This window comes from Phoxinus phoxinus (genome assembly GCF_949152265.1).
Source record: "Phoxinus phoxinus genome assembly, chromosome: 11".
Lineage (NCBI taxonomy): Eukaryota > Metazoa > Chordata > Actinopteri > Cypriniformes > Leuciscidae > Phoxinus > Phoxinus phoxinus.
Window position 1 is genome coordinate 31,322,494 of NC_136886.1, and position 72,089 is coordinate 31,394,582.

The window sequence follows — 72,089 nt, forward strand, 5'->3', positions numbered from 1 at the left end:
AAATCCATAATTTATGATCTTTTCACTTAAGATGTTGACTTTGTGCTATTAGCAACATGCTAATGAAAGAATCGGGTTAAGTCAATTCTCTTGTGCTCTTCTGTCATTTGTGAGATTGTGCATGATTTTATCCTTGATTTTTTGCTCCAACAAAAGCCGAAAAACACAACAATCGCTATTTTTGAATGATCAAAGATGCAATCTGAGAAAAAACCAACGTGTAGCAATACTGTGAGATATTTAGAAGACCCAAGTCCTGAAAAGTGAAATGTATTTTGACTGGAACTTAAAGGGATAGTTCACTTTGAAATTAAATGTTGGTATGTTTTAGCCTACCTTAAGGGCATCCAAGATGTAGGAGTCTTTTTTTCCGTAGTAGTTTCAATTTTGATATATTTAGGTCAAACCGTTCTTGTCTGACAGTCATATCATGCAGGTCTATGGTCAATGTCTCAAAGAGCATGCACAGAGTCCAAATTAAAACAATTCCCCATCGTAAGTACACATTGATGGCTTAAGACACGAAACGAGCGGTTTGTGTGAGAAAACGAACGGTATTTATATTGTTTTTACCTCTTGTAACACAGCCACGTCCAAGTGATCTGAGGGCGCGGGCGCTTCCTTCTGTGTGACGTGTGCGCAGACTGGTGCATAGATGTATATTAAAGACATTCGTTCCAATGAACTGCCGTAGCCAAGAAGACATCTAGTGTATACATCTATGCACCAGTCTGCGCACACGTCAAGCACCAGGATGCGCCCGCGCCCTCAGATCACTTGGTCGTGGCTGTGTTACAAGAGGTAAAAACGATATAAATACCGTTCGTTTTCTCACACAAACCGCTCGTTTCATGTCTTAGGCCATCAATGTGTACTTACGATGGGGAATTGTTTAATTTGGACGATGGGGAATTGTTTTAATTTGGACTCTGTGCATGCTCTTTGAGACAGTGACTATAGACCTGCATGATATGACTGTCAGACAAGAACGGTTTGACCTAAAAATATCAAAATTTAAACTACTGCGGAAAAAAAGACTCCTACATCTTGGATGCCCTTGAGGTAAGCTAAAACATACCAACATTTAATTTCAAAGTGAACTATCCCTTTAACTGACATTGGCGATGACAGACAGTTTGTGAAGTGTAAAAAAACCAGCAATTCAATGACTTTAAAAGTTGTGTAGTGCATGGGCTTCATTAGTTGCTATTAGACAACAAGGCAATGCACTAGGATTTGGAACAGAGATCTATGACGAATCTCCTAAAATCAAGCCTCAATCCGAATGAAGTCATGAAGTCAGCCAACAAACTTCTCAACTTTCCGGCACTAGTGCTTCTTCAGGTCTGTTTTTTTCCTGTGGGAACTGCACAGGACAAACACAATAACAATCAGGGGATGGAAATAAATGAGAGAAATCAATAAAAATGCACTTTGGCTGACAGTTTTCAATGGCAGTACGAGGACTCACCGAAGACCGGCAGCATTTTGTGATCGGGTTGAGTTTTGATTGACAAGTAATGGCCCCGTAGACATTTGCCGCTCACCGCCAGGGGAGGTAATGGACAGGCATCTCACAGGTGTGGGGCAAGAGGGAATAATTAGGCCCAGACGCCTGCGGTGAGCCCCGGCAGAGTGAGTTCGTTAGCAGGGAAAGAACAGGGGAAGTGAGGGAGGGGAAGATAGAGAGCGCTGAGGGCCGGGGAGACTGTGGTAGAGACATTTACGAGGGAAGCTGTGGGGAAGAGGAAGCACAGGGGGAGACGGGGCTCCCAGAGGATCCAAAATGGCTGCTCACAGCAGCTAGTTGACTGGACTCATGTGGCAATAGAGGTAACTGCAACGAGCAGGAAAAGGAACAGCTCTGCGAGGGATGGCTCTCTCCTCGGGCTGTCAGTCCTTGAAAAATAAGACACGATGTAGGCAAATTGCTTGTTTGAGAATTTTGATCTCATAGAAAAAGAATGGAAGAATTATAGGGCCTGTTTACACCTGGTCATTTCATACGTTTTTGCTGATCGGATAGCTATCCGATTTGTTAAAACGGTTCCATTTACCCTTCACATTAACGCTTACATCAATGAAAGCAACAGACATAGACTGCATTTTATTAATCATCAGCTAATTTCAAGATCAAAGAGCGCAATAGGAGAGAGAGCGGCATCAGCACTGGCAAGGTCATTTAGTCTCAATACTTTTAATGATGATTGTGTGTTGAGTGTCTGCGACTCACTTTCAGTTTCATTTCCTTCAGTTTGCGTGTTGGCTTGGTAAAGAGATGCTCAGATACTCATCTGTGATGATGCATGTTGCATTAGTGCTGTCACATCTGGCTTTAACATGTTATATAACACACTCTCACACGTTTATTTTTTAACAATTTGGGAAGAGTAAAATGTACATTTTCGCCTGGAATGCGTCTCAGACCACCTCTTGAAGTGGTTTGAGAGATCAGATTTAAATCGATCTCGAAAGCGATTCGAAGGGCACTTCTGGCTTTTTCAAGATCTGAGCTATCCGATCAGAGAAAACACATGAAGTGTGTAAACAGGCCCATAAGGCCTAAAATATTGTCTCTAGGAATTAAAGTTCAGTATTTGTTTCTGTTTTTATAGAGGCATCATTTGTTTTCTTCATCTGTGATTCTCAACCTTTTTGACTTCAAGGTCCCCCATTGTCCACAACAATATTTGAAGGCCCTCCAATTGTTTGTGGATTTGTACAATTTTAAATTATAAAAAAAATATATATATTATTATCTTTTAATCAAAAATTATAATTAACATTTTACAACCTGTCCAAAAAAAACAACAAAAACCAACAAAAAAACATTCATTATAAAAATGCCCATGGAGTTTTAAGGAGTTTAATAATAACTCCTTCAAATCTGCATTGCTGATAGTACTCTAATAGAGTTTACATTGAACAATGAATTGGTATTTGCAATTGTTGTGACAGCCGTGTTGCCACTATCCAACCTGCAGGTATCCAAATATTTTTCGAATGAAGGAAACTAGGTGCAAGAATAACTAACATTGTTTTATCATTGAACAGAACACAAAGCTCAAGTCATCTATCCTTAATGTAGATGCGCTCTGAGATACATACTCTATAACCGTGTCTCGTTCTCTGCTCCACAGTGTGGTGTAGCCCAGCTGTGAATCCTGTTGATGAGCGTATTTAGGGAATTAGCGTTAGGTAGAGCAGACCTCCATGAGCGTCCTGAAACAGAGGTCCAGGATCAAAGCCGGAGCGTCAAACAGCTGAAATCCGGGATCCGCCAGGCTTAGAAGCTCATTAGGACTGTTATTCTCCGTGCCTGGGAATTAACTACCTGGGAATTTTCATTGAGCCAGATCTTACAAATCCCAAGAATGATTTAGCTCTTAGTCTCTGCTTTCCACACTACAGAAACATTAAACTTTTTTTTTTTTTAAATCCTCTTAGCTCTCTCTTTATACTTTACCTCCGCTACCATTAGCATATTGTCTGTTCACTTAGAGGCTAAAGGATTTGCATCTTCATCCTGGTGAATGTGAATATTATTTACTGTAGAGGAAGAATTGCTTTCCTTTGAATTACTGCAAACAGTCTGATGATTATATCAACTAGTCAACCAGTCATACACTTGCCCTTTTCTTTCATTATGGCCGACTTGACTCCTGAACACATGCGGTTTCTGAATAACAGTCCTCTGTACACTCACAGTGCACAGCTGTTTGAGACCGGTCAGTGATGAGCTGATTCAATTCTATTTTTGAGTTCCTCAAGCTCTGCGGTGAAATTTCCTTCCTAAGGTCTGGGGTCAAATACAGTGTGGTGGATTTTTTCTCTCCATTCCGCATATTTTGCATTAAATGATAGTCAACTTTCATGCCAAAGGGTTTTCCATGAGTAGATGCATTAAGGCGAGACACTACAGGTGAATAGGGTAAACATTTTTAATAATAGATTTCACCATGAAACTTCCTCAGTTGATTACTTACACAAGTTCATAAAAAAAAGTATAACAAGTTTTTGAAATTTGTATGTTTAATTATGCAAATTGGGCATTATCTCATTAAATATGCGCAATGTTGCATATATTTTCAGTAGATAGATCTGAACATATGATAAAGCCAGGTGCAAAATTATTTTTGCATTTTGATTACACACAAGATGAAAAAAGATTTCAGGATATATGCTTTTATTACCAAGGAAATCAAAATATACTGTCCACAGCTTTAAAATATCAATTAGAATGTCACATATCAGGCCAGGAATGATTTATTAACAAATCCCTCTGAACATATCTTCAGAATACTGCTAAGTGTATAACTGGTAAGTTTGGTGTACATAGGTGCTACATAGGCTGAGATGTTTATACTGGAGAATGAGTGACAAAAAACTAATTTAGAGAAAAAGGCATGCAAGATTTGTAATGTAAAAATTCATACTTTTTTAGTGGAAACAACTATTTACAGACACAATATCTCATCAAATCATTAGCAACAACAATACAAACCACCTAAATCACATCAAAAATTATAAACACAGCATTTATGGCCTTTAACTGAGCAGAAAAAAAGTCAAAAACACACATCTAAATGTCAGAGCGCGTCACGTGATGCATCTGAACGAATCACGTTGTCAGAAATTGACATCAGCCAATGAGATTTCGGTTTTAGAGTTAAATGCCCATTGGACTTTCGCGATTGGTTGCTGATAAAAAGGAAATGACCATATTTGGATCTGACAGCATTGTACAGGAGAGAGAGCGCTTTCCAGCGATGTGTGAGATTAAAGGAAGCAGAGAGAGATCGCGGAGCAGCACGTTGATTTAGAACGCCAACTTTTGTTGAATTTCGGAACAATCTACAGACGCAAATAGACAAAGCGTAGTAAAATAAAGACCTAAATGTGTATTTTGGACTTTTTTTCACCACACGTCTGAAAGATGATATGTTATTGAAGACAAATAGGCCAAAATCTCAAAATTGACCAGTAAAAAAAAAAAACTATGTTTTTGCCTGCCGTGTCTCGCCTTAATACAAATCCATAATGATTAGTACCTAAGAATAATTACTTTAGGATTTTTTGAAGAACGTAACAGACAAATTCCAGTGTCCCCAATTATATTTTCTTAAATTCACTCCTGGGTCCTCAAAGCGCTTCACATATGGAAGGGGGAATCTCCTCAAACACCACCAATGTGCAGCATCCACCTGGATGATGCAACGGCAGCCATATTGTGGCAGAATGCCCACCACACACCAGCTTACTGGTGGAGAGGAGACCGTGATGAAGCCAATCATTATATATGGGGATGATTAGTATATGGGGAGGCCATGATGGACAGAGGCCAAAGGGCAAATTTGGCCAGGAGGCCGGGGTTAAACCCTACTCTTTTTCAAAGGACATGCTGGGATTTTTTTTACTGACCACAGAGAGACTTAAAGCCACTTAAATGAACGAAATTACTCAAAAAAGATTTGTTCATTTTGATGAAGGAGATCGAACAAGAGAGTCAGTCAAATTATCTGAACATCCCATCACTACTAACCAGGTATTTGTCACAAATCAATCCACTGGAGGTAAGTTGAAAAGAACCCAAGAGCAACTTTAATTCCAAAACATAATCAACATAAAGGAAAGGCATGACAAGGCATGAAAACTCAAAACAAAACTGAAACATAGAATATACTATAGGAAGTAGGACATGGAACAATCACAACGTTACTGGAACATTCAAAACTCGACAAAGACACAGGGCAAACATGAGGGCTAAATACACAAAAGACTAATGACAAGACAAGGGACATCTGACCAATTTAACAATGACCCAATGACAATATGACACAACAGACCAGGGAACACATGGTAGGATCACATGACTAGAACAGTGGATCACATGACAGACAAGAACAAGGAACAAGAAACAAAACCCACAACGTGACAACAATAAAGACTGGGCTTCAGTTAGGTTATTCTAGCCTGAGATTGACCAATGTGTTTTTCTGATATAGTTTTTCGCCCTCTGATAAGACTATAAAATTGTTGAATTTCAAAAAAAAATTTTGTTGTTGTTGTTTTGTTTTTTTAATAGAGGCATCATTTGTTTTCTTCGTCTGTGATTCTCAACCGTTTTGACTTCAAGGTCCCCCATTGTCCACTACGATATTATTTGAAGGCCCTCCAATTGTTTGTGGATTTTTACAATTATTTTTAAATGAATTATTAAAAAAAAAAAAGTATTGTTATTTTTTAATCAAAAAATTTAATTAACATTTTATAACCTGGCCGAAAAAACACAAAACAAAAAAACATTAAAAAAAAAAACCTAAAAAAACATACTCCTTATGAAAATGGCCATGGAGTTTTCGGGAGTTTAATAATAACTCCTTAAAATCGGCATTGCTGAATTAGTAATTGCAATTGTTGTGACAGCCGTGTTGCCACTATCCAACTTGCAGTTATCCAAATATTTTTCAAATGAAGAAAACTAGCCGCAACTGAAATTGGCTTTGTGTTCTGTTCAATTATAAACCAATGTGTTCACGTCATCTATCCTTAATGTCTTACACACTCTGAGATTCTCTATAACCGTGTCTCGTTCTTTGCTCCACAGTGTGGTGAATCAGCTGTGAATCCTAGATGAACGAATTTAGGAAATTAGCGTTAGGTAGAGCAGACCTCTATGAGCGTCCTGAAACAGATATTTGCTTCAATGTGATTTAAGTAGTTGAGTTTGTGTCTGAAGTCTGTCACATGCAGGCTAAGAACTGCTAACATACAAATATTCCCATAACGATATTTTTTGCCTGATCTGATTCTTAAATATGACTTTTGTTGGTGTAATGTAATAGTGATTTATTCAGTAACTAAGTGTTTTTGACTTGAATCAAACCAGTTAATTTACCTTTTTTACACCTGACAAAACTTTTTACAGTGTAATTTCTTATGGATAATTTCAGATTTGCATTGTATTTTCTCATGTTTATTTTAATTAATACAAGAGTTGTTGTACTGTATATTGTAAGCTCCTTATGACAACCTCATTAAAACAAGCTTAAAATGGATCACTGAAATGATAAACAGTTCATTCAGAAATGTCATATTACAATTCAGGGCCTAATAAATAAACATAAATGTATTATAGTATAAATATATTCACATACATAATACAATCCAAGCTGGACTGTGACTTTCAGCCAGTGTGGCATTACATTTATGTGGAATTTGAATTCTCATTTTCAAAGTTTCATCTTCAAAGACCAAAGTGCAATAGAATGTTATTTCTAATATTTGTAAAACCTAGCATGGTATAGTTAAAATATAAGAAAACAGAACACATTATAACTCAATACCCACATCTGACTTTAAAAAGAACACAGAATTGATGTAAAAAGAAGGGTGATGACAGAAAAGCATAAAGCAGTAATCGTCCAAAATATTTAAGCTATCAAAGAGCCATTATCATTATGATTTGGATGGGCATTATGCTCCTAAATTTGTCTGTTGCAAAAATAAATGCATTTGTTGGTATGATGCAATAAAATCCTAATATCTCACTCTCAACAACATCAGAATTATGAGTTTTTATTAATGCTTTTATCATCCATTGAAATCCCATTTCATAAAATGCACTCAGATTGGATTTGCACATTTTTGGGCTATTACTTTTTAATCATCCTCATTTGGATTGTTCATAATTGCCTTTAAATGGCTTCCAGAACAACATAACCGAACTATGATAAATATCTGTTATTTTCAGACAGAGCAGGGCCTCCTAACTTGGAAAGATGAATTGGGCTGAAACTGACAAAATAATGGCTTTATACTTCCTCAGTTGCAAGGCCAAATGTAAAGGAATAGTTCATCCACATAAATATTCAGTTTATATATTTATATAATATCATATAATATATGTATTATATTATATTATATTCCCCCAGTATCTGCACTGGAACAATTTCACCGTTTTTATGACTCCGCTTGCAGCGACTGTCATGGCGGTCAAGCAAATCCACCATATTTTTTCATAGTGTAGTTTTAAGAGTTTTTTAGCCAAGAAAGTTTAGACCTCAAATATGTAGCTCATATACAGTATAAACATAGTGCCTATTTCAAAATTTGTTTAGACGCTTTCACAGACGTGAGCTCCAGAACGTCAGCGGCCGTTCATCGCTCGTGTACCCGTGAGACCGGCTCCATCTCTGCCAGTCATTTTGGGAATTTGCTTACATAGATAGTGGTGAATGAGACATAATTCATCTTTGGTCTTATTAATCTATTACTTGGTCCAGATCAACCGATTTGGGTTGATGGGAAAATTAAGTTGAATAACTTTATATTTTGGAAATATTTAGCTTAAATCATAGTGTATAGGGCCTACTAGAGCGCTGCTTTTGTACATTTGACTGAACTGTTTGCTTGTGTTTATTTCCTATTGTCTTTCATAATGGTTATTGTTTTTCATTTAAATATTATTGTTCAATAATATTTTTTTTTAATCTGATATATATGCCATATTTGCTATTGAGTTCCATTAGTGATTGTGATTTCGCTTTCAGTGACAGTTACTACACCAATAGATAGCGGCAAATAATGTCTTTGAGTGACTGGTTGTGAACAAGGAAGTTGTTTTAGCACTGTTATGGGAAATCTTTGAGAAGGACAATATATATCGCTTTCCACAGCAAACATTCAAACTGATTTTGTGATTATGAACATTTACCAGAAGAATCTCAGCTATATGCAGATAATGCACTCGCTTAGTTGATCTCACTCTCATAATACTCTATACAATACAACAAGCTAAACTGGAGCGACTCATCGTTACTTCGTTGCTATAGTTCTAAAGTGACGTTTTAGAATTAGTAATGGAGGCTCTGGCTTAATTGTTAAACTGTCAACTTGAGTTTTGAATCCAGATGGTTTTTAAAGACACTCCATTGTTGCTTTTTATTTATTTACTCACATGTGCCGTCGTTCTGTTGTATAAACGCAATATCTCATTCACAGCCGTGCGATATGCTGTACATCTCGAACTGTGATTACCGAAATACAACCATATTATTATATTATACATTATATTATATTTGTTTTTAATTTACCGTTCGCAAAGACCCGCCCCCCTTAGTTACTGTCGCTATGTCCGACAAGCTACACCGCTCTCAGGCCACACCATGTTCTCACGCAGTGAAAAATACATCGCGGAGCAGAGAGGACACTGACAACACACTGACAGACAGGACAGACCAGGTTACTTTTCGGTTACTTTTGATATTAAACATATTAATAAAATTTAAACAATAAATAATGTCTCTTTAATGTGTCGTGACAGATCGCTGTAGAGCCTCAGTTAAAGCTGCTCGTGAACCGATCATCTCCTCCTTTTAGTTAATTTATGGCATTAAATAAACATGAATGAACATAAAAAGGAATGTTGTTTTAACAGCAGAAAGACGTCAGTACACTCCGCTTTTTTCAAATCCTCCCATGTTAGTCTACTAACTCTCCTGTCTGCTTTGTCGGACAAAATGGCGGATGGCGAAGTATGATTGGTCAGATCACCTGTCAATCAAGCTCCCTGCGAAGGGTCAATTGTTAATTCGCAGCACAAGACTGTGTTCTATGTGTTCCACTGTCTTGCTCTGCTTGTTAACACATATCCCAAGGTGCCTTCTCATGCGCTGAGATACGATTCAATGTAGCAGTCAGGTCAGGTGATCTCTTTAGAGATTTATTGCGCACGGACCAAAAGCACAAAAGGCACAGCCGCTGTGTTACAGCAGCTGGCGTAATTCTGCCTCCTCATAATCACTCTCCGACAGTCTATACCCCATTCTAAACCATCTTTTTCCACAATGCTCAGGGAAGTCAGGTTAAATATAAATTGTTAGTGGTAAAATAATAAACAGGAATGACTGTCATCGGTACTTATCATTACTGGAGTGTTAAGTTGTACTGAGTGTATGTGTGGCCCTGGGGATTGAACAACTGGCAATTTCAGTCTCAGAGGTTGTTGTTGCTGTTGTTATTTTTACTCAAAATCTTGTTCCACACACTCACCCAATAGTGAAAGAAGTAGATGTACAGCATGATTTGCATTGCATGCTGTAATGTAGGAGAACATGATTCTTTTAAGAACTGTTCACTGAAATTTTCTTTTGGGAACCAAAATGGTTATTCTATGGCACCACTGTGAAAAACCCATTTGGGGTTCTATATAGAACCCTCTTGACTCAATTTTAAAGAATCCTTTATGCCAAAAAGGTTCTATGAGAAATATCTTAAATGATTGCATAATACTTAATGAAGAACCCCATTCATTTTCTACTGATAAAGTGTTTTTACGAGCTGTTTAACTGATAAAATTAAATTAGTACTATCAAAAATGAATTAAAAGCGAAGGAAACTAGAATTATATTGTTAAAAACATTGAATGTCCAATTGTACTTCTGAAGAAAGTAAGTGTGTTATAGTCCTGCTAATTGGCGTCCTGCAGGTTCTCGACTTTCTCATATGGTGAAATAATTAGATATGTTCTCACTTATATTTCTCCACAGATGATCTAAGACTTCATTTATGCTCAAACTTGATCTTTATTACCTTAAAAAAAATCTCTTAATAAACCTTTAATGCACACCAAGAGGGGTCCTGTCCATAAAATGAGGATTTACTTCCTCATGGCAAGTTTCTGTGTAATATTAGCCCGGCTCTCACATTTAGTACCAATCAATGCTGTTACAGCAAAAAGATTAACCCTCCTTTGGCTAACTACTGGCAATGAGCCTATTCAGAGGATGATTGTCAGAGTGTTAAATTGCGGTTATTTCATATTCAAGCTTGGGTCAGGCTGCCTAATCATTTTACATACTAAGCCAGCATAAACTTGAATAATATTCCACAGTATTGTTGTTTTTACAATATTTTTGATCAAATAAATGTAGCCTTGATGAGCAGAATAGACTTTACAAACAAAATTTGTTACCAACCGCAATCTTTTGAACGGTAAATGATAAATGAAAAATAAGTAGCTACCTTTATTCATGAAGTCGTTCCATCACAATGGGATCATGATATTCTGGGTGTGGCAGCTAAAGAATAGATTTAGTTCTACCAGAAAGACTCGGGAGAATAAATACTGAAGCCATTAACATTTATTAATATCTCAGCAAGCAATCAAGTTCTTTGGCGTAGGCCCCGTCCGTAGCTTACAATCCTAGGGCTCGGACTCTGCATATCCTGCCTGAAGACGAAGGCAGGGGCGCAGCCGACCCCCTGCGAAGTAAGGGAAGGGGCCATCTGGAGGTGGTGGGGTGGATAGAGGAGAAAGACATCTTGGTGTTATGTGGAGGATGGAGGGAAGGACCCGTCTTGATGGTGTTGGGGAGGATGGAGGGAAGGACCCGTCTTGATGGTGTTGGGGAGGATGGAGGGAAGGACCCGTCTTGATGGTGTTGGGGAGGGTGGATGTGTATGGAGCAGCATCTGCAAACTCAGATGTGTGTAAGTACCAACCTTTTATACCAAAAGTATTAGGATATGATTGGATAGATGAGAAGGTAATAAGTTATGTAACAATTGAGTCTTCCCGGCAGAACTTACCCTAGAGGTTCAGTTCCTAAATTTACAAATATAGTATAACTTATTGGCATCAGGCTGTAAAGTGGTTGCTAGTTTTTTGGAACCTTTATAAGAAGGTAAAATAGCCATGAAAGAGTACAGTTCTCTGACCTGTATGGAAGATCAAAGTCATTTCAAAGATTTTTGTCTCTAATTATTTCTGTCACACAGAACCATAAATGTTTTTTTGGTGGTGTCTTGCATCTCTAAAGCAGTGTTTACTCACTATAAATCCTCTGCCAGCCATTGTTAAAAAACAATTATGAAGACAAATTGGGCACTGACAGGACTTTGGGTTGGATATAGACTTGGACCAGGATTAATTGGGGAGATTTTAATATACAACAATAAACCCCCCATTAAACAACAAGGACAGTAGTGTTTCTCGTATGCTCTTTATCATTTTGATGGCAAAGAGAAATAGCCAAAGAAGTCAGTGTGTCCATAATGCATCATTTTGCTGTTAATTAGTCATGTGAAGCTCATTTACAAGTGTTTGAAAGCGAACACAATTAGTAGCCAAGCCGAAGATTTTCCATGGCAAGAACTGTGAGGGTAAAAAGGATGGCAGCCGTCTTCTCGTGACTGAATGTGAAACTATGCGTTTGTGTGCATGTTCAAAATTTCAGCATCTGTCATTTTGATGCAACTGAAGATAATTAAAAGTTGGAAACACATTTTTAAATGGAAAAATAAAGGATTGCAGGGAAATGCAAAATACGTCTCTGTACATCTATCTATCTATCTGTCTATCTATCTATCTATCTATCTATCTATCTATCTATCTATCTATCTATCTATCTATCTATCTATCTATCTATCTATCTATCTATCTATCTATCTATCTATCTATCTATCTGTTCATCCATCCATCCATCCATCCATCCATCCATCCATCCATCCATGTTATGGCGATTGTAGCAGTCAGTCAAAACTAAATCACTCACAGTTTAGAGCAGGCAAAAATGTTCATATTGATGTTAGACTCTTTAAATCAGGGATTTGTAAATTAAAGACTGACATGAAAACTGAAAGAAAAAAAGAGTGACACCTGTGAATGTTACACTATAGTTATCCAGGCTCTCTGAATAACTACAGCCATGGCAAAAAAAAAAAATCTTTACTGTAAAAAGAGACCTCAGCTAAAAGCCATAATTGGTCTGAGGTCTTATATATGCCACATGCAATTTTCTGTAGAAATTGGTAGAACTTCAAAAGCACATGTTCATATATAAAGGATGTTAAACACACGAGTAAAATAAAAATCAAGCTTTTTTTTTGTTTTAAAAAACACACATACACACACTCTTAGTTTGAAGCACTAGTTGAAGGGGTTTTTGAAGGGCAAGTTGATCTTAAAGCTCACAGAACATGAGCTGAGTGGAAATTAAACATTGATTTTTCTTGTTCTAAAAGCAGGTTCCATGTTGCCTCGCAGTTAAGCATAGCATGATGATTGCTGTTACTGTTGTAGTGTTATTGTTAGTGGTTTCTTCATGGAATTTCTTTGGATGGTGTAATTTCACAGTCCAATATCAAAAGATTTCATTTTAAATGAATAACTCCATGATGGAAAGAGGCAAAGAAAACACTTGTTCTTACAAATGTCAAGAGAAACATTCTGACAATGTTTATTCATTTTGCAAATGGTGAAGATCAGTGGTTCTCAACTGGTTTGGCCATTGGACCCACATTCCCACATTTTCCTATGGTCATTAACCCGGAATATAATTTTTTAAGGAATTTGAATATATATATATATATATATATATATATACATACATACATATGGCAACAATACTCTTGCCTTTATAATGTTTCCTTGAGAGACTACCACAGACTGAAGAAAGATAAATGCTGGCGAACGATGGCAGAGGCAATTCAGCGACCCATAAACACTGGAATTAGCATTAAGCCAACACTCTGCTTCGGTAGCCATTGTTTGTTTACACTCTTGTTTCCGCCTTCCCGGTGACATCACACGTCGTTAAAGACGACAAGCAATAATTGGCCGGGAAGCAACGTGTGGTCTGACATGTTTCTTGTCTATGACACGACCATGAAAAGTGACTACCCAGACAAAACATATTGCTCAGTCTGCACTATACGTTACAACGTGCCCGACCTATGTTGTCACATTTCACTACAGAGGATAAATGGTGATATGCAATACTAGCATTTATTCTCCAGGTGTATGATTATGAACAGAGGATTATCATGTTTGACGCACATGTCTCTGCAAAAGTGAGCCAAAGAGGTTTTGTCATCTTACTAATGTACTAAGAACTTTGACGCTTTTTAACTTCTCTAAACTGAATGTCTAACATTAAATCTGTATGCATCTCCAGCTGCCACCATGTTCATGGGACGTTATAGACCAGCTTTGAAATCAGAGTTGTTCCTTAAGATTACAAGTCGGACATATGACTGCAAGTGCCGTCCTGTTGCACTTTTTTTTTAGTTTTTTTTTTAGTAAGCATTCTGAGTTGAATTGAATGCAACATCAGCAAACGTCTTCATTGGAGACTCGGTTAGCTACGTGCATTGGACAACACACTTTTGCAAAACTGAAAGTATTTAGTTTGCTAATAAAAATGGAGCCTATGGGGGTTTCCTGGCAGCCCCGCCCATTTCATTTTTATAGTGTAGGATTCTTGACAGATTTTTAACTCATGCAGATTTTATAAGTAGCTTTTATCAACTCCTCAGTAAACTGGCGTAGGCCTGCATGCACCACTCAGCTCTGTAGATGTGGAAAGCTTTCTGAAGTTCTCAGGGCTTTCTATAGCAGTGACTGATTGGAAATGTCAACAAAGCTTCTGTGAAACATACCATTATTGAATGAATATTTAAATAATTGTGGCAGAACTGGATTCAGGACCCCTAGAGAATATCTCATGGATCACCGTTATCATAAATCATGACACAGAAGCGAATAAATACAAATATGAAAAATTCAATTCCTCGAGCAATCAATAAATAGCTTTTCCTCGTGGCATCACTTCGGTTAGATACAGATACAGTGCAACTGAACCCATAGTTAGCTATTATTTATTTGCACTTTAAAAAAAAAATCTAACATTAGTAAATCTCTTACAGCGGCAGAACTGAAATTGCTTCTTTACTTAAATACTTCAAAATTGGTAAAAGAAAATATCTTGGATGTATTATTCTTTTGTTTTATCACCAATGTTGCCATGGAGGAAATCATTTAAGCTCAGACATTATAATTAATACATAATCCATTCCAAATTATTATGAATAATGGAGTATTATAACATGTTAAATGAATGTTACAAGAGTTGATAACTTCAATGGGCTGACAATCGGTTTGCTTTCTCACCAGCAACCTTGCAGGTAAATATGGAGTGATGCTGGTTATAAGATGTAGATGAATGAACATTAATGGTTTAACTTTTTTTCTTTCTTTCTGAAAACAGACTCTGTAAATTATAATTATACAATCATAATTAATAGCTAATGTGGCATAAACTCTTTCAACTTTTGTGAGGAAGTAGAAAAATTATTGAGATGGTGCGCAATAATTAACATAATTATATCATGAATCATTTTTCATCACTTCCCAAAACTTTATGAGAGGTAAAACTCTAATGGTGCGTTCACACCGGACGCGAATAGCGCGTCAGGCGCGAGTCATTTCAATGTTAAGTCAATGCAAAGACGCGTTACGCGCGTAAAACGCGTGTAACGCGTCTTTGCATTGACTTAACATTGAAATCACTCGCGCCTGACGCGCTATTCGCGTCCGGTGTGTGGGTGCAGTAACATTGGCCATGTTAGGCAAATTACCCTTTAATTTGATTGATATTTAATTTGCTTTATTATAAAAGTAACAACAGTAATGTGTAATTAAATCTTCTGTCACAGCATAAGTAATGATAAATGATTAGTTCTTCTAACATGTTTTGGTCACTCAGCTTTCATATGGCTTCATGAGTTTTGGAATATAGCGCACACTTCATATGGACCACTTCTATAATGGCTTTTTTTGTTGTTTTACATACATAATTCTGTGTGAACTTGACGTATGGGAAAAATAAGCGGTGTGAAAATGATTTTTATTTTTTTACACATTTAAATAAAATATAAAGATATTGACAAATTTCAGTTCAGTTAAATAAAAAAACAATAAAAAAAAAACATTATGAGAAACATCTTAGTATATACAGATATTTCAGTTTTAATTTTTAAAAAGACAAAAGTGCATTATCAAAATCAGAATGAAGCATTTGATTCATTCTGATTTAACAAAATATTATAAAAACCCATAAATCATCTAATTGTTTTCCTTCAATTGTCACTAAATGTCCTTAACTAAAGACACGAAACCCAGAAAGAAGGACAGACAAGTCTAGCAGACTCTTCGTCTCCTTCCAGGGGAAAAGACAATAAATACCCATCTTTTTAATATTTAATCTGCTAAAAGCTGGGATTTAGGGGGTAAAAGGCTCAGATCTCCAAATTAAAGGCTTCTAGAGGTTGTTTATATGCCGCCCTTGGAGACCAATTCATTTCACGAGACAGAGTCCACTGCAGGGGCCCAACAGGCAGTGCACCGGGGCCCACAGTGGCGTCTCCCTTACTGGAGTGGGATTACAACAAGGTCGGAGTCTGCTCTGTGATTGGATTGAGTGTCAGCGAGAGATCCCAATGCATCACTAATGGATCTGAACAGGGCAGCCAAAGAGGTTCTCCTTGCTCCTGTGAGACGATGGTGGCAAATTGCCTCACCGAGCTGAGAAAAGAGCAGAACACAAGAGAGAGAGAGAGAGAGAGAGAGAGAGGGAGAGAGGGAGAGAGGGGGGGGGGGGGGGGGGGCAGTGTTGGGAAAGTGAGCATCCAAGAATACACAATATTAGGGCTCTATTTATGTTCTGTGGCCCAATGAATTGTGTGTGTGAATTTTCCAGTTTTTAAAAAAAATCAAAACAAATATAAAAGGTACATTGAGGGTTAAAATAATTAACAATGATTAATGTTAACATAATTCATCTCAAATTTGAATTCGCTATGTATAATAAACACTTATTTTTTGTTGATGCCTTGTTACAGTAAAGACATTTGTAAAGTTATAATATTTCTGCTTCGGATAAATACTGTTCTTTTGAACTTAAAGAATCTTGAAAAAGGCATCATGTTTTCCATAAAAAATATTGAGCAGCAACAACTGTTTTCAACATGGATAATAATAATATGATATCTATAATATAATAATTTCTGAAGGATCATGTGACACTGAAGACTGGAGTTGTAATGCTAAAAAAAATCAGCTTTGCATCACATAAATAAATTACATTTAAAAATATATTCAAATAGTAAATTATTTCGATGGTCCACTTTAGATATTCTACTAACTATAAGTAACTTGTCAACTACATGTCAACTAACAGTCATTATAATATTAGTAGACTGTACTAGACCACATGTTAGGTTAACTTGGGTGTTTGGGTTAGTAGAATAAGTTGTAATGCAGTTTCAAAGTTACTTATAAGTCACTAGAATGTCTTTAGGAGAGCAACTATTAAGCAGACAGCCTACTCTTACTCTAATGAGAGTTAGTTGACATGTAGTTGCAAAGATAATTATAGTTAGAATGTATAAAAGTGGACCGTGAATAAAGTGTTAATATTATTTTAAATTGTAATAATATTACACAATACCACTGTTTTTCTGTATATTTGATATAGTTGTATATTTACTTTCTGCCACACAAAGACTGTAAATGACATTCCATTCGGTTTTGATTTTTTTTTAAAAAGAAAAAAAGAAAGGTCTTTATCTTTTACTACGACCTTTTTTTGAAAAATGACGGAGCAGAATTAATCGGTTTTAATGTCATATTTGGTTTTATTTTGTTCCTTCTCTCTGAGGCCAAAGTCCACGGTAATTATCCCTGTTGTCAATTAACAAATAGCGGTGACATATGTGAGAGCGTCGCATTATGGGCATGACCCATCTGATTCATGTGGAGAACAGCTTTGGGGCTTTTCAACAGCCAGTGACATGAGCGTAAGCTCAGAGGAATTTATGATAAACAGAGCGAGCTGTCAATCAAATGCAATCATTGATGCAAACAATACCGCAGGGATCCTGCTCTGCACCATTATCAGAAAAAAATAAATAAAAGTAAGAATCCGAATCCGTTCTACTGGCTCATTTCACTTACAAAACTCTGATTGCACTATTATGGTACTTGTCTTAGACTGGCAGAATGGCTCTTAACATAAGTGATGCCCTTTTACTCTGATGGAACTTTGCCCAGAACAGACCAAACCTACTGAATAGACTTGTTTTATTCCTTTTTATGATCTGATCCGATTTTTGTATATGTAGTCATATTTTTTTTGTGCTGTGCCGTTGTCTATGCTCAGTACCGATCATGGGATTAACGCTGAACAGCAAATATTGCTTTAATTAAAAAGGACTAAGGAATTGGCCTAGCCATCAAACTAAATACACAAATACACAATAGCTTTAGTAATTATCCACCATAGATTGTGTTAGTACAAAAAATAGTACAAAAGCTGTGTTGTACTAAGAGTTGTGAAAATGATTGTCAGATGATTGTGGGAGGTGTATATTAGGCATTTCCTGATTTTGCACACGTTAGACACGTTCTTTTTTGTCAATATTGGTGTAACCGGTCCTACTCAACCCGCTCTGAGTCGGACTCGAACTGGCATTAACAAGGACCGCAGCCGCTAGTGCGCCTCTTGAGGCCAAGGCAGTGAGGTTTACACACAAATAGCTCTTACTAGCCTTCGTCAGTTACACTCATCCCCCTAAACCTCACTCCCATCCGGGTCACGGCACCAAATGTAACCGGTCCTACTCGACCCACTCCAAGCGTGACTCTAACCGGCGTCGTGTGGGAGGCGGGCGCGCTAAAAAGGATGCTAAAGTGTGCCTCTTGAGGCCAGGGAACTGAGGTTTACACTCGCAGCTCTTACTGGCCTATGTCCGTTACACTGGAACAACACTCCTGTCCGCAAATTTAGTCCTAACCATATTCATACCCCTAAACCTAGCCCTACCCATAAAACATCCTTAAAATCAGATGGAAACGATATATAAGTGATACTAGCTGATGCTAGACATCTGCAAAGCTGCAGGCTGGGTTACACCCAACACGTTCGCGAGATTCTACAATCTCCAAGTGGAGCCAGTGTCCCCTCATGTACTCGCTTCAACCAGCCGGTACTAGGACCCGCTCAGGTGTCTTCGCTTGCTCACCATTCCACTCCATGGACTGGATACGTGCGATATTCTCCTCAGGTGAGCCTCCGCGAGAAGCCCTGAGTTCCTCCAGCGCTGTTGACGCCAACGCCAGAGTTATGCCACCGACAGCTTTTGCGATTGGCTAGGTGCCGCCATGTGCATGGTTCCCCCTCTGGGTGACCACAACATGTGTATTTCCACTCTAAGCCTTTCTGAGCATGTGTCTTTCCCTTGGCAAGCCACCTTGCCTCCCCTGGGGTTGAAACTTTCCACCCTGCGGGCTGGACACCACAGTGTTTTTCCATATGCAACCCCCTTCTGGGTCATATGTGTATTCTGTAAGTCTGTACACTAATTGCATATTTCCACTGAGATATGCGTCCCAGTCTACCTTGGTATTCCTGTGTTCAGTAGGAGTCCTTCGTCCGTGCTAGTCTCACGACAGGGAGCTCAGACTTTGGCACTGGAAGACAGCCGAGGTGGCGTGATTAGACTGGGAACCCATTGGTCGTCACTGATGTAACTCGTAGTGACTACGAAAGGGACCGTCTTGGTTACGCATGTAACCCTCGTTCCCTGAGTAGGGAACGGAGACGTTACGTCTCCCTGCCACTTCCGCTGTTCCCGCTGGAAACGCCTGAGTTCAGTCTCGGCTCCTCAGCGAAGAAACATATCTGCACGTTGCCGGCGTACTTTCTTATATACCCACGAGGTAAGGCGGAGTTACGCTATGCAAATCCGCAGACTCATGGTATTTCTTTGCCATTGGATAGTTTTTAAATTCTCGAAGATGATAGGCTTTCTAAGCGAAACCCCATTCGTCATCACTGACATACGTAACCGAGACGTTCTGTGTATAGGAGTGTCTGGGTCAAAACATTTATCTTTGCACACCGCATACATTTCCATAAGCAATTTGTATGAAATAATATATAGTATACAGTGTAAAGTATGCTAGTATTTTTATAGGGTTGTCTGGGTCAACACAAACAGCTCTCTCTCCTGAAAATATCTAAATTGCTAGCTTTAACACCGAACATGCTACAAAGTTTCACATTATCAAAGAGAGAGCTGTATCTCTGCTGCTCTTACATTCAAAACATCAAAGTCTCCAGCGAAAGCTGATGTTGGCAGAACTCACAGCGTAAGTGAGGAATACATTACATTAATATTCACGAGTGCTATTTGAATTGGGCAGTTCTTGCTAACGGGGGCATTTCCTTCTATGAAATATAAAAGGCTTTTTTTTCCTAAAGTTCAACATTTTCACTTTGCTCACTCACCTGTTACACAGGGTAAGATGATGCAATGCTCTTTTTACAGCTTTTATAGAGAAAATAAATTCATGGTTCGCTTCAGAAATGTTCTTAGTAAATCTGTTTGAATCTCTTTGCCCTGTTTTTACGTCATACACTGTTGTGTCTGTTTCAAAAGCACAAGTGTCTTCAAAGCTTTCAACTTTTGTGTCCTAAAAAAAAGAAAAAAGGAAGAGAAAACAAATGCAAAACAAAAGAAGGTGAGATGAATGTGCAGTCCACATCATGATCTCCTGGAGGCTTGTGAGTCAAACTCCAGTAATATCAAAACACTTGGCCTTGTTCCCTTGTGTATGAGTGTGTACTTGGTGGAGAGTGTGAGAAAGAAAGTGTCTTCAAGATCCATATTGTGTAGCTCCATCGAGAGTTGCTTCCATCCTCATGCATTACAATGCATTTACAATTTTAAGAAGACAATGATGAATTGGAAGCAAACTCTTTGTCCTTAGTGCATTTATCACGAGCTTTATTTGTTTGAACTAAGCCAATATGGTCATGTTAAATGACTTTAATAGCTGATTCAGTCGCTTTGTCCTCTGTAGGCCAAATCTGAATAGAGCAATCAAGGTGCTTCTTCGGCTTGATGTGACACTAGGAAACGATCCACGCCTGAATATAAATGACCTGCTGAATACTTGATCTGCTTCTCTTAAAAATTGATTTAAGGTATAATGTTGAGGGGATGTATAATCAGTGTTGGGTAGCTTCTCAAACTGCAAGCTATACTCATCATTTAAAGTAGTTCAACAGTTAAAACGAGAGTGATTTCATTTGATCCACACTATTCAACCTATATATCTATCTATCTATCTATCTATCTATCTATCTATCTATCTATCTATCTATCTATCTATCTATCTATCTATCTATCTATCTATCTATCTATCTATCTATCTATCTATCTATCTAGTTTTTTTCACCCAATTTACTGTTGCTTCGAAGACAAAAACATTCTCATTTCACATTCTCACTATTCCGACAAACCATGTCAGACAGCTAAATTACATTATAAGTATAATTCATAAAAAAAGTAGCAAGGCATAAAAACACATCAATGCAGTTTTTCCACTCTAATGAAAAATATAGCTAAGTTAGTAGAGCCGAGACTTCTTAATAGTTATAACCCTGCATATAATTCATGCATGAAAAGCTGACTATAGAGCATCAAATGGCCATATGCATCACACATTTGGGTGAAGGGGGGATTTCAAGTCTTTTGTATAGTAGGTGATATTCTGAGCAGATGTTTTCCTTCTACATGGTTCAGCTGGAAGTCACTATTGTTAATTGTTACAAGGCAAATACAACAGTGCAACACCTGGAGTTCCCAAACAGCAGCCCAATTCCCAAAAGAGCCGTGCCAAGTGCAAAACAACAGAATTCAGCATTTGCATGACTTCAGCATCACTGGAGGATTGAACAGTACACTGTCTATACTTGGAGAGTGGGACGACTAATGGTTTTGTTAAGGGAGACGTCATGACGTAAGCAGCATGTTTCCTGACATAACTTTTTTATAGAACAGTCAAATAAGGCCTTGAAACAGCGTATGTTGCTGGTTTTTCTTCGTTCTATTGCTGCTTCTTGAGTATCGTTGATGCATTAAATTTCCTCGGTTGCTTTTGAAGTAAAAAATTGGCTCCCAAATGGCTATTGAATCGATACAGTCAATGCCGTTTCAAACCACACGTACACCTTGTTCATTTCCTAACTGGATCTTGACTGCATAATGACTCACAGGACTACAGATCTCCTCAACTTTGCAGCAACAGCAGCTGAGCGGGCGATACCGCAGCTGCAGCCTTGAGAAGAATTTATGTTTAATGCAGCGTCAGGTAGCTGATTTGTTTTGAAAAGGTGTGAGTAGGAACGCAAGAATGTATCCTCACTTCATGTTCAGACGCTTATAACTATGGTATAACCCGAGCTCTGCAACTTTTTAAAGCTTGAGACCTTGGAGGGCAAAGATGGCGTGACTATTTTATCCTGCTTCAAAAATACCAAAGCTGTGAATCTTCAGGAAATCTGGATATTTTCTGAAATTCTGTATTTTTGTCTTTTATATACTGTACATAATAAATGACATATTGATGATGATAAAGGTTGGCAGAATAGTTTAAGAGTTTCGACCATGAGATCTGCGCCTTGTTGAGTGGCTTCTCCCCTCGCTGGAATCTCGGAGAACACGGTGCAAATCAAACAGACAGAGAGCGAATGGATGGAGGAGACATCCCAGGTGTACCGAGCTGCTGGAAATGTCATTTTAGAAAGAGATGAGGAAGAGACACTGGCAAGCGAGTCACAGGAGCGTCAGCAGTAGTTCATTTTAGGGCCTCAAAGAGGGAGAAAGTGAGACATAGATCAAGGGATGGAGAGGACAGGTGTGAGATAGAAATACAACACATTTTTATGTAGATAGAAAGAGAACATAAAGACAAAAGGGCTTAGTGTCTAAATATAGTATTAATAAATGTGTTTGTGTGGATGAAAGTCAAATGACCTGATATTTCATACTTGTTGAGCTTGGATGGTAATTAAATTCCACTATAGAGTTTTTACTTTTGTCAAATGTACGACATGGAAATAATTTGTCAATAAACTCCCTGTTAGCTCTTGTGTCTCTATAGTTGAATCCAGAACTGTCAAAACTTGTGATTAAACAAACAAGCTCAGCTGTCTTATTTAAGAGAGAGGAAGGTTTTTTTTTTTTTTTTTTTTTTTTACAGATAAAGGTTCCTCTCGTGGATATATTATTAATCATTAAATATTATACCAACCTTATACATACGGTATACTTACATCCATTAAATTCTCCTGAGAGGGTAATGTGGTACAGTTGCAGGCCAGCAGGTAAGTGAGAAAGATGAAGTATACATTATGCATGTATAAAACAATATGTGGTAACAAAAAGTGTATGAATGTGGCTGATTTTGTCAGTGTAATCTCAGCGCTGTATGAATCTGTGCGCTGAAGCGTGCAGTCACTGTCTACGCTTCATTAGAGCTTCATTTTACTCGCTTTCTGTTTGGAGCCATCATCCGTGGCCTAAAATCTGTTTATAAACTGGAAAACATGATATGATGTTTGCTGGGCAATACAATTGACATGAAATTTAGGCAATTCTCAAATATTGACCTAGAAAGATGAAAGCTATAAAGAAAGACATCTAAACAAACTGCTGTGTTAATTCACCAGCTACATGATCCAACAAACAAACCTAAACAGTCATTAATAATTCCTTATACACTTTAACAAAAGTGACATTTTGGTCATGAACAAAAATCGTTATATGAGCAATATTTTTGAACAATTTTCTCAAGGCTTTCCCACTGCCTTCTGGACTGACTTTAGCAGAAGCACGTTACACTGACTGGACAAGTTAAGTGTGAATGAATGTCTGCTGTTTTACAAGGCTGAATTAATGGGAGCATGTCATTTGTTCATTTCAGCATGTAAGGATAAGAACCGGGGGTGAAAAGGGGTGGAAGCAAATGCAATGAATTGAGTGTACTAAGACAGGATTTATAGGTGTCTGCAGAGAATTATGCCCAGTTTATGAATGTGTTAAAATGGCCGATGAACATACAATTATATTAATTACAAGGAGCCTATTGGACAAGCATATAGTGCAATTTGGGACTTAATAGTTCAACTTAACTAGGAAACACTTTAGTCTAAGGTGACACAGTTACACATTACATACACTTAATATAATAACAGTGAACATATCATATAATGTCTTAACTTTTATCAGTCCAGTAATAGTCCAGTCAAATAATGAGTCAAAAAGAAAGAAAGATAGAAAGTCATGTCTGTTTTATATGGAAGCTTCAGCTTGTTTCCACCAAAGAATGAATGAATGAGACTTGATATCTCAATTCATACTTTTTTTCTCAAATTTGCAAAAAAATAATTAAGAATCACAAGTTCCAAACCTGGAATTGTGAGGACAAACATCAGAATTGTGTGTTGGTATTACCTTTTTTTATTCTATGGAAGAAACACGCTTCCCTAGTTTTACAGTTTATCCAGTAGAAATAAGTACTCTGTTGTTGTAATCTGTGAATTCTGTAGAATATACATACCATGCAAACACAAAATGTGTTTGAAAACACAAACATAGCAGTGAACATGTCTGAATCTGAAGCCCTCATGATGCTTATCAATTAAATGTATTGAATGTCATCTTTTGCTTCACTGAAATGCATTTCAGTGACTTCCATGAACATATCAATGCAGAAATTGTATTGTTACTTTGCAAACAGTGCAAGAGCTTTTAGTGATAGTTTCCCTTGCTAAAATATTGCAATGTACAAAACGTGATGTTAATATATAACCCAGAAGAGCATCGGAAGAGCATGTCACATTTCATTCTTGTCTCTTTACCTTCCTATTCTCTGAATGCTCACCTCTTCTGCAGGGTCTTCAGGAAAGGCCGACACCATGCTGATGAACCCAGGCTCTCATCTGCTGACTGTGTGCTTTCCTGATTGCCTCTCTGACTTTGACCCGATCAGGAGAACGCAGGCAGAGAAAGCCGGCGTTCAGGGTCACATGACCTCCACTTCTTCTCTCCCCTTGCCTCCGGCTATACAACAAACTCACCCAATCTGCCATTCTAGATCAGAGGTCCTCTCTATCCCCCAACATTCTCCACAGCTCCATCAGCCGAGACCCTTGATCTTAAACCTTGTTTCGACTGTGGTTCCGGCTCACGGGCCTCACCTCTGCTCGAACCCGGATAGGACGGTTTCTCACATTTAATAATGCAGTTCCCCAAGGCGTCTGTTTGTGCTAGATTTTGCACAATGCTGTTTGCCTTAATGAATTAATTAGCAGCATCATTAGCTCTGCAAAACTCAATGGTCTGAATCGTGTCTGACTTAGAAATCACGAGCAAACATATAATCAGCGCCCCCTATACTGTAATTACTGTTAGTGTTATTCACTCAAGCACAGGGCCGGAGTGGGGACACTTTTCAGCCCGGGAGTTTCAGGCCCAAGACCGGCCCACTTTTTCCATGGTGGAATTCCAAATTAGCATTTTTTCCAAATTGGATAAATGAAGTACCAGTTCAGCTCTTACTATTGTGTAGTTTTTATTAATACCATGTTCAACAAATAATGTAAAGGTTAAATAATAATTCACAGAAGTTAACAAAAAATATTCCACAAGAATAGGTTGATAAATTAACAAAAGCAGAAAGAAAGAAAGAAAGAAAGAAAGAAAGAAAGAAAGAAAGAAAGAAAGCATTTGAAATGTATCCTACTCTTCCACAAAGAGGCATATTGAACTAATGTTTACAGTTGCTCAGAAGATACAAAAATAATTAAGATGTCATTTTACTGAATACACAGATCAAGCTTGAGTTTTGTTATCAATATTAAATTGTATAATATTTGCAGAGTCTATGAATCGCCATGACATGTATTGAGTGATACAAAAAGGCTAATAATTTAAATTTTGCTTGTGAATAGGTTGACAACGATACAACGGTATTAGCCGAATAATTGCAGCGTTGCTATTGCTCATTACTACTAGGCCTATCTCTCTTTACCTGCTGTTTGTCCTAAAATCTGCAAATAAATCTGTAAGCATGGCACATTTGACAGCATCCTCCTCCAATGCCTTTCTTTTTTTCAACCTGGCTTTTTCAGCCCCTCCTGGCCTCTTCCTCCCATCCATCCTCCCTGACACGTACCGTTACGGTAGGGCCGGCCCAGCTGTCGGGATTCGGTACCTGAGAAAACGTTTTGGAAAAGACGCGTTATGGACCCAACCAACTGGTCAAATCGCGATATTGCAGGCCCTTACATTATATCACGAGATATAAAATGACTACTCGACAACAAAGATATTTGTCGACAATGCCGACTGATCATTTCAGCCCTAGTCTCAAGCACTGAGGAACCCTCCGGAGCTGAAACTCGGGTATGGTAATGGGCATTTCGTTTCCAACACGTGCTGTAAGCAGTAGACTAATCACAACAGACTGAGCTGTCTGACCAATCAGAGCAGAGTAGGCTCTCAGAAAGGCGGGGTTTAGAGAGACTGGCGGTGCATCCAAAATCACGTATACTGTCTGAATAGGTTCTACATTTGAATTTGAACTTACTTCACAACCATTAAAAAAGTACATAGTATGAGTGTAAAACCGACATAGGCTACTACACACACCATGTTGTCATTATCATGTGACCTACCACCGTCAGTTGCATTGGTTCACATCCATTCATAAATCCTCTCCGGTGGCTTCATAGGATAGTAAAAAAGTGCTCATCGAATGCACACTTCAGAATCTTGCCGGAAGTAGTAGGTCATCCGGGGACTTTTACTGTTTTTCAAATACAATGTACTAGGAAATACTACTCTGTTGGCGTGGTGTTTTTCGCATACTATATAGTAGGATGCAGCATGAATCTTAGAACGAACCGTTTACAGAATCTTTGAAAAGAATATTGTCCATGATCTTCATGTGTTTTTTTGTTTTGTTTTTCAGCTGACATCACACGGCCTAGTGAAAGACCTCAAATGTGTCCAGGTTTTATGCGTGAGCAAGCCAGCACTGAGAAAGAGCAGGAGACCTATCAATAGGCACGAATGTCGACACATGGAGTGGCAAGGATGAAGAACCATTCATTACCATCCAAGGACCCCAGAGAAAGGCAGCACTAACTAATCGCCAGACCTGGGCCAGGCATGAAGAGCAGTGACCCACTTCACACATCCAGTGTATCTAAATACATATTTTTCACACTTGAGCAGCAGTGAGCGGATGATTCCATGCTTAACCTTCCCCGTAGAGCCAAAAAGTCAAGAATGACATCTCTCACAACCCAAATGTAGACATTTTTAAACGTACTATCTATGGTTGCTGCATTGTTGTGACCATGGGTTGTGTTCAGAATGGAATACTGGCTTGCTTACAACACAGTATATACTGTATATCAACAGTTAGGTGATACATTTTTAAATCTTTCTCTTTCATCTGATAGCTGTTGCTCAATTGCAACAGCATATTGTGATGGTATTTATCATTAGTTCATCTTCAGGTACAAATCAGCTGGGTTTAAGTAATGTCCTGCTGAAATTATGAAGATTGTGTATTTACATATACAAGGATGCAGGCTGGTATTACTGATACTATGTTCACCACAATAAATGCCTATTAGCTTTTAACCTGGAACAGACACTGAGAACAAACAGAAGAGCAACTGGAAATGATCTATTTGAGCAAATTGAAGCTGGTATATATGCAAATGACTCTATTTCTGAACACATAAAGAAGTTGATTGAGTTATCCATGACGAATGGGGATGCTCCAATATTGCTATTACAGGCCACTGTCAAAATGTTAATCAGGCTTATTACCAACTTTATTTCCATTCCTCTATTTTCAAATTCATAATTACACTCTGATTAGGTCATAAGGGCCAGATAAATGGAAAAAGAATTGTTAGATATAGGAGGAAGATCAGATTTGTGGAACTGCAAGATGAACTTGGAGAACATTGGAGATGGATTTAATGATATGCTGATAGGTTCTCGTCTCTGGATCAGGGTATCTGCACATTTTTTAAAGTCAAATTTAAGGCTTTTTAAGACCTTTTTAAGATCTGAAGAAATCAAAATTAATACCGTACATTAGGGGTTTGCAATATTAACAAAAATATATCTCGATATTTTCAAAGTTTTGTTGATAATAATTAGATGATATTTTACTGATTTTGTACTGGTACCATGGCTGGTTTAGGCCTGTTGTTGACAGCAGACTCGCAAAGATATTCATATTTAACATATTCTATCTATGCAATGGTCAGTTCACAGTAGTGACTGAAATAAAAAAAATTATTAAGGGGCAATATTTGCCGCCTTAAATTGATTTCCAGGGGCATTTTCACCTAAATATGGAAATTATTTCTAAACGTATTTAGAGGTATGCATCACCTTTTATGTCAAATTCTAACATTCAAATTAAATTCTATTAGAATAAGACCGTACCACTGTCAAATTAAATAATTAAATAAAAAAACATCCGTGCAGAGGTGACACAGAAGCGGCATCCGAACTGTCATTACTATATTTACACTTAATTTGCAATTGCATAAATAAAGCTATTCAATATTTAAATATGAAATTATTTATAATTTTAACATTTTAATTAAAGGGTACTTTAAATATGCAACTAAACCCGCCAGTAGGTGGCAGTAAGTCACTGTCTTAATAAGCGAGTTGTTGGAGTTTTATTCAACCGATTTGTTCAAACGGCCGATTCATTCATTGAATCAAATGATTCGTTCAAAACGCGGATTTCAGTTTTTAAAAAAGAATCGCTGTCTGTTGGACTACAGTTTCATTATGAAATTCTCGTCGGCGAAATAAAGGGGGAAACAAACAATATTGCCATTATAAAAAGTAACACACAATGTTAACTTTATTGTTAGTTTAACTGTTGTATAAAATAAATAGCACATTTGCAATTGTGCACAGGAAAACGGCACTCTTGCTCGTGATATTCTAATATAACAACATAATATGATATAAATATAATAAGACAAAAACTCATTTGGGGACATATCTATAACTGCACTGACACATCACGCAGTGAAAGCAAGCATGAGAGACAAACGTGATGTCAGCTCGAACTCGCAGTGCATCGTACGTAGTTTAAACAATGATTACAATATCATCATAGTTCATAGACAATTCTAAGCTCAAAGAATGAACTTACTATTGAACTGACATTTACTCGTTCTCTTATCCTCTCCTCTCTCGCGCGCAGGAGACAGACGCAGGCTAATACGCTGCCGTAAATGACGCGAATTGTCACGTGAACAAGCAAATCCACAAAGATAGATTAATAATAAAAATAATACGTACGCTAATTAGATAGTTTTCATTTGGAAAGCATTTAGATACGTCGTCAAAGTGTCATCTAAAATTTAAGACCTTTCATAGGTAAAAATAAGACTTTTCATAAGTAAAAATAAGACTTTAAGACTTTTTAAGGCCTTAAATTTTAAATATCGAATTTAAGACCTTTTAATACTTTTTAAGGATCCGCGGGGACCCTGTGGATGAATGATATTTTATGTATTATTATTATTCATTTTGAGGGGAATAAGTGGAGATGGAAATCATAAGCATGGTTTCCATATTAGTTTTATATTTTGCAGTTCTGAATGTAAAGATTGGCACGAGCTCAACAGACCAGAGCATAACGATCTGAATAATGGTGGTTGACAAAAAGAAGAAAACAGTCCACAAAATACACACCCTATAAAAAAAAAAGTATGGTTCACCTGAGTGATTGAGTGCATTAATTAATGCCTTAGGTATGTCTATATTTTATTTTGAAAGACGGTATCTCTTAATTGGATTCCTACACCCATTGACATTCCATGATTCTAAAGTAACATTTATTTTACTCATATTTAAACCAGAAAAGATACATGCTACAAACATGCTCTTTCACCATTCTACTGGTATTCACATAAGATATATCAAGCATCTTGCGACCCTAGAGAGTACAAGCGTTTTTGAGGATGGATGGATGGATGGATGGATGGATGGATGGATGGATGGATGGATGGATGGATGGATGGATGGATGGATGGATGGATGGATGGATGGATTGATGGATGGATGGACATTATGCCATTCAAAAGAAAATATCCTATACACTGCCAACAAAATGTTCTTGCAGTATTTTTTGTATTCTCCAGCATCTCCAACATCATTAAAACAAGATTTACTTGAGAAGAAAGTGCCATAATATATCAAGTCTTGTTTTTATGCCTCAAACAAGAACGGACTATTTGCCAATGGCTAAAGAGAAGTAAACTTGTTTTTCCTTTGAATTAACATGATTTTTCCTGCCCACTGGCAAATAGGTTCTTCTTGTTTTAAATATTCACCTCACTAAACTTCATTGGATTTCTTTGAAATCAAGACTTAATATCTTATGTCATTTTACATCCTTCTGCTGTCGGACAGAATTGTAAAAAAATCTGTCTCAGCAAAAACTCACTCCAAGCATCCCTCGACATCAAAGAATTTATGTGATTAACGTTCCACCCAGAAACTGTATCAAATGAAATGTCGAGTTTTCAAAAGCTCTATCTGTCTAGTTGAAATTGTAGCATGTCTTGGCCTGTGCTTTTACCAAACTCCAAAACAGTTGTGAACTATAACTTCTTTGACTTGTATGCTGTTACTGACTTCAGACGCTTAGCCCAAGAACATCCTTGCCTCTCTCTCTCTCTCTCTCTCTCTCTCTCTCTCTCTCTCTCTCTCTCTCTCTCTCTCTCTCTCTCTCTCTCTCTCTCTCTCTCTCTCTCTCTCTCTCTCTCTCTCTCTCCTTTGTAACCCTGAAAGAATCAGCATTTAGGTTCCTCAATCAATTAAGCACATTTATTTTGTCTTTATTGATAGTATATTTACTGAGATTCCTCCATATTGAGACATTTTAAATGTCTAACTTATCAGACACTCATTGTCACTCAATAATTTCATTTCCGTACACCAGTTGTTCAATCCTTTGCTTCATCTTGACGTGCTTTATCTCGACGTCTAGAGTGACAGTGATGTGAAAAAGATCCTGCTTGTAGCTTAATTCTGAAAATGTATTTATTGCCACTGTATAATGTAGTTAAAAGACTGTAAAAGCTATACATGTGTTTAGACTAAGTATATCACTTCTACTTGCACTTTTTCTACATAGCATCTATATATTTTTTGCACTTGCATGCTATTTATTGCTATATATATATTATGAAAACAGCATCTACTTTAGCTATATGCCTACCATTTAATTATCTATCTTTAAAGTGATAACTTGGCAACAATTCAAATTAATTTAGCATATCTTCGCAATGCTTCAAATGTGAGCTCTGCTCTGCTCTGACATTGAGGTATCCTGAAAACAAATTAAAGTCATTAAAACCTCTCTATATCTTCTGCTTGTACCTTGGGTGTTTGATATGACATCAAACAAAAAAAAAAACATCTCTAAATAAATAAACTCACAAATAACTTGCTTATTGCAGTATTCCAGAGAGTTAAAATCTTGAGAATTCAGCAGCATGCAAACAATAATAATGTGATGTGGTGCACAACTTTACAAAAATGCTAAAAAGGCTTGAGCATCTCTGACCAGCGCTGGGATCTCTGTAGTATTAATTAAGCAAACACACATAAATGCACTCTCACGCTCACACACATTGGTTGCTAATGATTTTGCTAGGGTGGCATTTTTTCAAGCTTTCAAAGTAAACAGGAGGGTATTTGCTTATGCATGGCCATGCAAATGTGTGTAAAGCTTTACTAAAAATCTCCTGACATAGCAGAGGGGAGCACAAACATTTTAACATTTACTTATAGGATCTTGTAAATCAATATTAAAATAAATTTAAATTTGAATGAATAGACTTTTTTCTGTAGCCTAAATCGTCATTTATTTAAGTAGGTGGCAAGTGACTGTCTTTATAAGCAAGTCATTGACTCATTGAGTCAAGCGATTTATTCAAAAGTGCTGATTATTTTAGGAACAAAATTGTATTTGCGAATGAGTCATCAAAGCATTTGCACAATCCATTAAAAAGCACAGATTCAGTGAAAAATATAACAAAGTTATCCAAAAAGTGATGAGTCATTCAGAAAAAGAAACAAATATGTTTAGTAGGCTAGTCACTGAATGATTTGTTCAACTGAAGAACCTCTGATTTATTCAGGAATTATTTTATTTTTTCCTCAAATGATTCATAACACTGATTCATGCACTGACAAATGTAAGGAGCCCCTAGGGACGTGTGTTGGGGAAAAAATGGGTGATAATTTTTTTCTAAATCTTTTGCATTCCCCCGGTAAACTTTACGTTCTCTCGCAAAACTTTTGCGTTCCCACGAAAAACCTTTGTGAGCTCGGACAGACAATTAATGTTTACTGTCAAGGAGTTCAGTGAAGTTGGCAATCACATATTCGAACTTCCCAGATCAATATTCGTGAGCTAAACGTAGGCTACGTTAAAACACAAAAGACACCTATTTACAATCACGGTAACCTAGACAAAGAGATAGGCCTACAACAACCCAATTTTCCTGAAAACGTACTCGGTTACTAACGTAACCTCGGTTCTCTCTAGAGAGGAAAATCCTTTTCCACGAGAATACTGAAGCAAAAATTATCCTTAATTTATCCATCAATGTAAAACGCATTGCCACAGCATACAGACCTAGGCGAGACAGCTTGCGCGCCTATTGGCTGCTGTGCGGCAAATGCTTAAGCCAATGGAGCGAGCCCATGAGTGACGTCACACCCAATGTGTGTGCAGTTGGGCGCTTCGCGCCCTCCCGCGTCACGTCCCGCCGAAACGGGCGTGGCTTAGGGCTATATATTTCGCTCACAGGCTTATGAACTCTGATTTTTAAAGCGAAAGCAACCAGAGCGCATACACGGCAGGAAACGCAGTACTCGTTCCTCTACTCTAGAGAGAACCGAGGTTACGTTAGTAACCGAGTACGTTCTCTTACGAGAGATACTCTCGTACTGCGGGAACACCCTGTAAGACGCCGTGTGTGCAGTGATCCAACACCATAGACCCAGAGCACTAAGCTGGGGTTCATATAGTACATAATCACCTGTAGGACTCACAGAGAATCCTGAAAGAGGTGGGTTCTAACCACCATCTCCCACAAAAGTGACTGCATTTAGCAGATCAGTATAGAGATGACTGCGCTTAGCAGATCAGTATAAGTCGACTGCACTTAGCAGATCAGTATAGAAATAACTGCTCTTAGCAGCTCCGCATAATTATGCCATAATAGACGACTGAAAAGTCAGTCTAACAAATACGGTTATTCAAACCGAAAATATCTTGGCCTGTAAGGCGGGTACCTCGAGGTTATAAAACCTGATAAATGTAGACGGTGAGGCCCAGCCTGCCGCCATACAAATATTCTGTAAGGCAATCCCACTCGACCAAGCCCACGAAGAAGCCATACTTCTTGTGGAGTGCGCTCTAACACCCAAAGGGCACTGAATGCCTTTGGATGCATACGCTAGAGCTATAGCGTCCACTATCCATCTGGATAGGCTCTGTTTCGAAGTGGCCAGTCCCTTGAGACGCCCACTGAATGAAACGAAAAGCTGCTCTGTCTGTCTGAAAGCAGACGAGCGCGACACATAAGCTCTCAATGCCCTCACCGGGCAGATGAGATTTTCGTCCATCCTATCCCCGGTGACCGGAAGGGAAGACAGGGAAATACCCTGCGCCCTAAACGGTGTGTTTAGGGATTTCGGAACGTAACCATGCTTAGGTTTGAGCACGACTCTGGAGTCATTAAGCCCAAATTCCATGCACGACGCGCTCACCGAGAGCGCGTGTAAGTCCCAAACGCGCTTCACTGAAGCGAGAGCCAGGAGAAACACCGTCTTGAGCGACAGGTCTTTCATATCAATCTCCTGAAGAGGCTCGAAAGGAGGACCCTTCATGGCGTCCAGCACCGTGGAAAGGTCCCAAATGGGAACTGTGGGAGGTCTGGGTGGATTAAGTCTCCTAGCTCCTTTAAGGAACCGAATGACTAAATCGTTCCTTCCTATGGACTGGCCGTGTGCGGTTTCAGAGAAAGCCGCTATAGCCGCCACGTATACTTTGAGTGTGGAAGGGGATCTCCCGCTATCCAACATCTCTTGTAAGAAGGACAAAACCTCTGTTACTCCGCAGTCTGGGGGTGACACGCCGCGAGTCGTGCACCAGCCAGAGAAAACTGACCATTTCGACGCATAGAGCCGTCGCGTAGACGGAGCTCTAGCTTGTGTGATCGTGTTTAACACTCCCTGAGGGAGGCCAGCGGATACCCGTTGATGGCCCACACGTGAAGGGACCATAGCTCCGGGTGAGGATGCCAAATCGAACCGTTTGCTTGAGAGAGGAGATCCCTCCTCAGAGGCACCGGCCACGGGGCGGTGCTGGCTAACCGCATCACAGCTGGGAACCAGGGATGATTCAACCAGAGTGGCGCTACTAGCAGCACTGAGCATCCTTCCTCCCTGATCCTCTCCACCACCTGAGTCAGGAGGGAGACAGGGGGAAAAGCGTACAGGGGACGGCGTGGCCACTGATGAGCCAGCGCGTCCTTGCTTTTTGAGAAGGGCGATAGCCGCGTGTTCCTCGCCCAGGCAGGAAGCGCAAATCACGTGGCGGTCCCCGTCGCTGAGCGTGGTCCGTTTGCACGAACCGCAGAGAGGCATCTTGAAGAAGACGCCGCTCTAGATACAAAAAAGGGTTAAATAAATGTGAGTCGTGCCGGCGACCTCACACACACTCAACACAGTGAAAGGATATCAAGCGCCGGAACGCGCAGCTGGAAGGCGACGAAGGCGGCGGTGCCAGCAGCTTGTCGTGACTTCTCCCGCTGAGGTGCTCTCTCGACGGCGCAGCTTCTTCACTCGGATCAGCGATGAGGTGCTCTTCGCTGAAGGATTAAAAATCAGAGTTCATAAGCCTGTGAGCGAAATATATAGCCCTAAGCCACGCCCGTTTCGGTGGGTGTGACGTCACTCATGGGCTCGCTCCATTGGCTTAAGCATTTGCCGCACAGCAGCCAATAGGCGCGCGAGCTGTCTCGCCTAGGTCTGTATGCTGTGGCAATGCGTTTTACATTGATACAAAATTAAGGATAATTTTTGCTTCAGTATTCTCGTGGAAAAGGATTTTCCCCAATGCGTTGCTATGGCAACGCAGTACGAGAGTATCTCTCGTAAGAGAACGAGCTTTATAGCCTAATATTTGAATGTGTCTCTAAACATGCGGTTGAGGGACAAGACAAGTACGAATAAGGGACCGTCTGCAAAGTGGAAAAACCAAAACCATTTTGCATATTTTATATTATGAAACATATTCAATAGCTTCACTGTAGTGTCACCAAATTCAGTTCACACATCGCTGCTCTCCTGCTGGTTATAATACAATACTTAGTTTGATAAAATAATAATAATAATAATAATTTGTTTGTGATTATTTATTATGTAGCAAAATCAATAACTTAACAGTTTTTAGAAGAAAAAAAAAATTCAATAACTTCACACTGTTATACAGTATAATGCCATCAAATTCAGTAAGCAAATACAATGCAAAAGCTTGCTGGGTACCAGTATCATTTCATTTGTATAATAGGCCTACTTATTTTGTAGGCCTATGTTAAACTAACTACCGGTAAGTGTTGTATATAACCAGAATTAGAGCAGAGATTTGTGAACTGAATTTAGTGTGTTACAGTGAATATTTTGAATATGTATCATTATATACAATGTGCAAAAGCACATTTTATTAACCTAAGTGTTGTAGTATGACCAGTGTTGTAGTATAAAAGTGGGAGACCATTGATGTGTAAATTTGGTGACACTACAATGTAACATTGAAGTCTATAACATTTTTTGGGTTATATTGCACTTTGCAGACGGTCCCTTCGGACTTATCTCTCAACCGCCTGCTCATAGATCAGTTTTATTTAGGAAATGTGGGTTAATTAGCTCGTTGTCTACGTTACTGCGATTGTAAATAAGTGTTTTTTAACAACGTTTAACTCACGAGTCATTGATCCGGGAAGTTCGAATATTGCCACCTTCACTGACCGAATTTCTTTATATCTGAGTCCCAAATTCCCAAATTCAAACACTATGAAACGCTGCGCTGCGCGTACGGAGCTCTGAAACACTGCCAGCGGGACAGGAAGTGCCTGAGCTCACAACAGGTTTTGCGTGGGAACGCAAATATCTTTTTGAGGGAGCGCAAAAGTTTTGCCAGGCAAGTGGAACGCAGTTATCGGGGTAACGCGATATATTCTCCCATCCCACATTTTTTTCCACCACCACGTCCCTTTAGTGGCTCCTTACTAAAGTGACTGCATTTATGAGTGATTCATTAATTGAATCATAAATTGATTTGTTCAAAACCGCCGAATCATTCAGGAACAACTGCTTTTTGGAACTATTTCTGAGCTATTTTGGGTTTCATGGTGTAAAATATTAGTTAATTTATTGTTTATTGAACTATGTTTATTGTAAATTAAAAGCAGAGTAACATCTTATAGGCCTAATCATGGCCATAATTTGTAGTTAACGTGACAATTATTAACCTTTAACACACCTTTAATTTGAACCAGGACATCATGAATCCATAGCCCAAGATAGTTTCACACAAAGGGTTCTTTGAAACACAGTTTTTCCCTAGTTGTTTACATTTTCGTTGTTTACATACTTGAACTATCAAGCATGCTACTTGCTGTTGTGATTGGTTCATATTAATTAGCCTAAAGTCAATGTTTCACAAAACCACTTTTTCTAAGAGATGCATATCAAACACATTTTAAGTACTTTTCAGTAGCCTGTATCTATATTTTTTTATGAGCAAAACTCATTTGCAAAACATTTAACTTAAAAAAAGCCTAAAAAGTGGTTCCAAATTGCTGAATTCGCCTACAGTGTCAGTACTATTCTCTTTCTACTGGAGTGAAAGCATTTCTCCTAAATGTAGACACATTATCGTTACTGATTGAGTGACTGACTGACCAATAAACATTTATTTCATTTAATTTCTGTCATGGCAATGCAACTTGTGAGAAAGTGCATGTATTGTGTTCTTGTGATTGCCTCAGCAGGTGGATAATGAATGTTTACATCTTTTTTTGTTACAACAGAAACTCATTTTTCACCCCTTGTATTTGTCTGGGCGACAACACACCAACTATAGCAAGCTTCACTTCATATCCAGAGAAAGGTACAGTTTTCTTGATATACAGCTTTGTAATGTTTTGTATGACATCTGAAACTAGCTGTTTTTCCAAACCTGTCTGACAGAAATTGTGAAGATGGGAATTTTTCAGGCGGGCTTGTAAATTGACAGATTGTTTGTGAGGCCCTCGGTCCATAACAATAAAAAGATTGCAATGATATTGCAGAAAGAGGTGTATTAATTATATTTGATGCAGCGCAGAGTGGCCTCTCGCTATGAAAGGCAAGATTTATTGTTTTACCAATAGGTCAATAGCCTATTCACATCAAGGAACAGTGAGTCTGGGCAAGCTGTTACTCGAAATAGTCTAATTCATCATAATTAAGAGAGGCTTTATAAATCCGAGGAATAGCATTGGAAGAAGTTATATTGAACATTACATTGAGCTATTCACAGTGGCTGCCACTGGGTTAATACTTAACAAAGTAGGACAGGTTTGTTACTGTGCCGATTTTGGCAGCAGTTTTCCAACTTTTAAACCATCAGAAAGCATTATATCTTTGATTTTTGGCTCTTGTATAAGAACAGTGATGGTTTTCATGGACCATGCTTTGAGCCAGTCTGCTTCAGATTCAGTTATTAAATTAGCGGCAGATGAAAAATCGTATAATGAGGCATTTTTTGTTTTGGCTTTTGAAATTTTGTCTGTCTAGTAGCTTCAAACCTCTGGCGTTCAAGCATAGATTCATTGCAGTCGTGCTATGTGTTGCCAGTTCTGGTCAGCCACACTGGTTGGCAGTGATCGTATGACAAAGACAACAAAACCTCTGTAATGGTGTTGAGCCTTAGACATGGCATTTAGAAAATTGCTTTGAAACAAGTAGCTAATGGGTCCTCACGCAAGGTGTAATACACATCGCCAGTTTGTTAGAAATTGGAGGATGAGAAAGGTCTCATTTAAAGAGCAGAGTTCAGCTATCAATGTCTCACTTCAACTGGGTGCCGATGTACACATGACAGCAAAAATAGACAAAAACAGGCTTTGCCTGCAAATTGCCATGTTTTGCATGCATATTGATCTCAGAAGTATCTCTAGAAGTGAGGCTCAAGCTTTTTAACACATATTGTCCCTGTTTACTAACGTCTGTATCAGGTAATCCTATCACAAGAGGTCAGTGCTAGGTCCATGTAAACCGGCACACCCTGGTTTTGCAGAGTTAGACGTGTTCCTGGGTCAACATATTGTTTACATCCTGGTATCTAAGTTATCTCTAAAATCAGAGGGAAATGTGAATAATTCTGATGTAGAAGCACCTTTACTCTGCACCTTTTACACCTCTGGTTCTAAACCAAAACTTATAAACTGTAAACTTGTCTCTCAAATCTGATTGGTTGATTGGAATGTTGATCCAGCAACATGTTGCACTTGGCCCGCCCTCCCAAAGACAAGGCTTGTTCGACTTCATGCAGCTCTGCGCAGACCGATCGGCGGCTGACTTGAAGCTGTGCATGCCGGTTAGAAATTTTGTCCGACTTGATACAGCGCCGACGCCACATGACTGTGACGTATGCCATCAAAGTACAGCGAGAGCGATTCGACATTCAAACACAGCGCAAGCGACACTACGGGATGCAGAAAGTGTCTGACTTCACGTGTCCGACTTCACGTCTCCGTTTGCATGTCATTTTCTGAACATTAAAACATGTTACCCTATTCTATTACACACAATAGACTAAATGATGAACTTTTAAAATAGCTAGTTGCATTCGGATATTTTCACTTTTCGTCCCATCCTATTTGTTTATTTTCTTGTTCGATAAACCGTTTCACTCAGAAAAACAATATAGTAACTTCAAAAAGTCAGTTGAAACTTTTGATTTATTCTGACTTTAACACCCTTTTAGAGGTATTTTATTTTGTAAATGCATTTTAGATTGTTGTGCATGGCTGTTAGGATGCAGGTTTAGAGACTGATCTTAGGTTAAGGTTTATGATGCGAATGACAAAAAAAAAAAAAAAATAGAATTTTAACATGGACTAGATTTACACCTCTGAATCTTTATTAGAAGTTTTAACCGGATTAATGGAGCTGTGTGTTCTTACAAGCAAGGGTCCATGTTGTGCTTTCATCAAACACATCCTAAAATAATATAAATATTATCTGATTTACTAAGTTCAGTCAGCTTTTCTGGGGAAAAAAAACCTATACTAATCACTAGCCTGCGGCTGCTAGTTGACACGTGGCTCTGTAAACAGACAGTGATTAGACAGACTGTGATCGTATGCTGTTTAATCTGTCAGTTCTGATCACTGTCAGATTGATTCATTTACAATTTATTTTATTATTTAAATTACATGTTCACAGGCAAGCCAGCAGTCAAAATATTGCTTTCCTACAGCACAGATATGAAGTTACTTTGACTACTAAGACATAGTAATATTTCGCCAGAGGCTACTCTGATGCCCGGCAGCTCTCCATCATTTCAGACGATATTTCAATTGCTCAAATTGTACTTAGTTTACCTAATTTCCCCCTCACATATACGTATTATCTCCCTTATTTTTTAACGCCCTCCTTTGGCACCATTTAAAGTAACACCAAGTAACATTTCCTCTGCGGTCGCCCTACTGGTTGGAAGCTGAATTGTCCATTAGCGCTGTCGTAAATAATTTAGTCTACCGCAGCCTGGCTGTTTAGCGGGCTCTGTGTAAAGGTGGCCTGAGGAATTCAACTGACTTTTTGTGGATTATACGCGGGTTTTTATGGACTACTACAGCATCCCGGCGGCTAAACAGACTGTGGCGAGGTTGCGTGAGTTCATGGAGGAAATGTGTTGACTGCGGCGTCTCGCCACGCTTCGCCCGGTATCTTTTTGTTTTGTTTTGTTTTTCCCTTCTCTTCGCGGAGGACATCTAGTTCAGTCCGGACAATTTATGTTTGATTGACTGAGTATTTGATCTGCTGGGACATTGGGTTTCTGGGGTTTAAATGTGCGTGGAATTGAGTTGCAATGTTTGTTTGATGTATATCGGAGCGCGGCCGCGCCTCCAGCGCTGAATAACTCTGTGTTGCCCGACGTGTATAAACCTTATATATCTGTCAATACACGTTGTTGAACCTGAGTATTGTGAACTTTTCGTTAATGTACAATTATTTTAAGTTTATACATGTATGATTGCTTGTTTATTTTGTTGATTTAAGGGGTTTCTTAACCAAAAATAAGCTGGGTTCTGTCTGTAATCACCCCAGTATACATCAGATCCACCCGTTACCTTATGTTTTGCGTGATGTACTTTTCCCTTACTCTTTTAGTGTAAGGTAAATTGTTAGTATGATGCATGATTTACGCTTACAAAAGCGTCCGAATTTGAGGAAGTGGTGGGGGGAGTGACGTATGCCGTAAAGCACTCGAATTTTGTAGTTCTTTTTGTGCACGGGTTCCGACCCGAAACCCGAAGTTACATAGTGCCAGTAAAAGCGATACAGACCACGTCAGGCTATGGCAGACGTGTCATTTAACTTATTTTAAGTCGATGTACCATCACAAGGGTCTTGGAAATATATTATGAAGGTTGAAAAGCTACTTAGTGTTACTTTAAGACCTGATAGTCTCACTATTTTAGATCTGACAGTCTCACTTCAAAGGTACATTTTTATGTTGTGGATTAACATCAAAAATACATATGATTCATAATTTCATCATCATTGTAGAATATAAATAGTCAAATGGAAAGTATACAACAAGTAATTTCTTCTGTAATTTGTGGGCAGATTTATGCTTGGACTCAGCTGATTGTGAATTCTGCCAAAGTTCTGACTGATGCAGCTGAAAGCAGAGCTGGCAGACAGGCAGACATCTGAAGTCCTGCTTTATAATTTACACCACACAAGCTAGCAAATATGTTTATGTGGCCATGCTGATGCAACGGGAGCCAATTTGAGAGAAAACAAAGACGTTGTGGTACAAGAAATACAGATTTTAAATACAATAAATATTATGGGAAGAAATGTACATTAATGCAGTGGGAATAATCTGCAGTGTAACACACATTAGGTGTTTACAAACTTGTTAATGCCAATGACAAAAAATATGTTGCTCCCCCTAAATAGACCACTTTTCTAAATATGCGAATCACGTTTACAGAAAATAGTGGCATACAACTAGGCAGCAAGCTTAAGGAAACTAACAAACAAAACTGAATTTTCAGCATCATTACTCCAGTCTTCAGTGTCATAAGATCCTTCAGAAATCACCCTAACATGCTGATTTGCGTCTCAATAAACATTTATTATTATTAGCCTATGTTGTGTTGTGCTATTTCAGAAGAGCAAAACTAATTTTAATATAAATATGTTGTGAGTAACATTATACATTTATTCACTAGTAAAAGTGTTAATTTAAAACAAAATAACTGAAAGAAATCATCTGAAAGCTGGATAAAGAAGCTTTCCATTGATGTATTGTTTGTTAGAAAAGGACACTATTTGGCTGAGATGCAACTATTTGAAAATCTGGAATCTGAGGGTGCAAAAAAATCGAAACATTGAGAAAATCGCCTTTAAAGTTGTGCATTTATGGTCTCAACTGTGCTGCATTCACTCACACAAATAAATGTTTTTACATATTTACGGTGGCAACTTTTCAAAATATCTTAATGGAACATGATCTTTACTTAATATCATAATGATTTATGGCATAAAAGAAAAATCTACCATTTTGACCCATTAAATGTATTGTTGGCTATTAATAATAATAATTTGTTACATTTATATAACGCTTTTTCTGAGACCTCAAAGCGCTTTATATAGAAGTGGGAATCTCCTCAACCACCACCAATGTGCAGCATCCACTTGGATGATCAGCCATATTGCGCCAGAACGCCCACCACACACCAGCTTACTGGTGGAGAGGAGACAGTGATGAAGCCAATCAGTATATATATGGCCACAAATATACCCGTGCTACTCGAGACTGGTTTTGTAATCCAGCTTATTCGGTTAAATAGCTTACTATTGAAATACATTTTGTATTTTATTATTAGTATTACTATTTTGGTCTTTAATTTTTATTCTGCCTATTAGAACCACTTTAAAAAACCCTGACAGATAAGCAGGTGAAATGGCTAAAGTTGACTTAAAGGTCTTAAACATTAAGCAGAGCTGTATATTGATGCTGTTTGAGATTGGTTATTTACTGTGCAATAGTGGTCATACTGTATGAGGAGAATAGAAGATGTCATTTGAGATCTTGCTTGGCCGATTTTCTTCCTTCAGCCACCATCTCTGTGGGACTCCGGGTCGAATCTGTTGGACCGTATCTCAACAAGTGAGACAGCCTGTCTGATGAGATTGCATGTATTGGCATCCCCCTGTCTTATTGCCCCATGACGTACAGAAGGTCACTCCTACTGTATATTCCTAAAGGGACCTGGAAAATAGAGTTAGCTCTGGTCTTCTTGGACATTAGCATCCACCCCATGTCTGTAGACTTTCTTTAGCTGGTTGAGCTGACACCACTCAACACAAATTGAAAACCAAACCCCTTTATTCCTCCTCTTTTCCCTCAGAGTGATTGCAGAGCCATCCGGAAGCTTCTACAGATTGTATTTCTCAGACTTATACTTGGAAATCAGGTGTGGAGATTGTACACAGGAGCAGCAGTAATGCTTACAAGCAGCTCAGAAACACAGTTCTGCAGCTGAACAAATTGTGGCCTCCAGGTTAGATGTTGTCCACTTGTCAGAAGTGTCCTTTTCTTGTCTTGGGTTGTATTAAAGGGCTCATACACTGTCCACCTTTTCCAAATTTAGTATCCAGCAGTAGATGATGTGTGTCTCATGGATGAACCCTATATAGGGTCCAAGGAATGATGGAGAAACAGGGTCAGGTCTTGGCAATGTACTTTTCACATTTCACGTACTTCACACTGCCTGTCCTACATGGTCCTCCTGTAGGCAACCTTACCGCCATCACCCTCAGCTACCTCTATTTGTGTCTTCGTTCCTCGTTATCGTGTGCCCTTAAGGCACCTCTTCCTATCATTCAGAAGTGCTTCCAGGTCGCAGGTTGCCCCAGGCGTTTAAACCCCAGCTGATCATCCCTTCACTGCTCTCTGTGGTCACTGAATGCTTCCACGAAGGTGAATAAGGTTGTTGGGAGGTGAACACATCCTTGACTCCCATACAGCATGATATGCAGCCAGTATATGGCAAATCTAAAGTGTTATTGCACCAGGAAGGACACTTAATGAGCCGATGGTGGTTAAAATAGAGTTTGTATGTGCAACCTGTTGTGAGTGACATGACACATTGAAAGTGTATCAGCAGTGGGAGTGACATTTACCACTGTTAGAGTAACATTCGAAAACTTCCGCGTACGCAATATTGCTGCAGGCTAGGCTCAATGGCAGCTCAGTATCTGGTGTGAGTAGTTGTTCTTGGGCTGTTTTTACCCCTCTTTTTCCACTGTTCTTATTAGGAAACCCTCAATGATATCAGTATCAGCGGGAATCTGTCTCTCGCCGACCCAAAAACGTACGTTTGGAAAAAAGTACCTGTGGCGACATTTGTTCAAAATTATATTACATTGCTCCGTTCATATTTTGTTCACATAAGTAACGTTGCACCTACATGTCGACTAACTTTCATTAGAGTGTATAGTATTAGTAAACTGGTAGGGTTAGAATAAGTTGACATGTAGTTGAAAAGTTACTTCTAGTCAGTATATAATGTCTGTTGAGGAGCATCACAATAAAGAGTTTGCAGATATTAAGCAGACAGTCTACTAATACTCTAGTGAAAGTTAGTTAGTTGACAATATTACTTATAATTAGTAGAACATCTAAAGTGGACCATCAAAATAAAGTGTAACCCGACCACCCACTATATCCGACCCAAAACCTCAGATTGTGTTAACAAAAGTAAATGTTTGAAACGCATTTACTGAAGCAATCATGCACTATGTTAGAAGTGTTTTAATGTCATAACATATAGTATTGCTAGGAAACGTGTAAAAACAAGTCTCTATTGACTCTTTCCCTGCTATTGATGAGTTTTTACGGCTTTCCGTGTTATCACTGTTATACTGGAGTGGGCACTGTTATATTATGCATCTCCTGAAAGAGTTAAAGGGATAGTTCACTTTAAAATGAAAATGATGTCATCATATACTCACCCTCAAGTTGTTTCAAACATTCAAAGAATGTCGGTAACCAGACAGTTAACTGTTCCCATTGACTGCCATAGTAGGAAAAAAAAATATTATGGCAGTCAATGGGAACAGTTAACTGTCTGGTTACCAACATTCTTTAAAATATCTTCCTTTGTGTTCAGCACAAAAAAAAAAATTCATACAGGTTTGAAACAACTTGAGGGTGATTATATGATGACATCATTTTCATTTTAAAGTGAACTATCCCTTTAATCAGTAATCTGCCCCTGTAATCCTAATTTGTGTAAAATGGAATACACGTTGTTGGTGTTTTATTGCCACTAGTGTTCAACTGTAACCTGCAGGGAATTGTATGTATAGGTACTGTACGCTTTTGGAGTTTTTCAAAAATGTTGGCAGAGGCATGTTTTTCCAATAAGCCTATTGTGGCACTCGCAGTACTCCCACTGGTTCCTCATTTGCATCATTAGCTCCTCTATCTGGTTGGCAAGGGATCTAACATTTCTGACCATGAAAGAGGTTGTAAAGGTTGTAGTGCCTTTGAATTGTGGTTATGACATTAACAATATGAACATTATGCACTTATTATGAAATATTTCTTAATACCAGGGTCTGGAGCAATGCCAGAATGAACTTATGCCATTGGCAGTTTTTCAAATTTGAGCTATTGTGAAGTTGTATTTGGTTGTTGTTGTAATGGGATTCCATTTTTGGCTAAATCTCTCTTAAATTAAACTGTTATATCACATCACCTTTTTGTCTTGAGAGAAAGACTGATCCTTTACCCACAACATCAATATGGATGAACTGTGTGTAACAAATGCAAACAGAAGGGTGAATGATTCAATCTCATGCCATGTCCTTTGCGTCCTCCCTAGGAGGAGAAGGGCTTTGTGAAGATAATCACTTAAAAGAAATTAACCATCCTTTGCTCAGCTGCTTGTTGCTTAGTAACTTTATACCATCTGGGATACATATATTTCCAACAAGGGAGTGAAGGAGAGCGAGAGAAAGAGCTCAGAGAGACTATCATGTGCATGTATTAATTATCTGTTTTATACACTATTTAAGCAGAGAATGAAATGCCTTTCCCATTAGATTAATTTCCCCTCCTGGCCTTCCACATTGACTTGTGCTAGGAACAGTGGCATACTACATTTCTTTAGGCCCATTGTCTAGGAACCATGAGATAAGGCTTCTTCCACAAGCAGTGATGTCATGCATGAACATTTGTGACAAGATAAATAGTGCTGGGTTTGACAAGAGATAGTATAGTCCACTGATGGAAAAAAAAGTGAATGGGAAATATTGTATCACAATATTTGTCCGCTGTAGAAGGGAAGTTTTTCAGCTAAGAGAGCTTGATATACAATCCCATCTTTAATCTACAGAGACGCCTATAAGCAAGACACTCATATGTTGATTTCTCGAAAATCAAAGTGTAAAATCTATGGAGCTTCTTTTAATTGAATAAACATCGGAGTAATTTTTTATACAGTTATTATTCTTGACTCAAACCGTGTCTTGAACAAAATGCCAAAAGATAGAGGTTGTAAAGCAATAAGTAAACATTTAACACTGACATAATTCAACGCTTTTCAAATGGTTTTGGTTCAGGATGGAAATATGGGACGCATTCTCCAGTTTATTTTTGTCTTCTAACCACATATGATTATATGCAGCACAGTTGAGAATCACTGATGTAAATGACAAGTGTTCTACGCACGGAACATTTATTTAAATATAAATATACCATCTAAAAGTATTTTTATAAGTAATGGCCATACTTATTTTCTTATGTTCTCTCATTTTAATGCTCAGGTTTTTTGTCCTTTGCAGAGCGTGAACATTCAATTGAAATTGAGACATTTGAAAAAGAATTTTTTACAAGCATCTTACTGCACACATCTATCATAAAGACATTGCTACATTCTTACATATACAGTAGTGCTGTCACAAAAAAAAAAAAAAGCATATTAATCAAACTTAATAGTCATAGCTTTAGGGCTCCATGGGAGGTTATGATGAGGCATCGACAGAGTCGGCACTATAGGGGAACCATACTGAATACCCCTTCTGATGAACTGATGAATTACTGTATGTCATCATTTTTCAACGCATGCCGTTCCAAACACACAACCATTATTTTTTTTTTAAAGAAATTAATACTTTTATTCAGCAAGTACTTAATACTTTTATTCACCATATTAATTTGGTTGTTCCCCAAACAAATGTATTTCAAATAAATGCTTTTCTTTTGAATGTTCTATTCATCAGTGAATCCTGAAAAAAAAAATCACATTTTCCTCACAAAAACAAAAAAGCAGCACAACTGTTTTCAATATTAATAAGAAGACATGTTTCTTGATTTTAACGTTTCTTGATCTTAAAGGGATAGTTCACTTTAAAATTAAAATTCTGTCATCATTTACTCACCCTCAAGTTGTTTCAAACCTGTATTAATTTATTTCTTCTGCTGAACACAAAGAAATATATTTTGAAGAATGTCAGTAACCAAACAGTAGTCTGTACCCATTGACTTCCATAGTATTTTTTTTCCTACTATGGAAGTCAATGGGTACAGACTACTGTTTGGTTACTGACATTCTTCAAAATATCTTTCTTTGTGTTCAGCAGAAGAAATAAATTAATACAGGTTTGAAACAACTTGAGGGTGAGTAAATGATGACAGAATATTTATTTTAAAGTGAACTATCCCTTTAAAATATATTATAATATAAAATAGTTATTTTATGTTGTAGTAATATTTCAAAATATTACTGTTGTACTGTAATTTTGATCAACTAAATGCTGCTTTGGAGAGCATGATACTTTCAAAAACATCTTCCAAACATTTGAATGTAGTGTATATGAAACACTACATATATGTCCTGGAACACAAATAAAGATCATTTGAAGAATGTTGGTAACCAAACAGATTATTATATATTCCATGTATGAAATTCCAAACGCAGCCTTAAGTAATTCATCCTTGTGTCGACACTGGTCTGAGAACGCTGTGACTTCCCAAACAAATCCAATTTTCTGTATTCCCACTTGATTTCAAACTGACCCGGCAGTTTCCACACCCTCACAGCCCATCTTAAGCATCCCTATCCATCAGACTCTCCGTCAAAGCTTTCTCTAGTGTCTAAACACCCTAAGGGTGTGTAAGACAACAGAGAGGGAAATCGCTTAAATTAGTATAGTGAGTGACGGATCAAGAAGTCTTGACCTGATTCTTTTTCATCACACCAGTTTCTCCTCTGAGCTCAGTCACAAATGTGACCTCAGAGGGCTAACTAGACTTGTGACTTGTGTCCACCCTCTAATCCGACACAATTTACAGCATCCGTTTCAAAAGAAGTCAAACTTTTGATAAATGGGTGAATGTACAGATAATTTATGTTGACATTTTAAGTGCTTTGGTAGTATCTGTCAAAAATGAACTTGCAAGATCTGCCAGAAAAGCTGACACCAAATATCTGCAACGGACACCCGTATGGAATTAAAACACGACTTTCTCATTTATCACACCCATAAAATGTACATGAAGGGCTGTCGGATTGAATTGATATTTTTCACTGGCCGATATTTTTATTTTGCCCTACTTGGCTTTCTCTAGTGCAATTTGTTGCATTATTAATTGACTGAAACATTTGTGTTTCACTGCCATCTTTCTGGCTGACATGCCCACTTTGTCACACAGAACTCAGGAAGTCTGGATAATGGGACAAGCGGATACAGACACACAGACACAGACAGACACACACACACACACACACACACACACGGTAAATGGTTGAGCGAATCCGAAAACAAACACACTCGGCTCGGTTTGATATCCCACTGTCCGGCGCTCTGCCACAGTCTCTGCTAATCAGTGCAGGAATATGTGGCGCACGGGTGTCAGGTGATTTATTGGCCCCTTCTAAGGTACCGCTGAAATGGCTCAGAAAAATGACTTCACAAACTGATTTCGGACCAGTTTTTACTCTCACAAGAAGGTTAGTCCAGGATATTTTTAGTCGAAGGAGTCAGGAATTGATTTTGTGTCGTGCACCGAGAGTTCGGGCCGCTTTCAGAATCAGAACTAGAGGTATTGTGTTTGGCAAGTATAATTATATGCTCCTCTTTATTTGGTTAAAGGATTAAAGGAATAGTTCACTCAATATTAAAATGCCATTTACTCGCGTCGCTCCAGACTTGTATTACTTTCTTTGTTTCTTTTCTCTTTTCATGGAACCAAAAAGTAGGTGCTTTGCAATGATGTTTTACACACATGATTTCACATAACTTTGTAATCTAAATAAAATTGTTAATAATAAATGGATTCAAACTAAATATATCTAAATATATACACGTTTCATGGTTTGTGAAATAATCTTATGCTTCCCAAGGCTGCAATTATTAGATAAAAAATACAGTAAAACAGTAATGTTGTAAATTTCAAATAACATTTTCAATTTTAATATAAAAAATTGCATACGACATCCTTCAGAAATCATTCAAATATGCCGATTTGTTGCTCAAAAACACTTTGTATTCACTTATGATCAATTTAATGCATCCTTGCTAAATAAAAGTATTCATTTCTTTCTTTAAAAACAATCATATATTTTTTTAACAATCATATATATATTATATATATATATATATTTTTTTTTCCCCGACCGTGGCATTTAGAAGTTATTCACATAATAACATTAGACTATAGTATACAGATATAAAATTAGGAACCGTGTAATATATGGAACCAAAGTAGTTGGGCAAAGTAACTGGGGGCGCAACTGACGGACTGGGGGCGCAACTGACGGACTGGGAGCGCAACTGATGGACTGGGGGCGCAACTGATGGACTGGGGGCGCAACTGATGGACTGGGGGCGCAACTGATGGACTGGGGGCGCAACTGATGGACTGGGGGCGCAACTGATGGACTGGGGGCGCAACTGATGGACTGGGGGCGCAACTGATGGACTGGGGGCGCAACTGATGGACTGGGGGCACAACTAATGGACTGGGGGCGCAACTGATGGACTGGGGGCGCAACTGACAGACGGTTTGACGTTTGATTTGAGAATTTAAGAACTTGCTACTAGAGGGGTGTGTGTGAGACAGGTGGTGTGTGAAGACCAGTACTTGTTCAGAACCATCAAAAGTTGTCTGTAGAAACCAACCAAGACAATCTGACCACTTATGATCTTGTCTGCAAGCTCGAAACTTTGCTGTAGTTAGCCGTAGGCATACACAATGAAAATATTCATGTCACAGTGGATGTATATAACTATATAATATTGGCAAAATTATAAATATATAAATTATATAATGGCAACATGGTTTAGAGTCATCTACTTTTGTCTGTTCGCCTGCCCAAGTTCACTCATCCAACAACAGCACCATTGTGTTGCCCTTAAAACTGTGTTGGACTGATGTTTATTGTAAAAAGCACTATACACATTTTTTCGAATGCATGCATATTTACGATTCTATTCTGGACTCATCAACAGTCTCTGAGATACTATTTTGAATATTTAGGATGTTTATTTTTTTATGTTGAGCACAGGTATTATAACTGCCAACCTGAAAATTCACAATTTATATTCCAGGAATCAAAATTAGGTTAATTTTGTACCCATACTACATAATGAGACCTGAAAGTAGTTGAATTGTTCTGACCTTTGCTGGGAGAAAGACTGGACCACTTAAAACCCAATGTGTTGTTAATTGTATTATATAATAATGGCCTTACTCATATGGAACGGTTAGTTTAGATATGCATAATGAGACTATTCACATGGTAATCTTTCTTTCAACGAGTGAAAATGTATTGAACAGTGTGTGTCATTAATCCATACCATCAACTAGAAACTTGAGTCCTTGCTGTTGTACATGTCGCAGCCTCTCTCTCCATTTTGACATGCACAATGACGCAGAGGTTTGCCGCTAAAACCCATTACGGCACTCACCGTCGTAAAACTTGCATGATCCTGTAAATCTTTTAGCAATGCTAGTTTGAATTTCTGCTTGTGAAGGAGAAAGGAAAAAAAGGTTAGGTACTGGTAAGCAAGTGTTAGTGCTCTAAAAGGCGCAGATGTGATAGGACCTAACGTTTATTAAAGCCGAAGAACACGAGAAAAACATCATCCTCAGAGACCTTGTTATTCAATCCTCTGCTCACTTCAAAAACTCCTTGAATGAATCCATTTTTTAACACGGAGAGAAGATAATCCGATGTCAATGATGAAATATTTAGAGGTGTTCACCTCTGTATTTGCATGGAATAGGAGTCCATGGCTTCCCAAGTGGTGTTGTAAGCTACATTTGCTTTAGAAGTGGAGATCCGCTGGAGAAGCATGTTGCCCTCAGCGAAAGGTGTTACAGTCCACATGTTGCTCTGATTCAATTTACAAGGATGTATACCCTTCATGATGCATTTAACATGAGCCATGTATTGCTTTTTTCCACCTACACTTTTATAAAAAGTGATGGTAGAGTTGGCAAACAATTTATTGATTTACAATAACTTTTGTCTCGCTGCAGGTTTCTTTTAAAACACAAATTGTTACCAAGGATACAAATGGTTTTTTATCTAACAAAGAAGACTTTTGCTTCTATAGGGGCAAACAGGCTGACAGTATGAAATCAAAGTTTAAAGTGAAGGGAGAATGAACAGAAATTGGGAATGAAATGATAGGGAAAGAAGGGGGGAGAGAGGCGACGAGAAACAGACAAAGGGTAAATCCAATCCGTCTCTGGTGGGACATTTCCTGCCCAAGGTGAAATGCATCAAGTGTCCTAAGCAGTTAATTGATAAGAACATTCTATCTTTAACTGAGGACAAAGCTGTGCTCCTGGGATCGAAACCATTCAATGCTGTAGAGATGCTGCAATTTGCCTTGGTAAATCAGGCCAGTTTTTTCATGTCTCTTATGACTATAACTATATTAGCACGCTCACCAGTGGATGATAACTCACGGTTTATTCTAAGCGCGTGCTGCAGTTTTGACGTCTGCCGCTTTAAATGATTGAGCTCTTTAAAGCAGGTTGGAATCTGATTGGCTATCAATGTTTTTTATCATTCATCAGCTGGAAAAATAATTATTCCAAATATGATTCCAACAAAATTGTTCCTTTGTGTTGCTATAGTTGTGATGTGAACACCGTTCTCTATAGAATTTGATTGATTTATTATTACAAAATGTTTTAGTTCTCGTTATAGTTGTCATCCTCAATGTGAACAGCCCTTTAACCAGTTGACAAAATCTTGCTATATGTACAAGTGCACTTTAATGTCTCTTACTCCAATTGCAACACATAGATCACTTATTCAAATTCCAAGGGTAACTGACACCAAAATTGAGCCTAGGCTCTTTTTGTGAATCTATCCGAGTCAAACTTTTGTGTAAAAGCATAATTAGAATGGAAACGCCATTTTTAAGATTGACCATATTTTCATTTTAGCTCAAAATGCCCTTTGAATGGGAGTGCATGGGGCATGTTCTATGAATGCATCAACATCGCTATTTTTAAAACACTGGGAAGGCTCAACACAACATAAAAAACTGTGCTCAAAGTATCACCAGGGGCTCTACACATGAACTTGAGCACTGACTGCATTGTTTGTGTACACAGTTTACTAAAAAGAAAGGGTTTGTACGACTCACTTCATCAGTTAGTGTTTCCGGTGGCTGGAATTTTTTCAGTCTAAAGTAATCGATCTCCGAATGCAACGTAACATTAGGAGAGTAAAGATGGAAAGCTCCTAAAGCTTGTTTCCATATAAATTGTAAGTGTCTAAGTTATCATGCTTTCCATTGGAATTACAATTTCATGACATTTCCACATATGGATTCAGTTAATTACGTTGCATTCGGAGATCGACTACTTTTGACTGACACAATTCCAGCCACCGGAAACAGTAACTGATAAAGTGAGTCGTACAAAACCTTTCTTTTTAGTAAACTTTGTGTACAAAAAAACAATGTTGTCAATGCTCGAGTTCATAGAGCCCCTGGTGATACTTCAAGCACAGTTTCATGTTGTGTGGAGTCTCCTTAGTGTTTTAAAAATGGTGATTTTGATGCTACCATACAAGTGCACCTACTGTAGTACTCCCATTCAAAAGGCATTTTGACCTAAAATGAAAATACGGTCAATCTTAAAAGTGGCGTTTCCATTCTAATTATGCTTGTAAAACGAAAGTTTGACTCGGGTAGATTAACAAAAAGAGCATGGTTCAATTTTGGCGACAGTTACCATTTAAATTAAAAAAAAAGATTTTCAAAGGACTTGGAATATAGAACGTTTCTGAATAAATAACTCCTTTTGTGAGCAAATGATGGACTTTTTGGCAAGGCTTCACAAATTAGTGAAAAAAATAAAGAAAAACAACTGTACATTTGAGCTGCAAAATAAGGAGCAAATAAAGAAATGAGGCAAAAGCCAGAAACATATAACCAACAGGTTTCATTTTATTTTATTTTGCATACATAAGAATGGAATACATTGATAGCAATAATAAATGTTTCCTAAAAAAGAACTAATTCTGTATCATATTGATTGTATTGTAACCACATTTTATTGGTTAGATGGTTGGCAGATGTTTGTTATTGTGTGCAAGTCATGCATGTACAATTTGAGACGAGTCCACTCGTTTTGCTAACTATATACCTTGTATTGGTTATTCATTCTAAAAATTATGTTTTATAAACTTTGCAAAGCAGTTCTTTACACCTGACTTGGCCAACAACCAGATATGTCTCCATTAACCCAAACCAGTCTGAATTTGATTAAAGGGAATATGGGAAAAAGGGAATGTTTAATGCATATCAAAGTGCTGACTTTCTGTTACTGTACTTTATCTGACCTCTACCTTCAAAGTACAGGTGGACATCACTTCTTCACCAGAAGCTCTCAGGCATCTCATTCAAAGATAAAACAATACCTGTTCTTTTTAAGCACTAGGTTTGAACTCTCTACACGCAGGAATCCCCCCCAACAAGTTTGATATGCTTTGACAACCCACTCATTGTGTGTGAGGAGTTACAAAATGAGACAAGGCAGCCGAGAAGGTTTTCGCTGCACTTAGTGTATCTTCCAAATCCATTTTATACACTTCACCCAGCGTTCATGTCCTCTAATGGAATTGCTGTCTGAAGACAGGGTGTCCTTATACGTTTTGGCCACTTCCATTTGTCAGGCTATGCAAAGAAAGCAGGCAGACACGTTCTGTAATGGCCGATGCATGTACTCGTCAGTGTGATCAGCGTGACTTGGGTAGGATGGCTCCGATCATGAACTGTTAGCCTACATTCTCCATCAACAACAGTTAGAGAGAAACAATGTCTCACAATAATGGAACCAAATGGAAACAAGAGAGTCAATGCATTGCCTCTTTAATTTTTTAAGCTCTTATGAAAAAGAACGTGGTGACTGCAGACGCAGCAGCAAATGATCAACATCCAAAGGGTCCATGGAGCTTTTAAGGATTCAAGCCTGAGCGTTGAGAGTTGCTAAAGTAATGTTTTGCAAATCAAGAAAAAAAAGTATTATTTGTATCAGTAATGTCTCTGTTTCATTGTGCCGCTTAGGGACAGGTAACAAGAGGGCAGGCAGCTGAGAAATGCTTTCACTCCAATGGTTCATGAACTACACATTTTATAGGCCTGCAGTATAATGTGCAGATCTAGAACACTTGAAAGGAAGCACTTTATAGGGAACTGCATCCAGTTAATTGAAAGCATTTTGAAAAGTTAGCTACAGTACATAATGTACACTTACGTTAAAAAGTCCTAGAGCACATAAAACATTTTTATTGATTGATTGATTGATTGATTGATTGATTGATTGTGGGAAAAAAAAGGGAAAAGGAGAGACCAATTTGATATAAAATGAATAAACATTTTAAATTCAGCACTATTTCTTGGTCACTAAACACAATTGGTGACAATCTAAATTAATATAATTTTGTGAGTCTTTGGAACATTCTAGAGAACATGACCACCAGGTTTTGTTCATTTCAGCTTAAGTGCTGTTGTCATTAAAGTAAAATATGGACATGCCAAATATGAAGAAAGTCTGAAATTGTTGTATAATATTTCAGATGACCATTTCACTTAATTTGGTTTGATGATAGCATCCATTTCAATGGAAAATGTTTGTATTAAATCAGAAAACAAAACGAGTGGTCTGTGAACTAGTCTATTAGTCTATTGGACTTTTTTTCCCCCAATTTATAAAAGTTTTTATGTGAGCCAACACAATTATCAAATTTCAGCATATGCCTAATGATGTTTATGCACATGGTAATGTGTAATATGCCTTGATCTCTTCAAATTTTAAAAATTTTCACCCTTAGAAAGGGATCAATAATCTTAAAAGACATACAATTGACTTTACTCCATCAATTATTAATATATTTGTCTTTTATGAAGCTATTTTCATCCAAATAGATTTAGAGAGATAGCTCCCCTGGAACCATCCAGGGTTAAATCAAGGTCATGCTAGGTCACAAAGGCCAGTCCCTTAATGGGAGACTAAACCTTCAATGTTCCCCTTCTTTAATTACCACACAACCACCACAATGTTAGGTAAAGGATAGCTGCCTTTGAATCAATATTTTACACACCATGCTTGTACGAGCATACATGGAGCGTTGTGGGTAAAGCACCAGTGAGCAACATCTAAAGTAAAAAAAAAAAAGGTCTTTATGGTGACACATAAGTGAAAGAAAATATGGATGGATGGACACATGATGGATGATAGATGCTCAAGCGTAGAGAAAGACAAACAATAGATAATGATACAATATAATTGTGAAATAATTGAATGGCCCACATGACTGAGAGGCAGGGACATTAACTATACAGCCATGCATGACAGCAGAGTGACAGAAAGACCCAAAATAACATGATCCAGGTCAGTTCCCCATAAAACGCCCTCTAAGCACAAATCCAAGGGGACTTTGAATAAATTACTACAGGAAGAGCTTAGCATGTGTGTGTGTGTGTGTGTGTGTGTACATGTTTGTGCGCGTGTCTCCTTATGATCCCTCAGCCAAACGACTGAGGATTCTCGGGAAGGGATTGGTCAAACAGGTTAATTCGTCAGTAGGCAAGTAATTCACATGAGACTGACAGTTTGAGGCCTCTAACCCTCTGATAGGCAGATTCCATACACTGTCAGGTGGAGACGCACAGCCTCCAAGCTCATACTGCTGAGGAGTGAGAGATCACAAGGGAACAAGAGAGACAAAGATTGCCTCTGCCGAAAGTGAATTGAAAGAACAGAAAAAGGCTGAGGGAGGGAGAGGGAATTTCTGGGCCTCTTGAGACAAACAAAACACCCGGGTTGCCAATCAGAAGACGGTCCCCAAGTGATGCTCTAAATCTGGTAGAGAGCTCAGTGTGTGCTTGCGTGCGTCAGTGTGAGCAGTTGCATCTTATTGCGTATATTATCAGATGATGACTCAACTTCCAGGTCTGTAAACAATGTAATAAACAACATCCAGAATTGTCTTCTTCGGTGAAGACAATCTTCTTTACAGTAAGATCAGCAGGGTCATTCAACAGGTGTAAAAGATTTGAAACATTATATGTTTGGAAACAACTAAGTCAAGGCAGTGTGAATAGGTCTACAGTTTAAAAAGTTATATTTTTATTGTAAAAAAAACAAAATGGAATGGTTTTACATTATAGTTTATTATTTTATTTGCTCACCAGCCACTGTGGCTAGTGGTTTTTCAAAGTTACTAGCATTGTCACTGGCCACAATTTTGGCATCGATATCATGGGAGAAAACTACCATATATATATGTTGCACTTCGTGTATTATGTATATATTTGTATTTTTTTATTTGTATTATTATTATTATTTAGATATGTTAGACTGCTGTCACTTTATTATATATGAAACATGCCACTGCTGAAATCAACCCCCATTTGGCGGGTTGGTGGGTGTTAATGTCAAGCCCTGTTTATAATAATACAATAATACAAATAGAAAATTGAGAACATGTCACCCTGAACAGCATACCAAGTTCAATTACCCAAATCTTATTACCAAAACTGTAATTTTCAGCTAAAGTAAAAAATATTTTTGTTATTTTTCAGTAAAAAAATGTTTTTGGATGTATCATAGCACATAAATAGCACATATAGTAAAAGTCAGCATTAGCTATTTATTTTTTAAAGTCACCTGGTTGTAGAATCGGCCACCATATTTATATAAAAAAATAAATAAAAAAAATGTTGTAAGCTGTTTCGTAAGCTGTTTCGTGCTCTAATTCAAGTGTCTTGCCATAACAACATGCTGCACTTTACCCAGATGTCACTGTAGAGCTGAGAGAGAAAGCAAAACGACCTTGTTTTGATATTTCCCTATTTCCATCTTTGTGAAAAAGCAAAGACAAATGTGCTTGCCTTCTTGTGCCTAATAGTCCTGCATATCATTTTTGGGAGATTTTTGCATTTCTGCCCACAAAATAAGAGTACAATATGGCACAAACAAATGTGCTTTCCCTCTTTGCAAGCAAATTTGTTCTCCTCTCTCCCTCTCTATCTCTCTGTTGTTTTTCCTGCCTGTCTGATGTAATACCCGAGAAGGTGCAGTGCAGTGCGAGCCTAGCATTACGGGAGACAGGGGTGATTTCCTCTGGGTCATGGCATTGATTTGGAGCGACCCTGGAGGCCAGACGAGCAGCAGGTGGCACACTGACCTGAATTAGGTGATATGGAGCAGTGGTAATCAGACAAGTTCTACAGCATTTCTCTCAGTCCTAAATCAGACACTGAGATGCGCACATCACTATGTAACCCTTGCTTTGCTGGCTGTTCACACCTGCTCAGGTAATAACCGACCTCGGCTTACAAACAGCCGGCAGACACCCTATTTGGAGGCTACTTGTCAGGGTTATTTAAGTTTACTCTAAATCAAACTAAAACCAAAAGGAAAAATAAAACATTATGAATGTTTAAAATCTGCTTTAACTGAATTAAAATAAAATTATTAAAAACAACTTAAAGGGGACCTATTATGCACGTTTACAACCTCTTGATTTTTTTTTATAACACAATTATTCAACATTCAAGCATTACAACCTAGTCCCCAGGTTGTAATACTTTAATGTTGAATAATTGTGTTATAAAAAAAAGTGACTCTGTTTAGATAAAGGCTGCATCCTTCGAAGGATGCAAACTTCAAGGAAACCGCTTCGAGGGTCGGAACAATCGTTCTTAAATGGGAAGGTCTAGCCTATGGAGGATTGTCGTCTGGCAACTGTAACAGCTGCATTTGATGAGTGACAATAACATTTGTACAAGTCTTTTTTGAAAGTTATATTATGTCTTAAAGTCAAACAGGGTTCACAAACTGTCTAAATATGTTCACCATGACTATAAACTATATATAATCGCATCTTAGTGAGATATGTCAACATTCTTACCGCTTTAAAGGTTTTTTTTATTTTTACATTTGTCTCATTAGATATTTGAATAAGTTGAAACCCAACACTTGCATTTAAAAGTGACAATGTCTCTCAACAAATCCTGTCGTCACTGGTGGGCATTGCATTCTGAGGTATCTGTTGTATCCTTCAAATGCGTCCTTTGTTTCCCGGGAAATGGATACGGCATTTGAAGGAGTGTTTGAATTGGGACAGCCTTCGTCACGCAGCCATGACGCAATCGCACTTCGAATGATGCACCCTTTGAATTAGGACACAGGAACTGTCTCTTTAAAGCTCGCCCTTCTGAAAGCGCAATGTGCTCTGATTGGTTGGCTGGACCAGTGGGTTGTGATTGGTCAACCACTTACAGCAAGTTTCTGAAATTTACCATAACACGACTCAACCTGGCCTAACCCCAAACACACCCCTTATTTTTTTGTGTGTTTGAAAGAAGCAGGAGTAATATAGACGAGGGATATTGTGACGTGATCATTCCCAGAATAATCCTTCAACTACAAAAGTTTCAGAAACAGTGACACTGACATAGATAATAACTCCCTCTGAAGTGACTTTATAACTTTACAGACCTTTTTATATGCTCAAACCGCTCAATTCAGTCACCATTTCCTCAACCTATGTCTTTAATTAGCGGGAAGAATTGCACATTGCACATTACATTTCCCTGTTTTAGAATGAACGGCGTTACACTGAAGTATCACATCACTGAAAGCGTTTATGAATCTTAAGAATCAAGTGTGCACTTGAGCAGACCACACGCGGCAGGTCAAGCATTGATCACTTGCATAAAGAGCACTTGGCTTACTTTAAATTGGGTCTTACCTGAAGCAATCTGACTAACTCAAGTTAATGCACAAAACAATTATCCTTCTTAGCGCCCTGATTTAATCAGGTTCTGTGTGTACAGGGAAATAAAGGTATGCCTCTTGCTAAGAAAGACAATTTCACACGCATACGACCTCCCTCCCTTTAGAAAAATTAGAGCCAATGGAGATTACATAGAGAATTAAGCAGTTAGCTCTTGTGTGTTTCTGTGCTAATGCTGGTGCTATTGATGGCTCCCAAATGTTTGCATGTGTGTATTTTTTTTATGTATTTTGGAGACTGCAAAACTAATGCCGTTTATCATTTGTAGCCCTTTTCTGCAGCACAGTTACTTTTTTGCATAATTTAATAGGCTGCATGAAAGCCGAAAACGATGTTCAAGACCAAGCAACATGGTAACAATGCATAATGCATAACATTGAATGCATATTTACACAGGCCTAATAAAGCATATTTTAACAGTCAAAAATGTTTACTGTCAGAAGTGGGTTCAGTGAGGCTTCAGGCAATCCATTTGAATGTTAACGGTTTCCTTCAAGTGGACCATCATCCACGAAAAAAAAAAAACCATTGAATTTAATCATAAAGCATAAAAAAGTATCACGGGGCCTTAAAGCTAGATGGACCAAACCATATTTCCGTTTGGACATAGCCCTACTGAGTAATTATGTGTCCATTACATATACTGTACAAACCCCTTCATTCACTGTTATCCCCACTTTTTTTGACCGTTTCTCTTCACTCTAGCCATTTTAAAGCTATAGTCATAACCTTGCTGTGTGACTGAGATCAATTAGCATATTTTAAATAAGTTTTTATAAGCAATGGGGTTGTCTTCCTTGAGCTGTTTCCAATTTATGAGCTGTCCACAAGCTAGCTTTATTTTATTTGCATACTAAACACTGCTTGCTATAGATGCATATGCCGTTGATTTTTTTCTCTTTTTTTACCTCATAAACAGGAGACTGAATTTGTTCTGTGTAAAGTAAACCTTCTTATGCAGCATTTCCCTCATATGTTTTAGTATGCAAACCCTGTTTAACTAATGTTCACTGTGTGTCCAACATCAATCTTGCAAACAGCAACTCTATTCATCAAACACAGTTTCCACAAAATATTAAGTATATTAGAATGATTTCTGAAGGATCATGTGACACTGAAGACTGGAGTGAGGGCTTTGCCGTCACAGGAATAAATTACATTTTAAATTGCGTTCAAAAATAAATAAGTTATTTAATACCTTTTATTATTTTGATCTAGCTATTGTAACACTGTGACATATTATTACAGTTTGTACTGTATTTTCAATCAAATACATTCAGAGATTTGAAGACTTTGACGAGATTTGAGTGTGTTTGGCCTGGCAAACCCTACATTATGGGGACAAAAGATGGCAATATCCAAAATCATTGTCCTTGTGGGGACATTTGTTGGTCCCCATGAGGAAAATGGCTTATAAATCATACTAAGTGATGTTTTTTTTGAAATATAAAAAATAGTAGGTTTAGGGGTAGGGTTAGTGTAACGGGATAGAATATACAGTTTGTACAGTATAAAAATTGTCTATGGAAAAAACATGTAAACAATTACATCATTTATAATATATTTTTGGCCTATATAAAGCCCTAATATATGCAGTCCAAAAGTCTGACACCACTCCTGATTATATATATATATATATATATATTTACATTTTATTATTATTATTATTATTTTTAATTTAATTCAAGAATTGAATCTTTTTGGACTGCATCTCAGTCTAAATGATCATATTAGATTTGAGGTAATTGTTTCAAGTGTTCCCTCTAGACCTCCATCATGTGGATATCCCTTGGATTGGTTTCCCATTCAAGAGAAGTAATTCCAGCTGGTCCAGGTCAGGATGAGTTCAAGATCTCCCATGACCGTAAGCCCAGAGATCCCCAGCCGCAGCACTAACCGCCACAAGCGGCTATAGGCTGCACAGATGCGTGTCAGCTCCCAGGTTAGCACCTTATCCCTTTTATCAAGGGGAAAAAAGTGTCCCACGCAAAACCCCCGCTCCCTTGCGAGCACGCAGCGTCTCTGTTACCGCACATTTGCAGAAAGAGAAAAATAAAGAGACGTATTCAGCCTCTCCATCTTGTGCTCCAAAAGATCCATTAGTATTCTGAGCAAAGCTTAGCCAGTGACAAGCCATACATCACCGTCACAGCAAAACGCTCTCTCTCTTTCTCTCTCTCCCTCTCTCTTGCCGCCCTGCAAATATGGCGAGCGCATGCTCTTTTGTTTGTATGCCACCCTCTGTCCTGCAAGTGTCCTCTAATCTGTGTCCGCAGACGGCGCACGCACACGTACCGCTTTTACAGCTCAGCCATTACAGAGGACGTGCTGTTGCTGGAGGAGAGAGATGCATTCTGGGAAGGTCTGTAAGAAAGGGGCACTTTCACTGTCTCGCCAAACGTTCGTCCTTGACTAACCTTGTCCTTTTACGGAGCTATTAAAGAGCGCTGTAAATTACGTTGATGGGTCCCTCAAAAATGGCCTCATGTTTTACTGTTTTCAGCCTGACCGACGAGGTCCAATAATGCAAATTATTGGAAAACTTGAGATGCTGAACCGCAAACACTACCGGTCTGTTGCATTCTGAATAATGTCTGCATTGTTATGCTGCTTTGAATGGCCAGGTAATACAAAAATGCGCCCAGCGGAAGCATTATGATGAATAAGACAACACTTTTTGCCTCTAATATGTTTCCATGTGAACAAAACATAGACATTATCATATTTATTACTCTACTCAGCTTTGTGGAGATTCATATCATGTAATTTACACTGTATGGGACACAAACAAAAGCAGCCGACACATTTTTTTTTCCCTCAGTCCCCTTCACTCTGAATAGACACGATGATTGAGCTCGGGATATAAGTGAAAATGTCCAGCATGACTCAGCTCAAAACTGAATTCACATTAATAGCTCCTAAGCATTGAGTTTTGAATCTTTCTTTTTTGTGTGTGTGCTTGAGGGAAATGATGAAATAGTAGATTTCGGATCTCGTCTGCAGTTCATCTTGCAAGCATTATTGGAATTCCTGTTTGAGTTCTTCCTCTAGATATTTGAAAAAGATGAGAGAAATGCATTTCTCGGAAGTATTGAATAGGTTTTTGAAAATAAAAAGAGAGTATGCTTGGTTCAAAATAAAAGGGCTATTGTTCCTCGAAAAAAGTCTCAAATGTGAACTTTGGTCTCTGTAGGAACATGGCGATGTGGGTTTATTTGCTTGTTTGTTTGGATCAGATGCTCCATTTGTGGCACGGCAAGGCGATGCATAAATCTGGGTTGCGTTTGCAGGTGTGTGTGTGTTTATGTGGGTATGTCAGACAGTTCTGGCCTTGTTAATGCATCGCCCCTGAGAGTGTGTTTTTGGTCGGAAAGACTGATTAGGGATATACGAAAGGTGAATCGAGGCAGGTGTTAAATCTGGAGCAAGAGCAGGGGACAGGGACACACTCCTGTGTTTTAGCTGCCCTGATAGAAGCCGATTGGGTCAGGCAATGGCCCGGTGAAAGGTCAAGGTGACTAGACCAAACAAGTGTCTGTTTGACCTCTACTTCAGCTGTGAGGTCAGGAATTGTGGTCTTTGAACAACCTCTGCATCACATGGTTTTGGATGTGACTGAACTGTATGCTGATCACACTTGTCCTCTTTTTATATAGTAACACGTGCAATAAAGATGTAGGTTATATGTTCAGGTGTTTGTATAGGATATATCTTCAGTCAAAAATGAAAATTATGTCCTTTTGCTCACCCTCATGTCATTTTATAATACTATGAGTGTCTTTCTCCTGAAGAACACAAATGATGATGTTAGGTGCTCTTTTTCATAGAAAGGAAAATAAAAGGGACAAATTCGGTAGAGCTCTAAATTGGCACAAAACACCCTGAAAAAAAGGTGTGAATGTCAGAGGTGTGAATGATTTGAAGTGTGGATGATAGCTTTGTGTGGAAAGCTATCATCCACACTTCTCGAAATTTAACTCGTTATTCAGTCATTGTTTCTATATAATATGATGAGGAAAAAATATACCAATATAACAGCCAAACAGCACCCCCAAATATATATCATTTATACATGTAATACATTTATTTGGTGGTTATATTTGGTATATGTTGATATATCTGGTATTTTCAAACACAAACCTACTGTATGACTTAAGAAAAGTATAGCGTACAAGCTATATGGACTGTTTTTTAATCATTATGGAGATTGCGCATCATATATATTCTTCACAGCATCTCATCGTGTTCCACTGCAGAGAGAAGGTCATATGGGTTTGGGACAACCTTTTTTATTTTTATTTTGGAATAACTATTCCTTTAATTAGGCCACTATGTTTTGAACAACCCGAGATTCAGTAAACAATAGTGATAGGATGACTGAGAAATACACCTGCTGTTTTTCCTGACATGTAAGATTGCAACATGAGCAAAACAAGAAGTCTTTTTTTTTTCCTGCATATCATCTTGACTGCTTCTTCATTGGTCCACTAGTGGGCACTCACACTACACTATGCCATTATGCAGAAACGCCGCTGTTGTATCTCTCTTCTCCTGCATTAAAGCCGCAGGCACCGTTGCTACGCAGAGCCCTGTGGAGACCAAGCCGTAACCCGGCTCACTCATCAGAGCGACAGGGAGAGAAAATGTCAGCCCGCTGAAGGTTGGTGAGGTGGCGACGTAATTAATTAATGTTTTGATTTGGTGGCGTTTCATTTTGGCGCAGCGCGAGAGAGTGGCATTTAAAGGGGGAGATATTAATGAATGCAGCGCTGTCGTTAAAGCCATCATATAGTGGATATTAATGAAAGAAGAGGAGGAGGGCATGCTGACACCGAGGAAGAGCGAAGAGATGAAATGACGCAGAGAGAGTTTTGAGTGCAGGCGCACAGGTGAAGATAGCATACCCTTTCTCCATCATTTCGGCAAAACCCAACAGCTCAAAGACATATCCAGTGCAACATTTGCTGTGCAGTGTGTAAATATCAACGTCGGTAAAGTCTTTCATTGTTCCTCTGTCAGGTTCATCTGCTAGCTTGCGCCTCATGTATCTTTCTCAAGGCCGTATCTGTGTTCAAGCCCTGGGCTGAATTCATCTCCTGATGTGCTCTTCACAAGCACTGACAGGCCTGTTTGAGGCATCATGGGATGGAAGAACCTCTTCAGCATTGACGCTTTTGTCTTCTTTTCTCACCGCGTACGGACGCCCGGCCCTCACGTCTCTCATTCCGAGCTGCCTCCGCTATCTATTCCGATCCAGCATTTGCTGAAATGTCTCCGAGCTCTTCCGCAGTCTCAATTACCAGTGATGGCAATCTGCTCGTGCAACCAGAGGCTGCTGCAGGTGGCTCGCCCCCGGGGAACAATATGGAGGAGGCAGGCTGTGTGGCAGCAGCGATTCTGTGAGAGAGAAATGCCTACACAGGTCCAGAGATTCAAAATATGTGGAAAGAGTGTAATGTAGAGGGAAGTCAGTTTTGTCATGAACGATTTCTTGATTTTGCACAGATATTTTCAAGATAACCCGATCCACCTGTTTGGCATTGTAAATTAGTGATTTACTGAAATTTCTGCAACAGAAAATATTCACATTTTAGGTGTCGGCCAAATCAGTTTTGGACGGCCGAAATTATGTTAACTTGTCGATTCTCCAATGGCGCATTTTGACTGTGTCAGTGACTATTACATGCACACTCATAATGAGATAGTAAGGATGTTTAGGCAATATTGTGATTAAACTTTACCTTATGTTAACACAATACTTTGATCAAATTGATCCTACGAAGTTCATAATCAAAGTAAAATATGTACTGTAGCATATGGTAGTTAGAATCTCCACTTTCGGCTGAAAGTCGCCTTTGCCATCCATCCTGGTTAGCACCAAAGTGTTAACAATAATGGGATAGTTCACCCCAAAATGAATGTCATCATTTACTCACCCTCATGTTGTTCCAAGCTGATTGGCCTCTCCTGATCATGCAGCCATTGAGACTGCTTGCTCAACATTGAAATAGTCTGGTTCAGTGTCTGCTGTATTAGTCCTACAGCTCGCTATCAGAGTTCCTCTGAACCCCTCCACCTCCCCCAGCTCCACCTGCCTAGATCTGCTACAGGATTTATGCTTGTCTATTCATGTTCAAAGCAGCATGTCTGTCTATCTATCTATCAGAAGAAGAAAGTACAAAGTAGTAGTCTGCCAAGACCAAATACATTAACATTGCCATATTCATGCTAAAAACTATTCGGAGAGTTGTCATAATTGATCATTCATTTATTCATCTTATTAAAACATTTTTTTAGCAGTACATTGGATGTTTTAGTTTGAAAAATGCAGTAAACATGTAACATAAACCTGAAGAAAAAAATGAATATGAGCTTTTTCAGAACTTCCCAAAATCAAATTTTTATATGATTTTCCACATAAACCAGTTTTGTAATCAGGCTCTGAGGTTGGAATATAAATTCTGTTTCTGTTCTGTCTCCTTTGGGTCGAGATAAATGTGATATCTGTATCGTTTTTCTTCTTCTATTAGATGTAAATTGCTCAGAAACTATACAGATGGCCTTTTTATAGACCGATATTTCTTATCTGCCCTTGACAGACTCTCTAAATTTAATTTACCTGCATTTTACAAAAAGTCTAGCATGCTGATGTCATTGGAATGCATTTCTTCTCCATTCTCCCATGTTCTTAAAAGCCCATATTGCACTGCTCACCATTACAAATTTGAACCCCGTTACGGTCACAATCAATTCCATTCTTCTGTGCATTATTGCTCTGGTGTAGGAGACTGAAATCCAGAGATCTCATTAGGCTAAAACAAAGTTATGCATTTCCCTGCCTGGTCTAACGATCCATGGCAATCTGTGAACGCTAAAGACAGGACTTTGACCGTAATAGTACTCAAAATGGGGAAAAATGTGAGCAGGAAGCTGCTCTGTCTTTGATTTATTGAATGCTCACTCTTGGAAACTCTTGGAACACTGCGTGAAAGCATGCAAATGGAATTAAATTTATGAATTTAGCCACCCTCCCTCCAAGGATGTCATGTTGAAAATCCCAATACTAAGAGACGTGGTTTGGAAGTGCTCTTTGAAGAATTTGAGAATTAGGAGACAATGCTCAATGATCAAATTTAATTTGGTACAATAAGAGGGCCTGAAGTTATTTTTCACGACAGGACACATAAAGCAAATCTTCACTCAGAAGCTTGGGAAAAACGGTTGAATGATTCCCACAGTCTTATAATTGGTTTTGATGAGATGACATTTCATCAAAAACATTGGCGTTTTTCTCCTTAAAGGTTTTGAATAAGAAGCTGAGAATGATGTAAATGTATTTATACAACAGTTAGTTCTGGTCCTCCAATCTCGAAAAAGGCTGAGAGCCTTTTCCAGCCATGCAATATTGTACTAATATCACACAGAAACCGTTTCACAATTTGTATCACTCCACTAGTTTCTGCCGGATCTATACTGGCAACATTTTTCACAGGGTGACCCACCAATCACACAAACACTACAGTTATTGTGTCACATAATGTATTTTTAAGAGTTTAGGCGAGAATGTAGTTGTTTAGACCTCAAAAATGTGATTTATATATAAACAAAAGTGCCTATTGGAAACTTGTTTAGATGTTTACAGACCATCAGCGGCTGTTGAGTGTTCATACCCGCTAAGAACATCTTGATCTCGGCCAGTCCTTTGGGGATTTTTGCTCTTGGTTAAACATGACATATAATTAATTTGGGGTATATCAAATGAGCATGTCTTTTGGTCTTATTAATCTTTTACCTGTTTCAGAGCAAATCGATTTGGCTAAGGAAAAGTTGTTTCATAACTTTCTATTTTTAATTAACTTAACACATGTACTTAACACATGTGTCAGCCAATCAAAATGCTGCATGAACTCAACCAATCAGCATGTTCAGCACCCAAGTCCCACCCCCAAAAGTTCCTTAACTTTGGAAAGTACTAGCTCGCAAGGTTCATTTAGACCCGGGTCCCTGCGGTCGAGACACAGAGTACCACCCCAAAGTTCCTAGCTCCTGGGGAAAGTTCCTGCAGTGGAAACCTGCCTTAAAATTGACCTCAATAATAAATGCTATATCAGATGCAGATAATACACTTGCTTATGCCGGGTTCAGACTACACTATATTTTTGTCTGTTACAATAGTCACTCTGTCAGATTATGCGATTTTGACTTCTAAATTATTGTCATGTCATGGACAAGACTAAACGTTGCTTCTCGACCAATCATCCCTTGCTGTGCTCCTATTGGTCAACATCACAGATGTGGCGGAACCCGTGGTGGAGGACCAGAAAAAAATGAAACATGCTAGTTTTTCTGTCGTGAAATTGTGAAGTGTCGACATTCGTAGTCGTCCACTATGACACACTATACGAGATGAAATTATCGATTCTGATGTCCCAGTGCCCATTATTGTTTACGAATCACCACGACACCCTACGTCAAATAGATCTTGCCAAAATCGGACTGATATCCTGTAGTCTGAACCAGCGTAAGTCGATTTATCTCATGGTTCTTTATAATCCAATACGCTTCAATGAAGCAACTCAGTATTCCTTCGTTGCTAGTTCTAAAGTGAGGTTTTAGAATTAGTAATGGAGGCTTGGGGCCAACTGTAAAACTCTCAACTTGACATTTTGAATCCTTGGCGGAAGAGGTTTTTTAAAGACAAACCATTGTTGTTTCTTATTTACACATTTGTGCCGTCAAACTGTTGTATAAAAGCAATATCACACTCGTAGTCGTGCGATATGGCTGAATATCAGCAGATAGAGCAATATTGTACTCTTACTCGTGTGATATTGTTCATACAGTATAATGCAACTGACCAATGATATCTCTTTTAGTATGTAGTGTATAAGAACTGCTATCAATCACATTCTACTCCAATGACCTGGCCAATTTTTCACAATTATTTTGTCTATTGGCAGGCGTTCTGAACCTTTGGTTTGATAACCAGATGTATAAATTTCAATCCCCTGGCTTTGGAGACAATTTAAAGCCTCATTTATTTATTTATTATTTTATTTTTTTGACAATAATATATCCCACCCCCAAATGTCGACATTTCAGGCTTTTTGCCATTTCAGAGTACATATGCATCCTCTGAGCAGATATGGAACCATTCTCTCATAATAATTCAGATTTAGTATCATGCAGATTTGATTTTATGAATTTTCCCTGCATTTATAAAAGCAAACAGATATGATCTGCCAGTCATCTGTGTTTACTGTATTTGCATTTCCGTTTCATAAGTTCTAATGTCATAAATATGCATATTTCTGATTAGATCAAAAAAGTGTTGGGATGGGCAAAGTGCTATTGTTATGGATACAGATGTCTTTAAGATTCCGAGAGGATGTCTGCTGATTCCTGTTTTTATGCATATGGATTTAAATCTGTACACTAAGCTCAAGCATACAAACAAAGACTGCAAAGCCTTTTTGGAGGAATGCTTGAGAAAACAAACTCCATAGCTCTGTTTAAAAACCTAGTCAGCTGTCTACCTACACAGCATTTTAAGGCATCATAGATAGCAGGGCTCGAAGGCTGTTATTACAGGTTGTTCATTCTAAGATGGCTTCTTTTGGCTAAAATCTAAGGCAGCATCATGCAAATGCTTCACAGAAAAGGTAATCCCATGATGCATTGCTTCAGAAATGTTAAATTAAATATCAGACGTTTATTTAGTTACTTTTCCATGTTGAATGAAAACGGTTTTTGTGGCATGCTAATGTGATGTGTTTGCTTCTGAGTTGCTGCTTATGTAGAGATGAAAAAAATATCAAACAAGCCTGAGGTGGTTTATAGCTGGTTTAAGCTTGCCTGGCCACACTTTTTGGCCAACTGGAGTGTGCTAAACTCCACTAAAACCTGCCAAAGGACTGACCAGGCTGAGAGACTTGCTTAATCAGCTTAGTCTGGCTAACACACACACACACACACACACACACACACACACACACACACTATTTTCTTCAGCAGGGTTGGAACATGATAGTTTTCTAGCTGGTCCAATCTGGTCATGAGCTCTAGACCATTTTGGACTAGCAACAAACCAGCTACCAGTTGGTCATACTATCTTGAGGGGATCCAACTGAATTTTGGAACACGGTTCAACTAATTGACTGGCTAATAGCAAGCTTGAAAACCAGCTTCCATGTCCCAAAACAGTGTGATTTTCTTGAGTTAGAGGACAGCTGCAATGTATGTAATACAATTACATTGGTATGTAAATTACAATATTTTCCAGTGTCTAATATAAGCAGCAGGGATGATGAATGGATATGGTGTGTGTGTGTGTGTGTGTGTGTGTGTGTGTGTGTGTGTGTGTGTGTGTGTGTGTGTGTGTGTGTGTAATGCTGAATATGTATGGGTGGTTACCATCGTAGACTTTTAAAAGGACACGTCCCACTCAATTTTCAGACTAGTGGTCTAGTTTTCAAGAACCAAATGCTAAACTCTTAATGTACCTATTTTTTTAATATTTAGGTAGGCCTACACCTTTGAACATATGTGGATTGGAGAACCAATACGGATAATGAGAGTCCCTTCTGTTCTGAAGGGCCAAACAATCCAAAGAGACCACAAAGGAAAAATCAAAAGGGAATTATCAAAAGGCTGATAATCAGCAGGCACACAGAGACATTTGAATTAATTCAAAACACTTTGACAGAAAATGGTGACTAGAATTACAATATCTGTTCCTGTTCTATTCTGACAAAATAAATAAGTAAATAAGCTCTAGCCAGCTAAATAAATAAAAGTTGATTTCCTCCCTCCTTCACTGTGTGGATGAGCAGAAGTGAATGTGGTGCCAAGCAGACCATGAAAGGAGATTATCAGAGAGAGAGTGAGAGAAACGCTTCGCCTGGTGGAGAACACTTCCTCAAACAATGACGGTGAAGACTTAACCAAACAAACAGAGGAAGAACAATAGGAAATATGAAGAGAGGACACTCTTGAGACAAGGAAAGGTTTCCTCTGCACAACGTTATTTGCTGCTCGGCTGAGTCCGTGGCTTGCCTTTACACCAGTCAGAAGACACCGCACAATAGGCCTGTCTGTGATTATTGTACTTCATAACTGATATTTGTTGAGCCTTATACAACTGACTGGAATCTTACAAGCTCCCACTTTGCTTGCTTCATAGATTCAGCCGGCTCCTATTACATTAAAATTGATTTCTGTCGATCAGAGGTTTTTTTGAGGATAACAATCAGAAAACGTTTCTTTTAAGATTTGCTTTTGTTTATACTGTTAGAACTTTCTGATGTTGCTTTTGGTCCTTCACTTTTTCAGCTAGATGTGTCATATATTTATATACCTAAACCAGACCAAGCTTGTTAACTTGTTTTTTTTTAGTAAAAGTATCTCAACTTCCTTAAAACAGGGTCAATTTACTCAGAATCAACACTGTATAAGATGCTAAGTCTTGGTTTTATTTGCTTCATTTTATTTTGTGATACTTCTAATCTATAAATAAACTATACTGATACTAAATATATACTTAAACTGTGAAAAAAATGCAGTTATGTTTGCTAAGGCAAGCATTGCTAATTGGTACAAGCCATTGCTAAAGTTGTTTGCTGTACTATTTCAAAGGGGACCTATTATGCAAAATTTACTTTTACATTATTGTAAAAATATATTTTGATCTGGGAAGGAGGAGGCGGAAACCGGTGAATGTTTAAACACTTTAATCCCAAAATAAACACCAAACGAAAGTAAAACGCACACATAAACAAAACATAACATAAATAGTCCAGGCCTGGTCCTCTCTCGTCCTTCACTGTCGTCGCTCCTCCTTTTATGCTTCTCAAGCTCCTCCGTGAGAGATGCGAGGCTGGTGCCGCTCTGAGCTACGTAATCATTATAACTGTTCTGTTTTTGGATGTAGTAATGAACATAAGAGTCTCCACAAACTCCAGGCATCTGACCCAGGGAAGGGAATGAAGGGAATGTGCCCAAGAAATTAGCTAAATTTATTTTGCACAATATAGTCAGGTGATTGAATTTTTAAACTGTGTGTGTTTTTTGTAAAGATAAGAGATTTGTAAGAATGGAATGTTAGCAAAAGCCAGCACATAGACACACATCAGTAATACGAGGGTTGTTGGTTGCCAACATATGTACAACAATTTATAGATGATCATGACACTACATGCTAATCGATAAGTTGAATAAAGTTAACTCTATGGTGTTCAACTCCTTTTAGTACATTTAAGGCTGTACACACGTATTGACCATTTCTGACATATTTGCTGCGTGAGGTTCTCCAGTTCTGTTGTTGCCGGAGTATCCGAAGCACCACGAGCTGTAAAGGCAGGGCGGGAAGCAGCAGCTCATTTGCATTAGATACACACACAAAGACAGTGTTTTTGCTCGCACCCAAATAGGGGCATTCAGGGCATGCTGTAATACAGTTATACCAGAAAGACTCAGGAGAATAACTCTGTAGCAATTCACCATTTATTAACAGCCCAGCAAGCAATATTATGATATAAAGTTATTTGGCGTAGAAATAACTTGTTTGGCAAAAAACTTTGTGTCAGTAGCTCGCAATCCAAGGGTCCTGACTCGAAGACGAAGGCGAAGAAGATGGAGGGGAAGGGACCATCCTGGTGGTGGTGGGGATGATGGAGGGGAAGGGAACATCCTGGTGGTGGTGGGAAGGATGGAGGGGAAGGGACCATCCTGGTGGTGGTGGGGAGGATGGAGGGGAAGGGAACATCCTGGTGGTGGTGGGGAGGATGGAGGGGAAGGGACCATCCTGGTGGTGGTGGGGAGGATGGAGGATGGAGGGGAAAGAACCATCTTGGTGATGGTGGGGAGGATGGAGGGGAAAGAACCATCTTGGTGGTGGTGGGGAGGATGGAGGTGAGTGAAAGCGTCAGCATCTGCGAACTCAGACATGTGTAAGTACCCATCTTGTATACCACAAATATTAGAACACAATTGGATAGATGAGAAGGTAATGAGCAGAAGTTACTTCTTCCCAGCAGAACTTATGCTAAAGCTCTCATATCTGTCGAGTATTTTGAGCTGAAACTTCACAGACATATTCTGGGAACACCTGAGACTTATATTACATCTTGTAAAAAGGGGCATAATAGATCCTTTTTAAGAGGTTAGAACAAGTATTTTTCTTGTGAATTTTTCCCTCTTTAAAATTAGGTAGTATTGGAAACTAGGAAATGATGGTGACGCATAATTTCAAGGTAAGAGTAGAGTAGAGTAGCCTTAATGTCATCACTGGACTAATTTGGCAATTCAGGCTAAAAGTGTGTTGTTTTAGGCTATGTTTACATTAATATGGATACATTTATAAACTGCGTTTCCATTTTAAAATACTCTCCGTTCACACTAGCGTTTTTTTCAATCATTTCTAAAGGTTTCTCATCCACACTGAAATGTCTGAAAACGCTAATTTCTGCGTATGCGTAACACCTCATAAAAGCTCACTGAGATGATCCAGATGGAACATGCATAAAAAAGTGCTTATGCTATTATTTTGGCAGGATTATTTTATTTAGCAAAATATCTCACCATTCACTGATGTCACCCTTCTCAGTGTGGACAGAAGGCCAAAATGGAGAGAAAAAGATGCTTAGTTTTCAAGCGAAAATGTGTTAGTGTGGACAAGGCTTTAATAGTTGT